This window comes from Solanum dulcamara, chromosome 11 (genome assembly GCF_947179165.1).
Source record: "Solanum dulcamara chromosome 11, daSolDulc1.2, whole genome shotgun sequence".
NCBI lineage: Eukaryota > Viridiplantae > Streptophyta > Magnoliopsida > Solanales > Solanaceae > Solanum > Solanum dulcamara.
The window spans coordinates 36,680,214-36,752,302 of NC_077247.1; the positions used below are offsets into that span (position 1 = coordinate 36,680,214).

The 72,089-nt window shown below is 36.9% G+C and overlaps 2 protein-coding genes across 6 annotated transcripts; one reads left to right on the forward strand and one right to left on the reverse strand.

The window, feature by feature from the left end:
- Positions 1-17,070: 17,070 nt before the first annotated feature.
- LOC129873727 (pre-mRNA-splicing factor ATP-dependent RNA helicase DEAH1-like) lies at positions 17,071-54,583 on the forward strand. Of its 5 annotated transcripts, none has more exons than XM_055948892.1 (27): positions 17,071-17,223; positions 26,365-26,465; positions 26,537-26,670; positions 26,778-26,975; positions 27,098-27,175; positions 27,280-27,366; positions 28,444-28,477; positions 28,589-28,643; positions 30,188-30,247; positions 30,388-30,459; positions 31,051-31,114; positions 32,677-32,756; positions 32,896-32,963; positions 33,046-33,103; positions 33,332-33,389; positions 33,491-33,559; positions 34,497-34,565; positions 34,690-34,779; positions 47,705-47,791; positions 47,973-48,088; positions 48,176-48,242; positions 48,823-49,869; positions 50,393-50,455; positions 51,044-51,268; positions 53,181-53,243; positions 53,348-53,420; positions 54,144-54,583. In XM_055948892.1, exons 2-27 carry the CDS (start codon positions 26,372-26,374, stop codon positions 54,185-54,187), a joined length of 3,153 nt encoding a protein of 1,050 aa, XP_055804867.1. In that variant the 5' UTR covers positions 17,071-17,223; positions 26,365-26,371; the 3' UTR covers positions 54,188-54,583. The 5 variants fall into 5 exon arrangements, with proteins under 5 accessions (XP_055804867.1, XP_055804866.1, XP_055804869.1 ...); XM_055948891.1 differs by having other exon boundaries at positions 17,071-17,199; XM_055948893.1 differs by lacking the exon at positions 17,071-17,223 and adding an exon at positions 22,361-23,080.
- A 1,709-nt stretch (positions 54,584-56,292) lies between these two features.
- LOC129873954 (probable aquaporin NIP-type) lies at positions 56,293-58,893 on the reverse strand. The gene is made up of 5 exons (XM_055949155.1): positions 58,679-58,893; positions 58,103-58,327; positions 57,811-58,008; positions 57,549-57,610; positions 56,293-56,644 (listed from the first exon to the last, which is right to left on the reverse strand). Exons 1-5 carry the CDS (start codon positions 58,814-58,816, stop codon positions 56,446-56,448), a joined length of 822 nt encoding a protein of 273 aa, XP_055805130.1. The 5' UTR covers positions 58,817-58,893; the 3' UTR covers positions 56,293-56,445.
- Positions 58,894-72,089: the final 13,196 nt, after the last annotated feature.

A 72,089-nucleotide genomic window follows, 5' to 3' on the forward strand; every position in this document is an offset into this window, starting at 1 on the left:
TGACGTCGGTACATAGAATGTATGAGTATGTAAAATGGCCGAATGAAACAACATCAGAAAGAAGCAAACAAACTCGGAATCTCAACTCAGGAAGAAGAACAGCTCAATCAAGTGTCCTAAGTCTAAACAAGAATATGGTTTAGACGGGACCATTCACATACAACTCAACTCAATCCGACTCAGAGTACTATCAAGACCTATATGGGAGTTTCTCTTATCCGATAACCATCACTTATGAGCCTGTGACAGTACAACAAACCAACGTTGTTGCCGCATCCGTTCATACTTTGCCAGGGTATGAACGAATCAACCACTCATGGATCCAATCCAACCAAGTCCTATAATGTCAGGACAATAATTTTGGGGAAGCATCCAACTTTAACGGTTCAATCCCCTCCTACGTTTGGCGATGTAGTTATTGGATTCGAGTTATTACTTACTCTTACCTAATTCGGTGCTCAATACTCCTCCCAAGACTCAATACTCATAAAACTCCATCCAATTAACTCAATCAAATCATATCGACAAGTCTCATTTACAACCTTTTCAACTCATCAACTCTATCACAATCAAACCTCTCCCAATTATACTATCCGATCAATCCCAATCATATTTTTCAAGAGTAAATTAAATATGCATTTATAGCAACATACAAAACTATCCAATCGTTCCTCTATTTATTTAACAAATCTTTTGGGACTCATCACAACTCCAAGGTTTTAAATCAACAATTCAAGATAAGTAACGTATTTAAGAAAATTGACATGCTTTATCATAATCAACATAGTTAAGAAATTAACAATATATGTTCGACCTCTCATCTCAATCAAATCATACCAACATGCAGCACATCACTTTCTTGACTCCACAACATCAACATAGTAGAAATTAGGGTAATAGATGAAAAGGACCTATTTGGACCTAACTCTATCAATAAACTTCATTTTTTATGAATAATAAATCTCAAAGAAGATGTAGGGCACATGGGTGGACTCAACCCATGCTTTGAGTAGCCTTACATACCTTAGTGAAGACTTTGAAGAAAACCTTGATATTGGGTCTTCAATAGAAGGCTTGAATTCTTGAAGTTCTTGAAGCAATCCTTGTTGGAAATGGATAAGAAGAAGAAGAGAGGGAAATTTCTAGGGCTTTTAAAAAGAGAGAGGGACTGAAATAATGGTCGAAAATGTCCCAAGGCAGCTGTATATATAATTTAATAAAATACCCAAATTGCCCTTTTTCCAAAAATCTAGAAAATAGGCTAAAACACTCCAGGCACGATAGTGGCGCATCGCGCCACTGCGGCGCCAAGTCGAATTTAGGCTTAAAACGTGCACATCTGATAGTGGTCATCGCGCCAAGGACCAAACTACTAAGGATGTTTTATGGCGCGATAGTGGCGCATCGCGCCCTTACAACGCCAAGCCTATATTTTTTGGGTTCTGGAAAATAGGCTTAAAAACCCTGCATATCTCCTAGTCGTGCACCGCGCTAGGGACCAATCCAGGTTTCCAGCAATTGCTACCCAGGCCTGAAATTCCTGCAGTACTAGTCCGTCTTAGGAGAGTTATAACTTTTGACTCCAAACTCCAAAAATTACAATCTTAGCGGCGATGGAAAGAAGACTCAAAGACCTTTAATTTAATAAGTCATTGGCCACCCAGATCTTCCTATTTCAAAAGATATGGTCGCTAGAAGTCGACCCTTTCTACAGACTCATTCTAAAACATAGCCGAGACGAATTCCTTGGACTTAGCTTGGTTCTAGGGATCCTTTGTGACCCCACATCACCTCTAACACTCTTCAATTCCTGGGGAACTCATTCTAACTCATGCATATACTTCACAATAGTCGGATTCGATCCTACACGTATATGAAGAAGGGTCTGAATCTTAGTGAAGAATTTTGAGGGGTGTTACAGAATTGCCGTTTGCCATTCTGCCCAATCACATCTATGTCGATATTCTCCGACGGATTTAGGCTTAAGTCTTTCACTATATTGCATGAGGTTAAGAGCAATATTATACGCAAAAATATTATCCATCATGATTTTTAATCGATCTAATTTTATCTCACCACCGATAGAATTTATTGAAAGTTCTTCATTCACTTGAATCTCGGATTCATTGATTTCTTCAAGAATATCAGGATTACTCAAATCTTGACATTCTTCAGGATGTTCTTTTGTAGTATCATTTTTATTATTTTTCACGCTTCTCTTTCTAGGATTTTTATCCTTTGAACCCAATGGTCTACCACGCTTCAAGCGTGTTTAAGATTCAGAAGCTATGATACTAATAAATGGTTCTTTCAGGACATTAATCCGGATAGGCACATTCATTGCAGGGATATATGACTTAGTTTTTTATTTCAAATCAGTAAATGCATCTGGCATTTGATTTGCTATTTTCTGTAAGTGGATGATCTTCTGGACCTCTTGCTCACATGTGCGGATACGTGGATCAAAATGAGATAGTGATGAAAATTTTCTTGCAATTTATCTTTTGAGTTTGTTTTTCTCTTCCCCTAATTGCGAAAAAGTTGTTTCATCAAACTAACAATCTGCAAATCGAGCAGTAAATAAGTCTCCTGACAATGGTTCAAGGTAGTAAATTATGGAGGGTGAGTCAAACCCAACATATACGCCCAACCTTCGTTGAGGGACCATCTTTGTACGTTGCGGTGGTGCTACAAGCACATATACAGAACAACCAAAAATTCGTAGATCGACTATATTTGGCTAATGACCAAATACTAATTGTGATGGAGAGTATTTATTATAATTTACCAGTCTGAGACGTACAAGTGTTGTTGCATGTAAGATAGCATGACCCCAAACTGTAATCAGAAATTTAGTTTTTCATAAGTAGAGATTTTGCTATCAATTGTAGGCGCTTAATAAATGACTCTGCAGGGCTATTTTGAGTATGAACATGAGCAATATGATGTTTAATTTTTATCCCAATTGATAAGCAATAATCATCAAAAGATTGGGATGTAAATTCTCGGCAAATAGCTTTAATTGGATAATCTGTGAATTGCACCCTTAATCTTATTATTTGTGATAATAACTTCACAAATATCAGGTTGCGAGATGATAAGAGGCACACATGAGACCATCTTAGTGATGCATCTATTAGGACCATAAAATATCTAAACAATCCACTAGGTGGATAAATAGGTCCACATATATCCCCATGTATATGCTCTAAAAAGATAGAAAATTCGATGTCAACTTTCAGGGTTGATGGTCTGGCAATTAATTTGCCTTCATAACAAGCTGCAATGAAAATTCATCATTTGTAAGAATCTTCAGATTCTTTAACGGATGTCCAGTTGAATTTTCAAGAATTCGTCTCATCATTATTGATCCAGGATGACCTATTCAATCATGCCATAACACAAATGTATTTAGATCTGTAAACTTCTGGTTTACGATCAAATGTGCTTCAATTGCACTAAAATCTGCATAATATAGATCAGACGATAAAGTTGGTAATTTTTTCAAAATATATTTCTGGCCTGAGACACTCTTGGTTATACCAAGATATTCAGTATTCACTTCATTTAGTGTCTCAACATGATATCCATTTTTGTGGATATCTTTAAAACTTAATAAGTTTCTTGGGAATTTAAAAGAAAACAATGTATCTTGTATAACAATCTTTGTCCCCTTATGCATAAATACAGTAGTTCTTTCAGAGCTTTCAATCATTTTCGAATTAGCAGAAATTGTAGTAACATATGCTTTTTCTTCTAAAAAAGTAGGGAAAATATTTCTCATTTTTAAAAATGGCATGAGTCGTTCCATTATCAATTACACAAATCCTCATGATTGATCATTGATCCAAACAAAATTTGAGGCATATCCATATTTTTCTTCAAAAAGAAATACAGTAAACATTATAATTAAAACATAGCTCATTATACAAATTTTATTTATTTACATGAACTAAAAAAATATAAACATTAGTACAGACAAATAGAAAGAAAATTATTTAAATATTATCACTCTTATCAATATTCATATTTTCTTCTGCAAAATTGAAGAAATCAACTACATCCAGATACATAGGCTCAATATTATCTTTAGAGATAAAGTTTGTCTTTGGATTATTTTTTGCTCTCTTCAAGGATGTCTGATATAGCTGAATCAGACGTTTTGATGACCGGTAGGTCCGTGAACAATGCTCCATACCTCGACATCTATGACATATACTTTCTGAATTTTTCTTTGGTATAGCTTCTTGCTTCTCCCTCTTTTTTTATATTGATGATCATTTATCGGTGCCAGCCGAGCATCATGATTATAATTTCTTCTTCGACCACGAACACGACTGGGGCCATGACCTCTTTCTCGTTGGTTATAGTTTATCTGGTTCACTTCAGGGAGTGGCAAAAAAACAACGGGCCGACTATCATAATTTTTTATTAACAGTTCGTTGTGGCGTTCAACAATAAGAAGGTGAGAAAGTAATTCAAAATATTTTTTAAAATCATTTTCACGATATTGCTACTGCAAGAGCATATTCGCGGGTGGAAATGTGGAATATATTTTTTCAAGTTTGTCTTGCTCAGTGATTTCTTCTTCACGTAAATTTAATTGTGCTATAATTATAAACAAGGTAAAATTATATTCAGTTACATTTTTAAAATCCATTAATCTCAAATTAATCAATCATGACGTGCCTGTGGAAGGATGACCAACTTCAGGTGGTTATATCTTTCTTTTAGATTCTTTCACAATTTAAGGAAGTCTTTTAACGTGTAGTACTTTAATTTTAACCTCTCGTCAAGATGGTGACAGAGAAATATCATGGTTTTGACACGATATTGACTAGATGCCATATTGTCATCTTTAATGGTGTCTGCCAGACCCATCGATTCTAGGTGCATTTCGGCATCTAGTGCTCATGATGATGAGTAGCTTTTTTCAGATATATCAGAGCAACAAAATTCAAGGTTAGAGATATTTGACATTTTAAGAAAATAAAATTCTTACCCTTTTGTTACCTTTTTAAAATAGCTCAAAGTGATAGAGGCTCGTGCTGATAACGTGTTATAGAAGTAATAAAATTATAAGAAGAGTAAGCAAAAGATAAGAAAAAAAGATAGAAAGCAGAGAGAGTTGAGAGAATTGTTCTCTATGTGTTTTTTTTCCACAGAGAACATATAATTATTTATAGCTAAACTATCATAAAAAAGAGAAAAAGACATAACCTAATTTTGTCATTATGTGGGGCCCATTACCAATGGAGCATCCACTTCTCCCTATTTCATAATAGTTTTCACTTTTTTATTCCAAACTACTCTTAAAAAGTCAAAAAACAACTTCAATTTATATGCATGATCAAACACAACTTTATATCTTAAACTACACAAAATAGACTCAATTGTAAAATTATTTACCCAAATTAGACTCAATCCAAACTATTTACCCTGAATGGACCAATGACTTAAACTATTTATCCGCTTATCCTACTTTCTCATTTCTTATTTCGTGCATGACGTCAGTATCACGTCAGCATCACTGTTATGAATTAATCCTCTGTGATACTCTATCGGTGTATTAATATCATATCGGTATCATATAGAACGGAGCTTAATTCTCGATGATACGTCGTTGGTATATTGATACCTTATCAGTATCATATAGTATTGAGCTCTTTTTTTAAGAAATAAAAATTAAACAATTAAGAGAAAATTATTAAAGTCACAATCTTATCTATTAAACTCTAAATTAGTAGAAAATATATCTGTTGTGATACTATGTCGATATATTGATACTATATCGGTATCATATCAGACTGAGTTTGTTCCTCTATGATACTCCATCGGTATTATATAGGGTGGCGCTAATGTCAGCGCGCGAATTTTAAAATAAATCTATGTTATTTTAAAATAAAAGAGGAGTATGAAATTAATGAGACATTTAAAAATAAATATTTTTCCTTTTTGGGGTATAAGTATTCTTTTCCCTTTATTTAATACGAGCTGAGTGAAATACATACTGAGTTGGATAGTTGTGATCATTCACGCGTTAGTTATAGGATCCAACTGTTATAAAAGAAATGAATTGGATCAACGATGTTACAACTCGTATTTTGTACATTTGGACATTTGGGATAATTGTTACAAGTGAAGGATAATGCTATGTTTTGGTCTTGTTTGATACATAAGTTGGTTATGGAATTTTGGAGGTGGAAATATTGAAAAAGACTAAGAGAAAAATTGGAAGTTCACAAAATGTAGTTTTATGAAAATATATGGGCTAAGGGGTTGGGCTTGGATAGAAATCAAAACAAATAATAAGAGAGGCCCAACCATAAGCCAAAAAAAAAAGAAGGATCCAAGCCCTTGTAAATTCATCCATGTGATGAATGAAATAAAGAGGGCTATTTAGTCATCCAAGTCCTAGAACTCTCTAGATAATTTGAGAAAGGTGAAGAGCAAAAGAAAGAAGAGAAAGCAAAGAGAGAAAATCGGCCATGGCAAGGAAAATATGACTCCTTGAAATCTTATCCTAAAAATTATTTTCTTCTAGTATTTCCACTAACTCAAGGGTCCTCTATAACATGGTGGAGTTGTTTTGGAAGATTGGATGCTTGTTTGGTTGATTTAGGACCTTGGTTAAGTGAAGAAGTTAGAAGAAAAATGTAAGAATTAATTTCTTTTTATTATGTTATGGAGGTTTGCTCATGTGTTGTATGTAGTAGTGGGTAGAAGTTATGGAAATATGGAAGGTTGCATGGTAGTATAGTGCCATGTGTACATGTTCTTATTTGGGCAAGATTTATTAATTTTCTTCTTGTAATATTCTAGTAATAGTTATTCTAGTAGTGGTTATTGTGGATTTTATATTGGAAATGGAAGTTGGATGAATTTAATTGAAGTTGGAAATATGGGGTAAGGTGATGAGATGGAAAGAATTAAGTTTGTGTAGTAGGTTAGTTTTTTTGTGATTCTTATAATATAAAGGAAGCTTAAATAGTTAAGTTGGTATTAGAAATGGATTATAAGGAATTATGTCATTCTAGTGTGATTTTATAATATTATGGAAATAAAGTTGCTAAAGTGTGGATTGTTGTTGTTGATTATGGAGTTGAAAGAAGAAAGTATATTATAATAGCTTTGTTGCATATATGGAGATTTTGGGTGAAATATAGAATTGGTAAGTATTGTATAGATTAAATTGGAATTTTCTTGGCCTATATTTGAATGGTCTTAGAATGATATGTATAAACATAATATGTGGATATTGACTTGAAAGTGCAAAGTTAGATTGAAAATTATTGCACTATTTGGAAAAGAAATCAATTTATGTTATGGTGTGTTGTAAATGGATTGTTGATGTTATTGGTGTTGTTGTTGGCATGGTTGTTGACATTGTGGCCGAGTTGAAATCTCGGGGATGTTGAATTTATAGGGGAGATGCTGCCGAAATTTCAGTAGACAAGTATTGGGTAAGATTGAATTCTTACAACCTTATAATTAATATTTGGTAAATATGACCAATTGTAGATTTTGGAGGAAACGGAAGTTGAATTTGGACAAGCGTAAAAGGACAATAAGGTATGTAAAGCTTTACCTTTCCCTCCCTTGGCATGTCTTAGGTGTAATAGGTTTGGATACGAGTCTTGGGGTTGACTCAACTCTCCAGAATTTATGCCTAAAGTTGTCCATTTTTTATTTAATATAATTGAATTAAATATTTATGAATAGTTGGAAAAAAATTTGCCTAAACCTCTATAACTTGTACAAATAGAATCCGACTATCTTAACACTCTCAAAAGTAATGCCATAAATCTTAACGCACATAATTTGTGTACACCACCTCATTCGACCGAGGTGGGCCCCCTATTCCCGAACTTTCTTTATTATTCCATTTGACTTATGTTGAGTAGAGTTTAAAATATTAAACGACTATTATTTAATTAGTCCATTAAGCTCCATAATATATTTTAAAATATGGAGATGATTGCAGAAAGATTATTTTGACATAGACTAACATGACATCAGAAAGACATGTGCTATGATTATTGAGTCTCTATAAGTATTTTGTATATTAAATTGCATTTAGATTCTCACTACTCCGCTCGTGCATACTATTATGATATCGTTCGTCGGAACCCGAGCCGGCTTTATAATCGTGCGCCCTATAATATATTCGGCAGTATGATGTGTTACGGGTCCCGAAACCTCGCCATAGGGCCGGGTATCGTTTATGGTGTTATGATGTGATATGGCATATGATATGTTCTGATGATATGACATATTGTGATGATATGATGTGTTCGGAGTTTGTACGGAGATTTGAAACCTTCCGGAGTATGATGTGTTGTGGTACCAGCGTCAGGGTGGTTACCACGTTCCCGAGCCTTATGCATGATTTTTATTTGCATTATGTACATATGTTTTTAGTACAGATTTTGATGTCCTGGTTTGGTATGTACTCCTTGTACCTCTCCTTTCAGTTAAGATTTATATTTTTTTATACTTCATGCTTTACATACTCAATACACATGTCGTACTGACCCCTTTCTGCGGGGGCTGCATTTCATGCCCGCAGGTACAGACATTCGTGACCCGTCAGGGTAGGCTACCCACCTTCTGCTACTACAGAGTACTCCTTTGACTCGGAGCCGCACTTTGGTATATGGTTTACCTATGTACATACTCTTCTATATCTGACCTTTTGGGTACGACGGGGCCCTGTCCCGTCATATACTTCTGTTGTGTTCTGTAGAGACCTGTAGACATACGTGTGGGTCATGGGTAGTGTGTGTTCGTCTGATTATGCCTTGTGTCTTAATGCAGTCCCTTTTATTATAACGGCCAAAACAGCCCATATGTTTGTATATATGCATGTATCCGGTGACGCGCCTTCTGTCACCCCTTTTGGTTAAATATGTTATTTTCTGCGCGCGCGACTCGTTAACATAATGATCGCCTACTGTTCTGATTGGAACAAATATTAAATTTGAATTATTCTGCATTATGACGATTTGGTATGTGAGTTCGTTTGGGTATCCAAATAGGATGCCAATCGCGGCCCATGGGGCTAGGTCGTGACAAAAGTGGTATGTTTTGGGCGAGTAATATTATAATGAAACACTATTAATTATTTGGATGATTGAGTAAGTACTTTTGAATAAAGGGAAAAGGCTTAAACATATCATTGAATTTTGAGAAAAGATTTATTTATATCATTTATTAAAAATTTGTTTCATCTAGGCCATTATCGTTTGAAAAAAAGACTCATTCATACCTTTATGTTTAAATTCTAATTTTACAAAATCATTTTTTACACGTGACAGATAAAAATTCGGCCACATCATTGTTATTATTATTACTATTTTTTAAAAGGTAAAATTCTAAAATAAATTGTGGAATTAAAAAAATCCACTCATATTAAAAAATATATTCCCAAAAAATGAAAATCAGTCCAAATTTCAAAATTTTGATTTGATTCGTACTTTTGTTGTTGTTTTTGACACTAGATCCTTGTCCTTTTAGTGTTTTTTTTGAGTCTATGTTCAAAATTTCAAGTGATTTGGAGTTGTGAAAAATTATTTACCATTAAAGCATATTAAAGTTTTAAAAATTTGAAGAAATTTCAAGTGACTCTTGTTGAATTAAATTGAATTCGAGCTCAAAGGATATTGAATTTTGATATATAACTCGGAGGAACGCTACTCTTGAAATTTATGATGGTTTCGTGAAGAATTGAAGAAGTTGGAAATTTAGGAGTGCTTGATGTTCTTCATGTGTTTTTGAGGAAGCAGGAGCAAAAAGAGTATATTTGATCCAAACTCTAGTCGAAAAGCATTAAATGTTGTTTGGGGTCTTGTGGAGTTAGGTTGGCTTTTTAAAACAAATAAAAAAATGACATGGCCAAATTATAATTGTCACGTGTAAAAATGATTTTGCAAAATCCAAGTTAAAAATTAATGGCATGAGCCTTTTCACAAACGATAATGACATAGATGAGTCAAACTTTTAATGGATGACAGAAATGAGTCTTTTTTTAAAGTTCGATGATTAAATTATTTATAGGTTCTTTGGTCAAACTTTTAAAATTAAATTGTTTTGAATTTTTTTTAAAATGCTTTTTAAAAGTGTTTCTTGTTGTAAAATAAGTGGACAATGGATGTCCAATATTTTCCCCCTACCTCTAACTTTTCCCCTAACCCATTTTACTCAACTTTTCCCACTTTACAATGGCTATAAATAATCAACGTTTTGGTGCAAGTAAGTACACAGATCAAAAACGATTATCTCTTCTCTTTCTGTCTTCCTTTCTTGTCTTTTGCTTACTCTTCTTATAATTTAATTACTTTCATATCACATTATCAGCACGAAACTATAAATTTCTCCGGATAAGTTAACTTCTATCTTAGGTACTAAAGAAATTTAATTTTAGTTGTCTTTGTTATTTCTAAATTAATTTCTATCTCAGTTTTCTTCATATCAAAATTATCAAAACTTGAGTTTATGGCACTTGATATTATTGGAAAAATTATTTATCATGGATCCTTGATGCTGAAATTCACCTTGACACTAAAGGTCTTGGTGATACCCGATCCAATATATGTGTCAGAACGTGACACCTGATCCAATATCAAATCACAATGACACCCGATCCAATATCACAATCAAAAACACAATCACAGTCCACAATAAATAGTTCACATACTTGCACAATCAAGTAACAGGTCTATTGCATGCAATTGTTCACAAATAGTCATTTCATTGGTTTCATTCTATCTTTTCCTTCATTAATAATATTTTATCAAGCCTTCTTTATTCAAGGCATCGGTTTTGGTAGAGCAAGTTCAAGATTATGAATTTTATGACCTTGAGATTATAGACCATTCACAACAACATATCAATCACCTAACCATAACAATTAAATACATGGTACACATCACAACATTACTCAATCACTATTAAGAGTCTCTCTATTATATAGATAAACTATAACTGTCATGACCCAGCCCCGTGAGCCGCGACTGGTGCCCTATTAGGACACCCAAATGAGCTTACATACCAAATCGTCATATTACAAAATAATTCCAATTTAATTTTTGTCTCAATCAGAATAGCAGGTTATCCTTAATTTCAGTAGCCGCGTGTGCAGAAAATAACATATCAAACCAAAAAAGGGCGACGAAGGGCACGTCACCGGATACGTGCATATATACAAACATATGGGCCGTTTTGGCCGTTATAACAAAAGGGGCCGTATTAAGACATAAATCATACATAAACGAACATACACGACCAATGACCCATACCTATATCTACAGGTCTCTACAGAACATAACGGAAGTATATGACGGGACAGGGCCCCGCCGTACCCAAACGGTCAAATATACAGAAGCATGTACACAGGAAAGCCATATACCAAAATGCAGGCTCCGAGTCAAAGGAGCACTCTGTGGTAGCAGAAGGTGTGTAGCCTATGCTGAGGGATCCTGAACGTCTGTACCTGCGGGCATAAACGCAGCCCCCCAAAGATAGGGGTCAGTACGAACTTTGTACTGAGTATGTAAAACACAAACATAAAGAGTATAGATCATAACTGAAAGGAAAGGTACAAGGAGCACATACCAAATCAGGACATCAAAATTTGTACTGAAAATATATGTACATAATGCAAATAAAAATCATGCATAAGGCTCGGGAACGTGGTAACCACCCTGACGCTGGTACCACAACACATCATACTCCGAAAGGTTTCAAATCTCCATACAAACTCCAAACACATCATATCATCACAACATGTCATATCATCAGAACATATCATATGTCATATCACATCATAACACCGTAAATGGTACCCGGCCCTATGGAGAGGTCTCGGGACCTGTAACACATCATACTGCCGAATACATTATACGGCGCACGATTGCAAAGCCGACCTGAGTTCCGGCGAACGAAGTCATAGTAGTATGCACGAGCGGAGTAGTGAGAAACTAATGCAACATATATATATTAAGCATTTCTGAAATTATATTTACAGTCCTAAAATGGGTATTAGAACATAAGGGGACGATTATGACATTATTCTTTAATAGGGAAAATCACAGGCAAAAGTTATCCCCTTATATTATATCAGAATAAACTAAGTAGGACAAACTAGACGAGTTTCGAAGGTAGTGGGCCCACCTCTGGCCAAGCCGAGGTGGTGTACGGGAATTTCAAACATTTAACTTTACGGAGTCATCTATCAAGGTTGTAGGATGATCCGGTCTCATAAGTAGAGGCTATGGATATTTGCATGTTTTTTTTCCAACATATAAGAGTTTTTGAATTCAATTTCACTGAATAGATTTATAGAAAATTCAAGCTCGGATTTCTATGAGCAGAATTTTTCCCGAGACTCAAATTACAACCTACTACACTTAGAATATGCCAAAAGAAGAAAAAAAAGAGCTTTACATACCTTATCCGCTTCTTACGCTCACTCCAACTCAACTCCCGTTTTCTCCAAACTCTACAAATGGTCACAATTGCCAATTGTAAGTTATAAGCCTTTAAGAGTTCAATTTCTAGTCCTTACTAGTCTACACAAAATTGGGCAGCACCTCCTTTATAAATTCAACATCTCCGAGAATCTAACTCGGCCGAAATATCAACAACAACAACCACAACAAATACCGACAACATCAACAATCACTACAAAAATACATTAATAGTCTTTCTTCTTCTTCTTCTTCTTCTTCTTTCTTCTTTCTTCTTTCTCTTCTTTCTTTTTGTTACATAAGGCCATAATTTCCACTCCAACTTCACACCTTCAAACTTTCCTTACCATTATTATTATTATTCTTTTGGAGCCCAAACTCTAAGCCCCATTTAGTAGTTCACAAACTAGTTTCCAAAATTTCCAATTTCACCCTCGGCCTTCCTCTGTATTTCCACATCAATTGTTTTCCATGAACATCACACAGGTACTAATTAAAATAAATAAAATAATTCACAACCTCATTCCTTATAAGCCCAGAAATACTTTTTTTTCTCTTTCCAAATGTGCAAAAGTGCGGGGTATAACAATAACCTACCGCCATAGGTAACCAAATAGGTTCATGGCATGAGATCTATCATTACTAAGTCATTCACATTCACCCTTTATTTCACGATTCAAATTACTCAAGTAATTCGTAGAGAATAATCAACATAAACACATAATTATTGCATAAACCTATCCCTATATGCATCAATATCCCATAATTCCCAAGTCTTAGGATTCCGTTATGACCTAGCTATTGTCTACACTTAATCGCACAAGAGTCATTGGCCTTCTAATAGTTTCACCAAGGTTAGCATTCAAAGATTGAACCTTTATCACTAATCACATAATAATCATGACCCATAACATACATTCCCACTCTAAATAACAATTGACAATCATTTAACCATCCGGACTCCATGCCCGAAGTCCTAGACATGAAATCTCTCGTCAATCTACATTATATTAAGCGATGGAAATAAATTTATAATTACTCAATTGAGAAAACTGTCATGCCCCGGGAGGGTACCCTAGGCGTGGCCGGCACTCGAAGGTCATTTCTGACCTCCGAGCGAACCACCTGGTCCAGTCCCATATTCAATCAATCACATTCTCTTAGCGGATAACTCAATTAAAGAAATACTATTCATATATAGGGCCGAAGGCCAAACACTTATAACCCAACAAGGCAATAAAATAAGACTCCTCAAAATAATCTTTCGACCTCCTCACACTCTAGTCTATGAAGCCTCTATCACAGTCTAAGAGGTGCCAATGACAAGTCCATGGCTACCAACAATCAAAGTAAAGGAAATGTCAACAAAACTGTACATAAAGGCTCAACATCCTCCGGAAACTAGGAGGACTCACCAGCTAGCTGAGAATGTGTGTGGATCTTCAACGGAGCGCCGGTTGATGACCTCTGGTACCTGTCTCTGCATCATGAAATGATGCAGGCCAAATGGCGTCAGTACATGGAATGTACGAGTACGTAAAATAGCCGAATACAACGAACATCAAGGAAGAATCAATCAACTCGGAAGCTCAACTCAATAGGAATACCAACTCAATCAAATGTCCTAAGTCTAAACAATAATATGAGTTAGACGGGACCAATCACATACAATTCAACTCAATCTGACTCAGAGTACTATCAATCCTATTTGGGAGTTTCTCTTATCCGACAACCATCACTTATGAGCCAATGAAAGTACAACAAACCGACGTTGTTGCCGCGTCCGTTCATACTTTGCCAAGGTATGAACGATCAACAAATCATGGATCCAATCCAACCAGGTCCTATAATATCAGGACAAATCTCTTGGGGAAGCATCCGACTTTAATGGTTCCATCCTCCCTACGTTTGGCGACGCAGTTATTGGGTTCGAGTATGGACTATACTCTTGCCCAATTCGGTGCTCGATACTCCTCCCAAGACTTAATGCTCATAAAACTCCATCCAATCAACTCAATCAAATCACATCAACAAGTCTTATTACAACCTTGTCAACTCATCAACTCTATCACAATCGAATCTCTTCTAATCATACTATCCGATCAATCTCAATCATATCTTCAAAAGAAATTTAAATGCACATATATAGCAACATCTAGATATAATCAATCATTTCCTCCATCCATATGAGAAATCTTTGAGACTCATCACAATTTCAAGACTTTAAATTTACATTTTTATAATAAGCAACATTTTTAAGAAACTAGCATCCTTTATCAAAATCTACATAGTCAAGAAGATCAATAGAACATATTTAACAACCCATTTTCATCAACTCATACTCACATAGAGGCTTATTTTGGGAACTTCTTAACTCAACAACATCAATACATATAGAATCAATTAAATAGGGGACAAAACTCATTTAAACTTAGACCATACCAAGAAACTCCATTTTTCATAAACATCCAACCTCAAAGCAAGAATAGGGCACATGGGTGAACTCAACCCATGTTTTGGATAGCCTTACATACCTTAGTGAAGACTTGAAGAAACCCTTGTGGTTGGGTCTTCAATGGAAACTCAAACCTTGAAGCTCTTGGAACTCTTCTTGTTGGGAAAGGATTTGGAGAGGAAGAAGAAGAGAGAGAGAGAAGAGGTTTCTAGGGCTTTTAGAGAGAGAGTGGGGGCTGAAGAAATGATCCCAAAATAGTCTAGGGTGATACATATATAATTTGGGGCAATTCCCAAATTGCCCCTTCTCAAAAGTTCTGAAAAATAGGCAAAAATGCACCTGGCGCGATAGTGGCGCATCGCGCCATTGCAGCGCCAGGCTGAAACACGCCTAAAACCTGCACATCTCGTAGTGGCGCGCCGCGCCAGAGACCAAACTACTGAGGCATGTTTCTGGCGCGATAGTGGCGCGTCGCGCCCTTACAGCGCCAAGGCCAAATTTTCTAGGTTCTGGAAATTTGGCCTGAAAAACCCTGCACAACTTTTAGTGACGCGTCGCGCCAAGGACCAAACTATTGAGGCATGTTTCTGGCGCTATAGTGGTGCGTCGCGCCCTTACAGCGCCAAGGCCATTTCCCCAGCAGTTGCAACCCAGGCCAAAATGAAATTCCTGCCGTGCTAGTTCATCTTAGGATCGTCATACCTTTTGACTCCGAACTCCAAAATTTACGTTCTTGGTGGCGTTGGAAAGAAGACTCGACGACCCTTACTTTGATAGGTCGTGGGCCACCTAGATTGACGTCCTTCAAAAGATAGGGTCGTCAAAACTCGACCCTTATATGAACTCATCCTAAACTTAGCCACGACGGATCTTTTGGGCTTAGCTCGGTCCTAGGGGTCCTTGGTGACCCCACATCACCTCTAACCCTGCTCAGTCCCTTAGAGACTCCTCTTAACTCATGAATATATTTCAAGACACTCGGGTTTGACCCCTCCCGAACACAAGAAGGGTTCGAATCTTTGGAAAAATTTGAGGGGTGTTACAAAAACCTAGCCTACCTGGGCATCAAGCAATGGTAGAAGGATTATAGCATGATCCCTGACTTTCAGATGGAGAAACTATAGAGACGGACATAAAATTTGTGGGTTGTAGCTTTTCTTGAGCTAGGATTCTCTTCTTTCATTCTCTCCAAACCTAGAACAACTTTTTGGAGGGTTTCTAGAGTAAGCCTCATCTATTTTGGCACCTAAAGAAAAAATAAGATAATAAAAATATGTCCTCTTTTCATTCTGACCCGTCAAATCCTGCTCTGGCGGCCTAATCCCACTACGGCAGCCCAACACAGACAATGCTTAGTAAAATGGGCATAACATTTTACTCTGAACTTTAAATGAGGAAAATTTGGTCGCGTGAAAAGAAGACTCATAGACCTTTAATTTGATAGGTCACGGGCCACCTAATTCATTATAGGCTGAGAGCTATGGTCGTTTGAAGTTGAACTTAGTTTAAACTCAAGTCTGAAACTAAATCGGAAAGACACTTTAACTTAACTTTGAGATAGGGACATTATACGACCTTAATTCACAACTAATGCACTCGTATATCAAGAAATTGATCCTAGTCTTATGACGAATGAAATTCGTACATTTTTACCGCAGATATTTTTAGTAACGGGCTAAATCATTATATATACGCATATTAATAGTCATAAATAAAAAGATAATTAGATCTATGGACGGAGTAATTTCCTTCCCACTCTTTTACTAATTCATTCTTAAAAATTTCTTGTATCTTTATAAATAAATATGAATACTTTAAAAAAAAATTAATTGTAAGGATAATATAAAAATATTTTAATTAATTTTTTTTAATTTAATAAGGTGGATAACTAATACTCCCTCCGCCTCATTTTAGTTATCATGTTGAGATTTTCGAAAGTCAATTTGATTAATTTTTAAAGTTAAATTATATTACTTTAACTAAATATTATAAAATAAAAAGTTAGATATTCAAAAATTATACGAAAAGTACTATAAGTTATAATTTTTTTTATATCAATATGATAAAAAAATATATTTTAAAATGTTATGGGAATATAGGGAGAAACAAACAAGCCTATTTAAGTTTTTATTTTTTGAAAGACATATTTTCTCGTCTTCCTTCGTCTCTCTTCCTCTCGCCGTTCTCTTCTATTCTCCATTTTCTCCTACAAGCAACAATCTGTTGGCAATTCGTTTGCAATCCTGTGGTCCTCCAGTGGTGGGCTGCTCGGCACAGGTGATTCTTACGTCATCTTATTCGGTCGAACACTATCCCTCTCTTCCTATGTCCCACTAGTTAGCTTGCCTATTTTGTTTTTTTTTGTGTTTTTGGATCATTTAAAATGAGACTGATTTTGCTTATGTGGGTGTAAATTTGAAATGTTCTGAGGAGATTTAATCTCTAGTAGTGGAATGAGACCTGAATAGAGTTGAACAACATTAATCTCTAGTTGTGGAATGAGACCTGAATAGAGTTGACCAACATTATATACGATTCATAGAGAACCCTAACTTATTAGAGGTCCAAGTGTCGTTTGTTGTCTATTGCTTCTGGTAAATTACTCATATGCTTTTGTTCTACACTTGCCATATGCATGTTTGTGGTGCTTTCTTTTCATGGTTTTTTCAGGTGAAGAAAAGGTTTCCTTCATGCTATGACTTATTTTATTCTTTCTTAGTAAGTTGTACTACTATTGCTTTAATCGACATAAATATTAAGCTTTGACATAGAAGCAGTGCATTTTATTTTATTGGTAAGATAGAAACAGTGCATTCCCTATTAATACACAGACAGTAGAAAATGCTGAGCATAGGTTAACTCTTAGTTGTCCAGAAATAAGAACTAAACATTATCAGTTACGCTTAGTTCTAGTAAGCTTTTTTTCTGCTCCCGGCTGAGCATAGGTTGATCAGTTTTTTTATTTCTTTAGCATTTCTTTGAAATTCAAAGTCTGTTTGCTGCTTCTTCTGAGGTGAAGAAGGCCCCCTCTTATTCCCGGACTTGGACTCAATCCACATTACTTGATTGAAGCATTAGTAGCTTAGTATTTGTTTTTCCAGCATATTTCTAGGTGGAGTTTCAGATGTTAGATCGATTTTTTTTCCTGTACTAGTGAAACATATTAATTGTGTTTGCTGTCCATCTTTTTTACGACAATGCTAAGAAAGTGGAGTCTGAGATTTGTTCTGTTACACAAACTTCTTTCATCATGACTTCTGATCATTTTATTTTTCTAAAACTGGTAACTGTATGACTTCTTGACCATTTGAATCTGCAGCTTGCCAATTTTTGTCTGATCACTTTGGCACACAATTTATGTTTTTTGGTCCATATGGTGGCTCACTCTTTACAAAAAGCACCATATTTCATTACCAAAAACACTCTCTGCCATATTTACAGTTTCTTTCATGTCCCTAAGAATTAATCCAAGAGCTACTTATGCAAATCCATTGATGTCATTCAAACCCTTCCATACTTTCTTTAGACTTCTTTGTATTGGCTTATTTTCCCCACAAAATTCAACTGTTTTTTATGTTAATCATGGAACATTACATGGCACTTACCTACTCAACAGTAGCTTTATGAATAAAATATAATCACGTGAATATAGGTTTGATAGCGTGAAAAATTAAGGCCAATCTAGCGTGAATATGGATTGAGGAAAAATGTGTGGTCTAGTGTTAGCCGCTAGATATATAACATAACCATATACTGATTAGTCTAAGGAATCTGTGTAATTCAAAAATAAATTCTTTTTCAGCTAAATTACTGAATTTTTTTTTAAAATATTAGTGTCACCATATTGGTTAGAGGTTAGGTTATGGCTTACCTCAACATGTAGATTATAATTATATTATTAGAAAAGAGTTGCAGCAATCATCACAACGAGCTCCTGCTAAGGATGAAGTAGACATCATCCTGTAAACACACATAAAAAAAAGGGATTATGCCAGATGAGGATGTAAATCTTCCTTTCTATCAACTACGCCTCTTAGGTGTACCGTCTAGCAAAATTGGCCTATTCCCCCGTGAAGATTTAATGCATTCCTATTTCACTATACAAGAAAATTCCTCCGCTAGGCAGTCAACTCGCAGCCGACTTCAGCCTACTTATCGCACAAACGTTTGACACTTAAACAAATAAATATCAAACACACGCAATGGAAACAAACACAAATGTACAGGCAATCAACCCAACCTTTATTAATCTCTCACTCAGATTATTACAAAGGAATACACTCGGAATATGGCCAAGTCTCACAAAACTTTGCTAACACTTGAACTCTTTTGCTCTCTCTTGCTAGCTAACACTTAGCCAATTCTACCTACTATTTATAGACAACATAGCAGCAGCCTAAGGGGGAGGGACGTGCAATGTAGTGCCTGTATTACATGGGGAAATCATGGGAGAACAGCCCTTCAACGTGTCCTTAATTTTCGGAGGTCATGGGACGTGGTCATCAAGGAACTGCCAACCGACTCGCGTGCCAGGCACGCTGGCTAACCATCGCGCGTGCCTCGCCTGTGCGCCTTGCCAACATTGCCTTGCCAGCGCCTTGTCCATGCCGTGCCTGCGCCATGCCAGTGCCTTGCCCATACTGTCATGCCAACACCATGCCTACGCCTTACCAGTGCCATGCCAACGCCTTGCCTGCGCTGCCATGCCAGCATCATGCCAACACTTTGCCATCATCGTACCAACACCTTGCCATCGTCCGTCAGCCTTGGCCTCAGCACGCCCATGCCAACATGCATGTCTGCCGATGCCAATCCCTTGCCTGCACGTATGCCCGCCCGGTGCCATGCACCTGTCTCGCACATGCCCGCCTGGTGCCATGCGCCTACGCTTTGCGCATGCCTGTGCCTCATGCCACGCCTGCGCCTCGCGCATGCCTGCGCCTCGCGCATGCCTTGCCTCGCATATGCCTTGGCCTTAGTCGAGCTGCTTGCCATCACCCAAGCATGCCTTGACCTGTTGCATGCCATGCCATCGACATGCCATCCACACATTGCTTCTGCCAGCCGCATAGGCCAGTGCCAAGGGGCAATGCACAAGCCCTTGACACTGCCTTCGCCCAATGCCCCTAAGTCCAAGATCAGGGGTCTAACAAACCACCCCCACCAGTTGAACTCGACGTCCTCGGCGAGACTGTTTTGAGGTAGTCCTCCAATTGCTTGTCGAACTGCCAAAGTGACTTAGTTTTTTCCCAAGTAGCATCAGCTTCTTGCTTACCCTTCCATTGAATTAGGAACTCCGTCGGCCTGTTCTTTTTCACGCCAAGTACCCGGTGATCCAGTATCTTTTCAATCTCGGCATCAAACTGTGTGCGCACCACAGTCGGCGCCCTTTTTGATTGACTCCTTTCTGAATCCTCAGCATCCTCATAGAACGACTTCAGAAAACTCACATGGAAAGTTGGGTGCAGCTTCAACCTTTCCGACAGCTTCAACCTATAGGCGACTTCGCCAACCTTTTGGACCACTTCAAACGGTCCATCATACTTAGGAATCAAACCACGGTGCCTAAACTTACTAGTAATCTGTTTCCAGATTTGAGGAGTAAGTTTCAGCAACACCTTGTCACCAACATTGAACTCCAGCGACCTCCTCCGTTGGTCAACATACTTCTTCATGTGTTTCTGGGCTTTACGCAAGCTGTCTTGCGCCTCGGCAAGTATCTCTTGCTTGTCCCTGGCAAAACGGTAAGCAGCTGGGCACTTACCTTGCGCCCTCTGCTTAGCGACATCTAGCGGCGTCATAGGCTGTCTGCCTAGGACCAACTCAAATGGGCTCATTTCTGTAGCTGACGATTTATGCAAATTGTAGCAAAATTGTGCAGTGTCCAATAGATCAACCCAATTCCACTGACTTGCCGTCACGAAGTGCCTCAAGTACTCCTCCAACAAATGGTTAATCCTTTTAGTTTGCCCATCAGTTTGAGGGTGGTTCGCAGTAGAAAACTTCAAGTCAGTCCCCATCATGTTGATCAATGCTGTCCAGAACCGACCTGTGAACCTTGTGTCCCTATCGCTGATTATGTCCGCCGGCAAACCAAAGAACTTAACAACATTTTTGTAGAACAATTCAGCAGCAACATCAGACGAGCACACTACTGGGGCAGCTACAAAAACAACATACTTTGAAAATCGATCCACCACAACCATGACCGACGCCATACCGTTCACCTTTGGGAATCCGCCAATAAAGTCCATAGAAACTGATAACCACGTCCTCTCAGGAATGGGAAGAGGCTGCAGCAACCCTGCCTCCTTTGTGCGTTCAGTCTTGTCTAGTTGACACACTAGACAAGTTTTCACATAAGATTCTACATCTTCTTCCATCTTTGGCCAGACGTATCCTCTTGACAGTAGTGCTAGCATCCGTTCAACACCCGGATGGCCAGTCAATGTGGTGTCATGCGCCTCTTTCACTAGGTCTTTGCGCAGTCCACCGCCTTGAGGTACCACGATCCTTCCCCTTTGAAATGAAGCAGATCGTCCTCGATCCAGTACCTCCGCACTGTACCTTCTTTCACTTGATTCATCAACTTCACATATGATGAATCATTGGCAGCACATAGTCTAATTCTATCAATAAAATCAGGCTCAAGTTTTGAAATTGAATACATGGCAACAAATACCTCCTTTCGACTCAGAGCATCGGCAACCTGATTGCTACTTCCTGGCTTGTGCTCCCACACGAAGTTCCCACACGAAGTCATATTCAGCCAAGAACTCCTGCCAACGAGCCTGCTTAGAACTTAGTTTGCGTTGCGTCTTGAAGTAGGTGTTCGCACATTGTCCGTCCGGACAACAAACTTAGTCCCTAGCAGATACACCCGCCATACCTGCAAGCAATGCACCACGGCCACCATTTCTTTCTCATGAGTAGAGTACCTCTGCTCAGCATCATTCAACTTTCGGCTTTCAAAAGCCATAGGGTGCCCATCCTGTACCAACACGCCACCCACTGCCTTTTCTGAAGCGTTAGTGTGCTCTTCAAACGGCAACTCAAAGTCTGGCAACCTTAGTATAGGTTCTGAAGCGATGGCCTCCTTCAGCATCTTGAATGCAGCATCCTGCTTGTCAGTCCACACCCATACTACATTCTTTTTCAGCAAATCAGTCAAGGAAGCTACCATCTTTGAATACCCGCTTATGAATTTGCGATAATAATTCGCCAACCCAAGGAAAGACCTCAAGTCCTTCACGTCTTTAGGGGCCTGCCAATCCACGATTGCTTGCACCTTCTTTGGGTCCATGCGCACTTGGTTCTGACTCACCAAGTGTCCAAAAAATATTATTTCTTGTTGGGCAAATTCACACTTCTCCATTTTGACATATAGTTGGTACTCTCGCAACCGAGACAATACCAATTTCAAGTGGCCAACATGTTCATCCAGCGAGCGACTATAAATGACAATATCGTCTAAGTATACAACTACAAAGTCATCAAGATACTCAAACAACACATTGTTCATTAAGTTACAGAAAGTAGCCGGGGCATTGGTTAGCCCAAACGGCATTACAAGAAATTCATAAGACTCATATCTAGTTACACAAGTGGTCTTAGATTCATCCCCTTCCGCTATTCTAACCTGCCAATAGCCCGACCTAAGGTCTAGCTTGGTGAACCAACTAGCCTTGCTCAACCTATCCATAAGATCTTGAACTAAGGGAACAGGATATTTATTTTTCACTATTACCTTGTTCAATGCCCGGTAGTCCACGCACATTCGCAACGTCCCATCCTGCTTTTTTTGAAATAGAACAGGAGCATCATAAGGAGCCTTAGACGGCTGAATTAGGCCTGCATCCAGCAACTCGTTCAATTGCTTCCTTAATTCAGTCAGTTTCTTTGGAGCCATGCGATAAGGTGCCTGCGCCGGAGCAATTGATCCTGGCAGCAACTTAATCTTATGGTCGATGTCCGTCCTTGGTGGCAAAGTTATGGGGAGTTCAGGGGCATGGCATCTTTGAACTCCTTCAAAACATGTGCCACACATTCAGGCACAACAATTCGCACATCAGGTTTTACCTCCACCAAGGCAGCAAGGAAGGTATCTTCTCCACGCATACATTTGTTGATGTCAAAGTTGCAGCAAAATTCGGGCTAGGTGGGTCTTTTTAGCTGTGATGCTTTTGCATTTCTATTAGCACATTATTTGTTATTGTTATTGTTCTTATCTTATCACATTATTTGTTATTGTTATTGTTCTTGTCTTGTAAAATCTGCACCGCTTCACGCTTTAGACATTATGCTATTTATATATTTTTCTCTCTTATTTTGTGGCTGATAATTTTTGAGCCGAGGGTTTTTCGGAAATAACTTTTCTATCTCAATGAGATAGTGGTAAGGTTTGCGTACGTCTTACCCTCCTAGGCCCCACTCGTGGGACTTTACTGGGGATGTTGTTGTTCTAGTTACTTTTAAGAAAAAGTTTATTTTAGAAAAAAATATCTAAATGGTTTTGGCTTCTCTGTGTTTAAGGAGATAATGTGCGCAAAAGGTCCCATCATTTCCAACAAAGCTTCTTTGCCTCTCAATAAAAAAGGAAACAAAGGTTATAAGTTAGCTCTTTGGGTTCAAAATACTGGAAGCAGTTTAGGCGGAATTTTAGTTTTCAAAAGTTTGGGCCATACTCATGTTAGACAAACTGGCTTTGCATATTGAATTTGATTTCTACTCTAGGTTTCTACTTTCTATTTATTTTGTGTACTTATATCTTGTTTAATGCAGCCTCTTGCAAAAATGAGGTAAGACTGCATATAATAGATCTTTGTCGTCCGACTCTTCGCATAGCAAGAACTTAGCTGTCATGACCCAAGCTAGGCCCTAGGCGTGACACCGTGATCGAGATCCCAAGAGACCTCAACCAAGCCTCTTAGCATACATTGCATACAAAAGGTAACTTAAAACATAACTAAGACAACATGAGCAAAAGATAAGTCTCAATAGAGAAACACATAAAGCAACATGAACGAACATTCAGAGGTACAGCTCAATAGACGTCTAAACATGCCTCTACTCTAGTCTAAATGGGGGCATAAGACATGATCCTAGCTCACCCAATAAAAGAAGTAAATGTCAAGACAAAAGAATGTAAAATCATATCGGTTACGTCCGCGAGACATGAGGACTCACCAAAGCAAGAGATAGCTATCAATGTGACTCTAGCCACGAGTGGGAGGAGCGCGATTGGGAGGCCCTACATTATGATACAATATAGGTAAAAGAGTATGCGTCAGTACATGAAATGCACTAAGTATGTGAGAAGCATTCATGAACAATAGTAACAGGACATAAGCAATATGAACGTGAGATGCATGACCAATAATCTTGAAAACATGAGTAAAGCTTGAAAGCATTTAAAACATTGTAATCATGGTCAGTGTATCACAAAATCAACATAAGAGATCATATCATAACATATACCTTTGTGTGGGATAGGACCTTTAATCGACACTTAAGACCACGCGAGCTATAACATGAAATCTGATGTACTCCCACATCGAGAAGGGAGAGGCTTCTTGCCAAGGTAGACTCCGTGATGAGACCTTTCTTTAAAATCATGAGCTATACGTGCATCTACTAGCTAAGCCATAAGGTAACCTTCGGTGGCAACATAGTTAGGGACTATAGGTTGCTACTAGGATTCCCTTGGGTAGCTACTTGTCTATCAGACTGAACCCTACCTAAAAGTCGTCTCGGTGCTTAGTCATTATCCCAAGGGAATTCATTAAAACATCATCATACTTTCATCAAAAAATAATCATAAGAGTAGCTCATTACATGAATGATTCATAGGAATCCATGAGTCGGTGAGAAAATCCTTTCACCTCTTAGACATGAGTTGTGAGAAAAACCTTTCACAATCTTTATACATTGCTTGAAATATCATTGAAACACAATTCATTATCATCATAACTTTTCATAAAGTATATCATCAAAATTCATAAAGCCTAAAATCATATTTCAATACATGGGTCCATGTAAAATAGATTAGAGATCATGTATTATAATGAATTCATGCATGATAAGAAAGAACAACATTGATTGAAATCAAATAACAAACCCATAAAAAATTGACATGAAACTCTCATACATTGATTGAAATTGAATTAGTAGAGTTGGGATATTTTGGGGCTCAATGGGTGAATGGAACCCATTGATGAACTCCCACATACCTCAATTAATCAAGCTCTAGCAATGTAGATTAGGAGACTTGAACCTTGAAAACCTAGCTCTTGTCTTGGAGAAGAAGTTAATCTTTGGAAGAGGATTTCTAGAGAGAGAAATATTGCATGGAGTGATTCGGGGGTGATGAATTGAATTTGAAGGGTTTTGGTATATATAGTCTTAGGATACTGGATCAAAAAGATGTAGTTTAGGAATTAAACAAGTCGGACTTTGATGAAAATACCCTTGCAAATAATTGCCGAGGATCAAGAGGGCGAGATAGGTCGTGCATCGGTGAGTCGCCGACCATCCCTTCCTCTCGCCTAAATTGCCAGAGCCTTCGAGGAATGGAATCCGAAATTTCCCTTCCTTTAGGCGACATTGACCGGGCTCGCCGATCACATCGGCGAGTCGCCGAAGTTGACCTTCCCTCGCCCAAGCTACCTCAAGTTAGCCAACTCTTCGATACTTATTGGCGAGCAGGGGTTGACTCGCCTAACCTCTTCGGCGTGTCGCCGAACTCCCTCTTACTCGCCGACTTGCCCTGCTCTGAGACCCCTTCTTAGCTAAATCTCTGGAACTTTGGGCGAGTTGAAGTAGCCCTCCTAGTTGACTCGGTGAGTCGCCGAGTCTCTCCCTTGCTCGCCTAACTCTCCCATAAACTTGCCAATTCCTTTGTACACAAGGGTGAGCTCGTGGGCTGATGGGCGAGTCACCTTTTCCAATGGGCGAGCCTCAGGCTTAAATTTCCATTGTTTCTCCTTTTTAACTCAAAATTCCAACTTCTCAACTTCCCGGACCTCACATTAGCGCATTGGGCTGCCCTTACGATATCTGGTTTAACTATTTTTTCTGTCAAAGTAGATCAATGCTAGCATAGTGTGCTAAACGAAGCATGATATGGGTGAGATTATCAGTACAATATGAACGATTCATTGATAGATTCTGTCAAGCCTTAATTCATCTCTATTTCAATTCTGCGAAATATTTGATTGACTATTATAGGTTTCAATGACTTAGAAGAGTTGACCAATAATGATTATTTAGAAAGATAAAATGCTTATTGTCTGGTTTGTATAAAACATAATCAACTGCGGGCATAGATAATGAACCATTTGCTAGATTTGTGTAATGGAGGGGCAGGAACTCCAGCTATGTTGATGTGAAGGTGCATATTAATAAATCTAACTTCCATTGTTGTGTATTTGTTGTTTCATGCAGTAAAAAAATGGGGTCTGAATTAAGGACGTGGGTTTCCGACAAATTGATGTCTCTCCTAGGGTACTCGCAGTCCACAGTTGTCTCTTATGTTCTTAATCTTGGTACATCTTCTTCTTATATTTTAATAAATAATTGCTGTGGCAACATTATTCATAATATCATTTTCATGCAGCTAAGAAAGCTTCATCAGCTGCCAATCTATCAAATCAGCTTGTAGATGATATGGGTATGTCATCCTCCAGTGTAACAACAGTGTTTGCTCAAGAGATTTTTTCCAGAGTTGAGCGCAAGACGACAGGGACAAATGTTAGTTTCTGCAATTTCGGTTATTTCACGGGGTAACACTAGCGAGAATTCTTTTGGTAAAACATTGTGCTTTATCTCGTAACACTTGGTGCTTCTTGTTGCACCAGCTGTATCTACAACAAGAAAGGGAGGCTACAATGTTGGCTAGGAAGCAAAAGACGTACACACTTTTGGAGGCTGATGATGATGATGACAATATTGCTGGTGTGGAAAGTAATTCTGTCCCCTCTCAGAATAGGAAAGATGATACACGCAAAAAGAAGTTTAGGAGGCGTGTTGAGACCCACGGGGAGGAAGATGATGAGGCATAGTGATTTTACTCTTCTTCTTCTTGATAGAATTCAGTTTTATTTTTGATAGTAAGCTGTTGTAATATTGAATCTTGTTTTAACTAGTTGCTTTGTTTTGACTGAATATGATGGTGCAGGTGGTTAGGGATGAGGAGCGAGAAAGACGGGTAAGGAGACGAACATCCCAAGACCAAGATGACAGTGACAACTCTGAGGTACATCTTATGGTGTATTGTTTTGACTTTCTTTTGCCTGTTCACCTTCTCCATACTCAGAACTCCCGATCACTTGACGTTAACTGCATGTTTGTTGGTTGCAGTCAGAAGAGGAACTACTTCGGGACCAAAGAGAGAGGGAGGAGTTGGAACGACATATCAAAGAGCGAGATGCTGCAGGGACTAGAAAGGTGAGCAATCTTAACATTGTTTGAACATCTGTGTGCTTAGATACCAAGCGGTGCTTCTACTATTTGAATTCGCTGTCAGGTTTGTTTTCGGTGGAAAGGAATGTTCAAGTAATTGGCTAATCAATCTATTAGTTCCACTGTTTTAGAGTTGTTAAACTGAAGTGTGGATGCACTCTTGACATTTAGAGATTGTTCCCTTCCAATATTACAAATACAGTGGGGTCGTCTTGTGGATTTGACTATTTTAAGCATCTTAAACCAGCAACAACAAATGAACAACAACTATGCCTCAGTCCTGTCCGAATTGGATTGGCCGTATGAATCCTCTCCGGCCATGTTCCCCAATTTAATTCATCTCAGGCCAACCTTTCTGAGGATTCATCATGAATTGACTAGTTTGGCTAGTTTACACTGACAGCCTACCACAACCCTCGTCCTTTTTCCGGGCTTGGGACCGCGATGTGAGCAAGTTCACAATGGTGGAGTTAAGCATCTGAAACCAGCAATTGTGGATAAAGTTTTTATTTGTTGCTTTAGTTGCTTTTAATTTTGAAAGTGTAAAGCTGTGGCACATATTCACTAGGGATTTGGGTGTTTTATTTGCTGTCGTGTTCAGCATCTTCTAATAGGTTGCCAGTCTGAGCATCGCATGCTTTGATTTTTTCTTTTTGCATCTTTGCAGTACCTTCTTGGTACTGGCCTTAGTAAAATACTTTATCTTAAAAAAAGAAGGAAGAAGCTTTGATTGTGTTTTTGCTTCGATATGGCTATTTCTTTGAGGGCCTCTCTTGATTAGTTGGACTTTTCATTTTGAAGGTGGTAAAATGGAGGAACGTATGCGCCCTGATTTTCTATGTTATTGTACTGAGTATTATACTTCATTTGTGATAGGCTTTAGTTGGAATATCACACACATATTTGTTTTCTGCTTTGACATATTTACTAAACTTCTTGTTCTGATCATCTGATATGATTTTGTCCTGTGTCTATTAATGAAGGTCAGACTTATTTCTTGTATGCCAACATTATTTTTTCATCTATCTTTGTTCTAAAGTGGTATTTTGTCTTCAATAACAGTTGGCAGAGCCAAAATTAACAAGGAAGGAGGAAGGTACCTTACTGTGGATACAATTCCTGCTGTATATTTGTTTGTTTCATTTTTCCTGTTCTTCAGTAGAAAGACTAGTTTATGCAAGTGAGCTCATACATGAATAAATGACAGAAGAGGCAATCAGGAGGTCTGATGCATTGGAGCGAGATGACATTGGACCTTTAAGGTTAGTTACCATACAATCTGGTTCACTATTTTATTATTATCTTAGGTCTTACAAAAAAATTCTTGCTTTTGTAACCACATACATTCATTCTTAATTTGGAATACCTCTTCTTTTGTGGTTCTTTTACTTGTATATTTTATTCAAAGGAGGTAATTTGAAGTGTGTTTTGAGTATAATTAACCATAAAAACGAAAACAAGAAAAAAGAAAACGGAGGTAGATTAAATAAGTCTTGTAGTTCCAATGTTTTTGGTCTTGACAGAACATAAATTTGCTTATTGGTAGATATGATGGTGAAGATTTAAATTGGAGATTTTTGACTTTCTTGGCTTAGAGCTTGGATGTCATTTTTTTAGTTATTTGAATGTTTCATTCTTAAAGAAAAACCAAACAATAGGTAGATCTGCTGTGGTATATAAGTTAAATTTTCAATTCAGGCTTATCTGCTTTTTGATATAAGACGATTTGATCAGTATGTACAGATTAAACACGGTTTGACCAAAGTCATTTGTCAAATCATCTTGTCTAGTTTGCATCAGAAGTATAAATGGAACATAGGTTCTTTTAATATGGAATGCGTCTGTCTGAATAATCTCATGCTTCTTTCATTCTAAACAAGTTAAAGAAGACTCCAATGGCATTGTTCTTCAAACAACTTCTCTTTCTTTTTTATCCTTTTTAGTCTCCTACTCGTGGCATTTCATCCATTGTCCTTTATTCTTACTTCATGAAAAATGAATAAATAAAAAAATTCTTTCATCTACTGTCCTTTTTAATACCCATGAATTGTTGAACATCCAGATATTAGTGTCCATATTTGAGTTTCCAATGCATCAGGTGGGGGTTTGTGCAGTGTGACATGGGCCAGACAATATCAGTTCATGAAAATCCCATCTCCTCTTACTTTATTTTCTTGCATTTTAGAGTTGAGAGGAGAGATAGTACTAGGTACAGAAAAAGACACATTGTAGTGTTTTGTACTGGAGAACTATGTTGCTATTCATCAATTCTAGGGTCAATTAGGGGTGTAACTGAGAAGCACTTGATATTAATGCATAGCAAGGTCTTGTTGAAATAGACTGATATCATGCTACTGATCGAATAGCTCTCTTGCACATTACATTTTCTAGGGAATTGTGTTCCACATTTAATGTTCTCTGTTTTTACTGTTTTTGTTATTCTTTACCTTTTTTCTTGTGGGATTTTTGTTGGGCCGGGGGGGGGGGGCTACTTTTGTCATACAATTTAAAATAAAGGTCTAATTTGGGATGAGGTACTGTATCTTTGCATCTGGACCTCCATGAAGGACATTGTTATACTACAGGCCTCAGTATTCGGATCTGCTATAACTATGTGAAGAATTTAGGGCAGAAGTATGAAAAAAATATACTTATGTAAGCAGTTTGTTTCGGCAATCTCACAGTATCTTCCTGAGCTTTGAATACAATTATCACCCATCAATCCTTGTGATTTTGCGCATTTAGCACTTCATTTGGCTCTCTAACATAATTTACAAACTCACATCCCAATTTTATTGTAATCCAGGAAAGTTTCAAGGCAAGAATACCTGAAGAAAAGGGAGCAGAAGAAGCTAGAGGAACTCCGGTATTTACATGATTGTACATTATAGTTTACACCATCATTTATTATATATGGAAGTAAATTGTGTTGTTCTATGTGATATAATCTAAAGTTATTCCATTCTGGTTACTGGTCATTGTCTAACCATATTTGTGGTATTCCAGAGACGATTTAGAAGATGAGCAATACTTATTTGAGGGAGTGAAGCTGACAGAAGCAGAGGAACGTGAACTAAGGCAAGGAAGTACATCCGCCCCCCTGTTTTGATGCTCATTCCGAAATTATTCTTAATTTGAGATTTGTTTTTATTGATTTTTTCTTGCAATTGCTTCTATAGTGAACTCACTCTGTAGTACTTGTATATTTCAAGACTTATTTGTTGCCTACTAAGAGATTGCATGGTGTGAAGAGCATCTATTGTTTTGATATTGAATCCTAAAGTGTCTTGTGTTTGTCATTCTCTTCTAGTAGCGCATATATAAATGGGTATTACATGCTTATCTTTCCTGCTTCAGTGGAAGGCCTAATTCTAGTTAACATGAAGTCATCTAGTGTTTTTTATCAGTTGTGTTTTTGGTTATGAACTTGATTTTATCTCACTAAAATTCCTGTGTTCATTCATAATGATAAAATTTCACCTTTCCCTTATCATATGAAACTTCTGATGAGTACTGAGTGAATTCTTGTGAACACGGAGTTAGCGCCTTTGTGCATTTGCCTTTTTTTTTTTTTGGTCTGGCATTCTCTTTAATAGGTTCTGCTTGAGTGCGGGATTGCTTTGTATATGCATATGCTGTTGTGTACTCAGGACCTGTATAATTTTGCAGATATAAGAAGGAAATATATGAACTAGTTAAGAAGCGATCAGAAGATAATGATGAAATGGACGAGGTAATTAATATTATGAATATTTATCGCTTCCAAGAACATGTTTCATTACATTCTTTATTTTTATTGCCTCTGCCATTTATTGCTTTTATTTCTTGCTTGTCATATTCTCTAGTATCTCTGTTACTTTCCCTCCCCCACAGGCCACAACATACATACAAAAAGTTAAAAAGAAAAAGTGAGGTTAAAATGTACCCAAGGGTGTGGCTTAGTGGTCAATGAAGTGGTTGAGAGCCATGAGGTCTCAGGTTCAAATTCCAGGGGAGACAAAAAACAATAGGTGATTCTTCTCATTTGCCCTAGCCTTGGTGAACAGAGTTACTCGGTACCTCGGTACCTGTTACTGATGGGAGGTGGCAGGTATCCCGTGTAATTAGTCGAGGTGCAGGAAAGCTGGCCTAGATACCACGGTCATCATTAAAAAAACGAGGTTTAAATATCACCATCTCTTTGTCTATTGTTCCCTATGAGTTATTTATTGCTTTGTTCCAATAAAGACTACATTTGGGTACTTCTAACTAAAGGATGAGCTTTCCTTGCGCCGATCTTCCTTTATGAATAACTTTTTTCTTTTCCCTAACAATATTATTTCCTTGTATATTCTCTTAAGGCTTGAGAATGATTTTGTACATTTGAGGAATAGCCTTTTATCTGCTATTGCTTTTTGGTGCCCCCACGAGGTTCTTGTATGTATAGATGATATCATGTCATTTATAGAAAATTATATCTTTTTGTACGTTTTCTACATTTTACTCTTTAGTATACTTCTTGTATACATATGTTTTTTGCCTTTCATAAATAGAATTTATTACTCAATGAAAAAAGCTACTCTTAAAGCTTGAGTGCAATTTTAGTTCCGAACTTCCATGAAAATGCTTAACTTCTGGATTTGTTGTATGAATCATATGTTTCATTCATAGTTAAAATAGTGGATAATTGTACCTTTTCTTGAAGCCTTCCTTAAAAGTATCAAGAATTGGAAAAGAAAACCTCAAATGTGGTTTTCGCTCTTTCCTTTTCTGAGTATACTATAGGATGTTGGTTGGGGTTGCACTGTAATCTGAATTTTAAGATTATTGGAATCCCTCTATTATTATTTATTCTTGGTTTGTTTTCTTATCCAATGTTTAATGTACTGAATTATTCATAAGATAAGTCTAAATTATGGCTAGTGGCAGAACCTGGAATTTGAGTAAGGGGATTCAAAAAAAATAAGAATTGTCACACTTAAGCTATGAACCTATATCAAGGGAATTCAACAGTTAATATATATACAAAAAGAATTGTTTTAACCTTAGTTGCACAGGGTAATTTTTCGGTGAAGGGACTCAGTTGAACCCCCTTCACAAAAGGTAGCTATGTCCCTAATCATGGCAAGGTGAGTTTGGTGCTTTGGTACTAGTGGCACCAATCTGAAGAATACATGAACCAATTGTAAAGATATTGGAAATAGGGATTATACAATAAGTTGATTCCGGGGGATGGAATTTGAACTCTATGCCTTGTTCCAGTTTATGTCAGTTTTCTATGAAGATTCTTTATGGTTGCTTTTGTTTTAAATACAGTATAGAATACCTGATGCCTATGATCTTGAAGGTGGTGTAAATCAGGAAAAGAGATTTTCGGTGGCTTCGCAGCGATACAGGTTAGTTATATTAACAAAGATAGTTGTAACAGTTGCTCTAGCATACAGAGTTGTGGAAAAGTGTGTATTGGTCTTAGAGAGTCAAGCTTTATTGCTTAAGAAGCTTATATGGTCTTATATTATGTTTTGACATTTCCAGGGATCCAGGTGCTGCTGAAAAGATGAATCCTTTTGCTGAACAAGAAGCATGGGAGGAACATCAGATTGGTAATCTCTAATTCACCTTACTCAAAGTTTTTATGAACTTATAAGTTCTCGAGTCTCTAAATTTGGAATCATTGCATCACAGGGAAGGCGACGCTTAAATTTGGTTCAAAAGATAGAAAGTCAAGATCTGAGGACTATCAGTAAGTTCTAGCTTCTCGCCCTGCTTTTCTCTCTCTCTCTCTCTTTCTCTCTCTCTCTCTCTCTCTCTCTCTCTCATGTATGTGTATAATGTACATGCATAAAGGAAAGTATGGAAGAATTGGCTTCTGTGCTTTACAGATAGTGGATTTTGCTGTATCAAGGATCTGTTGTATCATGTTTTCCATCTAAATCTTATTATTTAAACCCTAATAACTACTTTGGTGCAGATTTGTGTTTGAAGACCAAATTGAGTTCATAAAGGCAGCCGTAATGGATGGCGTTAATGTATGCCTGCTTATTCAACCCTGTTGACGTGTTGTTATGCTAAATCTTCTCTTGCTAATTTCTTGATCATTGTTTTAAGATCATCTTTGGTTTGTGTTTAGGTTGACCAAGAGCCTTCCACTGAGTCAATAGAGAAAACTATGGCTAAATCAGCATATGAAAAACTCCAGGTATTGATTTATCAGGATCATTCTATGCAATAGAATCAGCACTTATGGTTTTCCACTATTTTGTTTATAGTTTCCTCATATGCGCGAGACTGCTAACATTGGGGAATTTCATTTGTATTATATCCATTGAAAGTAAGACAACAGTATAATTGCTTTGTAAGTCAAAAAGTGGTTGAAGAAGAGGGTGGAAGTGTAGATATGGACAAAATGGAAGACACAAGGGCGTGTAATCTAACTAAAAAAGGAGACTTAGGCCTAACAGCAGCATACTACAGCGACTAGTGTCTGTCTCTCCTTTCCTTCCTGCTTAAACCTTTTCTCATCTCTTTGGCTTATCGTAGAAGAGTTATCAGCCTTGCTGGGTCTTTCTTTTCCTTTTACTATAATGGGTTGTGCTTTGGGGCTTCGAACAAGCTATGTATATCTGTGTGTTAAATCAAGTGATCATGAGATTTATGCTTTCTGTGGATTTTCATGAACTGTCCTTGCAAAAAAAAGGTGTATCACGGACTGTATCATCTCCCCTGCTATTTATTCACTATAAATGAGGTCCTGTAATTTAGTACACTTTGGAAGAAAAGCACGAATCTACTCTATGTATCCATGTGTGTATATATTATAAGTATAACCCATTTGAGTGTTCGCCAATGTTTTTTTTTCCGTGCTTTGCAAGGTGGGAGTTACTAATGGATTACATTGACCATATTGAGTTAGAATTTTTAATTTATATTGATTACGAAGGTCTGCATCTATAAAGTTATGCCTTATCTGTTAGAATCCTTCACTTTTGCTCTCTGGCTTTTGCACTTTATCGTGACCTCTTAGTTTTCATTGAGACCAATTTTGCTAGATAGATCACGGGTTGTACCTTCCATATGTTTATGTTTGATTTGTTGAAACTCATTTGTACTAATCGTCTTTCATGGATACATTTTAGGAGGATAGGAAGACCCTACCAATGTATCCCTACAGGGATGATTTGCTCCAAGCTATTAATGATCATCAGGTTAGGTTGGTCAGTTGCTTGCATCTGTTTTTTACTTTTCTTTGGGGGTTTGAAGCTAGTTATAATGCCCTTTCCACTAAGTTTGTTGTGTGGACACCATATAAAAATTGGGTGCTTGTTGCAGGTTCTTGTTATTGTTGGAGAAACGGGCTCCGGGAAGACCACCCAGATACCACAGTATCTGCACGAGGCGGGATATACCAAACGTGGGAAGGTATGGATCTCTCATATATAGAGTATATACCACACCCTCCAAAAATAAAGAGGATGTTTTCTGTTTTTAGAGGCAGAGACTTTTCTGATATAGCATTAACTCGCATACAAAGCGATGTGGTTGGAACTAAAAGAGAATGTCGCATAAGTAGTGGAGGGATATGCTACCTTACAAGCTCCTATTTGATAAATAGGTATGGATTATTCAATAAGCACCAAGAAAGTGCTGATGTTACAAAAGTTCAGAGGACTTGCCATCCTGATAAAGCACCAAGAAAGTGCTGATGTTACCAAAGTTCAGAGGACTTACCCATCCTGATAAATTTAGTACTAGATTTATTGCCCACTTATGTTATGTCTTTATTCCCTATGCTAGTCAAGGTGGAAGAAAGACTAAACAAACTAAGGAGGGATTTCCTATAAATTGGAAACAAGGAGGGAAAGGGAATAGATTTGGTTAAGTAGCAAACTGCTTTTGTTGAGCAAAAGGTCTGGGGGTCTAGGAATCAGGAATTTGGGTCTTCAAAACAAGTGCCTAATGACCAATGGCTATGGAGATTTGGCACAGAGGAGCAGGCACTATTAGGAAGTTATTTCTAAGAAGTATGGGCATATTAGCACATGGTACTCCAATACAATGAACAAGGCCTATGGAATGCCAGTGTGGAGAACTATTAGAAATTTGTGTAATCAACTTGCCATAAACATTATCTACAAGGTGGGGAATGGAGCTAGAATTCTGTTCTGGGAAGAACTCTGGACAGGTCAGGAGACCTTGATGACTTCCTTTCCTGACCTATTCATTCTCAGCACCAATGCAGATGCAAAGATAAATGAAATGTGGTCTCCTCAAGGGTGGAACTTGAGCTTTAGAAGGCTCTTAAATGATTAGGAGATAGAGAGAGTACCTGAGTTATTGCAAGCTCTAAGTGGTTTCAAAGGCACAAATTCAGAAGCAAATGCAATGAAGTCGAGGCATAATTGTGATGGAAACCTATCAGTTAGTAGGTTATATAACAGAAAAGTAAGGGAGTTTAATGGGGGAGCGGTTGACCCTTGGGGAAAGGTCTGGAAAAACAGGGTACCAACAAAGGTGAGATGTTTTACTTGGTGATCAGAAGGGTTTGCCTGACACATGAGAAGCTGCAAAGGAGAGTTTTCCAAATAGCATCATGGTGTTCACTGTGCAATGAAACAAATGAAACTAACAGTCATCTGTTTCTTCATTGCAAATTTACCACACAGATTTTCTTTGTTATCTGATTTATGTTGAAACCACCAAACACCTGTTCTTAGCGATGTAGAAATGGGATCAGATATATTGTCTATGGTGTCATGACCCAAGCTAGACCCTAGGCGTGACTCCGCGATTAGAATCTTGAAAGACTCTAACCAAGCCTCTTAGCATATCATATATGAGCATACATAAGGTAAATGAAGCAATAAAGCTAAAGCATAGGTGCAGAAGTAAAGTCTCAACATGAATAGTCTCGATAAAAGAGAGGAAATCTCAAAAAGGGTAGACAACATAGACTCCACGAACATCTAACATGCCTCTACTATTCTAGATAGGGGCATAAGACAAGCTCCTAGTTCCCCCAATATATGAAAATAAAAGCCATAAAGAACGATGAAAAGATAAGTGTATTGTCCTCAAAGCATGAGGACTCACCCAATAAAGAAGTAGTACTAAATCTCTAGCCATGAGTGGGAGGTGCGTGATGATCGTCGGACCCTACATTGTATCCCCTACATTATGATACATTGTAGGCAAAAAGTATGCGTTAATATATGGAATGCACTAAGTATGTGAGAATCATGCATGAACAATGATAATAAGACATAAACAATATGAACATGGGATGCATGACCATTATCTTGAAAACATTAGTAAAATCTTGAAAACATTTAAACATCATAATCATGTGGTCAATGCATCAAAACATCATCATGGGAATTTGTAAAATAGTATATACATAAGTGAACTATTAAAAGTCATTTTGAGAGCCATAAGTCTTTGTGAGATACCGTTAACCGACATTTAAGACCATGTGAGCTATAACATGGAATTCTGATGTAACTCCCATATCGAGAAGAGAGAGGCTACTTGCCAAGGTAGACTCCATGATGCCTAATTGGATCCATTAAGCTACTAAGGAATCAAGCCTCAACTAACGGGTGACCCTTTCTAAGGAATCAAGCCCCTACTAATGGGTGACCTTCTTCCTATGGTGGCATGTAGTTATGGGACAATGGGATTTCTACTAACTGTCTCATGCCTCTACTAACGGGTGAGCCTCTATCCAAAGGTCCACTTGGTGCTATGTCAACTCTCAACGGAATAACATACATAATATCATAAGCTTTGAAGATGGTAAAAATCTAGTAATACCAAGTTCATCATAAATACTTGAAATCATAAGAATAGCTCCTTCAGCATATCATGACATCATAACGTATTCATTAAGATACTTATCTAAAGCATCAAAATCATGATAAGCTCGTTCATCGTAAATCATATTGATACTTTATCTAGAAGCATTCTTAAAATCATAGTTCATAATCATTCATTCCTTTCCATGAGTCATTAATAAGCCTTGATAATCATTCATTAAAATCCTTTAGAAATCATGATCATAATTCATAACTTATACTTGAAAAATAGCATAATACATGGGTCCATGAAAATCGACTTGAAATCATGCAATGTAATGTGAATTTTGCATAATTAGATCAATAATGATAAAATAGACCATAATTGAGAAGACCCAATGCAATATCATAAGAATTATGGCTTAGAAGGGACATTCATAAAGAGAATTGAAGTAAAACCTTGGGGCTCCATGGATGAATTCCTACATACCTTGATAATTTAAAGCCTTAAACGCAAGCTTCTAGCAATGGAGATTTGATCTTGACCTTGGAGTCCTAACTTGACTTGAGGAAGAAGAAAGATCTTTGGGGGAGGAATTTTAGAGAGGATTTTTGTGCTAGGTGTTTGAGAGGGAATGAGGAATTAAAGAGGGTTTTGGGTATTTATAGTTTAGGGGGAAAAGGGCCTAAAAACGTCCAACTATTAATATAAAAGAGTGGGTAATGACCAAAACACCCCTAGATAAAATAACTGAACGGGCTCTTTGACGGGTGGTCTTCACGGACTGTGTACCCCTTCACGGTCCGTGAAGTGGATCGTGAATCTGGAGGGCTGAAGATGACTTTCTACGGGCGTCCTTTACAGGTCGTACAACTCACCACGTACCGTACAAGGTTCTGTGGTAGGAAAGTGACGGGCTCCTAAAAGTTGGACTTATATGGAAGCCCTTATAGACCGTAGAGTCCTTAACGGGTCGTGCAAAACGTCCGTGAACAACAAACTCAAAAATTTTGGAAACTTCCCTTTCACAGACCTTCCTACAGCCCGTGAACATCTTTACGGGCCGTAGAGGTCTCTCGTCCAAATTTCCTTAAACCCATTCCTCAGTAGTCCCACCACGAGCTAGTCTACGGTCCGTAGAACTGTCACGACCCAAAAACTGAGGTCATGATGGCACACATCTCAAAACCCAATCTGATGTGTAATCCTAAAAATAAAACTCATACAAGACTCCCAAAGGGGAAAGTGATGCCACGATTTAAATAAAAAGAAGAAAAAAAAACAATGAAGAAATTATCCCAAAACCTGGTGTCATAAGTATAAAGAGCATCTAATACAAGGTTCGAATCTGAAGATACAACATAAGTCTCTGAATGATACAAAAGACTGAAAAATAAAGATAGACTAGTGACGATCCGAATTCTGGGACCTCACCACTAATCTGAGAATACACAATCCGCTAGAATATTAACTGCCACGTGGGGTACCCCGACTAGTATCTGCATCAAAAAGGGACACAGAAGTAGGGGTGAGTACAATTCACATGTACTCAGTAGGTTTTAGTTGACTGAGTATAAGGAATTAATCAAACCTATGAAATAAACTAAGAAACGCATCCACCTGCATACAGAAAAGTCCCACTCCGGCATCGGTGCCGCCAATTTATATATATATTGACGCGAGTAAAGTAAACCCATAATAACAGCTCATAATCACAATTAACCAGATAATTCAAGCAGCACAAATATCAATGCAATGCAATGCAATATGATGATGCAATGATGTGGTGGTACGGTGGAATCAAGACTGTCGCACAGACTGTCGTATACACCTGCTGAGCTGTGCTACCAAGCAAGGCACATGGGGGTCTTGCAGACCATATAACTCAATCACAATATGTCATTATCCTTGCCACCTCCTCGTGGTCAAGGGATCACAATGCATCCACTACCCTGCCGGAAAACTGCCTCGGTCAGGGACTCAAGATACAAAGGTTAGGATCACAATGCATCCACTACCCTGCCGGAAAACTGCCTCGGTCAGGGACTCAAGATACAAAGGTTGGGATCACAATGCATCCACTACCCTGCCGGAAAACTGCCTCGGTCAGGGACTCAAGATACAAAGGTTGGGATCACAATGCATCCACTACCCTGCCGGAAAACTGCCTCGGTCAGGGACTCAAGATACAAAGGTTGGGATCACAATGCATCCACTACCCTGCCGGAAAACTGCCTCGGTCAGGGACTCAAGATACAAAGGTTTAAAGGTGTTTCATTTTCTTTCTCAAAAGGAATTTCCATATTTCTCAACTTCCCATGTTTCATGATATGATGAATGAGGATGAATGCATCAAAACACATATGCATGGAAGTAATAATCAACTCACATGTGGTATAAGGTTCAAAGTTCTCAAAACTTAACCTACACATGATATTCACCCTCAATAAATAGTAACGGGAAGAACACACTTTCATTTAAATATTCACCCCTTTCTCAACAATATTTCAATACTCAAGTATGCTCAAAACCCCAACTCAATCTCTCAGGCGGCATCACAAGTCAAATAATATACTCAAGCCTCTCTCTTAGGCAAATCATAATTCACATGCTCTCAAAGCAAATAAGATAACAAATAAGGCCCCCACACGGGCTATGTAATACAAATAAACCCCGTCACGGCAACACATTAATAAATAAGCCTCCACACAGACATCACAATATATATAACATTCTCAACTCATACTACAACCCCATCCCAAAGTCTATAACATATGAATGACTAATTACCCCATCTCAATCTCAAAGAAAGATAGCCAAACCTACCTCAATTGCCGAAACCGCACTCGAATACCTCCACCGGACAAGCAACTCTCGAATTCAGCGCCCGGAATGACAACCCACTATCAACAATGAAACATACACGTCACAAGGAGTCCAATGACACCCATATTGATAGGTTTCGGAACCGGGGGTAAAATAGTCCAAAAATTAACTATTTTCGAAAAGGGTCAAATCTGGAAATTTATTGAACAATCCCATTCTATTGGTAATAAGGAACTCATGGTTGAAAAACCCATAAAAATAGAGCTCAAAACGAGTTGAAAATCACAATTTTCCTTAAATTCGGATTAGGGAAGAAACAAGGATTTTTGGGGTTTGAAACTAAAATTTAAGAGTTAAAATCGTCAAAAACTTAATGAAAAAGGAAGGTTTTAGGTCAAAAGTCACTTACCCAACACTTTGCCTCGAAAATCTCTTCTCAAATCACCTCAAGGAGTTCAAGAACTCAAACAAATGATGAAAACTATTGAAATGGGAAGAAAGGGGCATTTTCTGCCCAAAAAGTTACTGTTCACGCGTGTTACTGTTCACACGTTTTGTACAAATTTTTGAAAATCACCCTCAAGATCATTACAATATCCACCACTAAAAAGGATGTTCGTCCTCGAACATAAGATAAAATAAAGTACCTGGGGTCTCAAAAAGCTGAGGGTACCGAGCCTGCATACTCTAACTCCCAAGTCACCTCCTCAGCAGGCCGATGCTGCCACTGCACCTTGACCGAAGCGACCTCCTTGGTCCTGAGTCTACGAAGCCGCCTATCTAGAATAACTGTCGGCTCCTCCTCATAAGTCAAATCCGGACTCAACTCTACCGCATCATAAGAAATCACATGAGACTCATCCGGTATGTACTTGCGAAGCATGGAAACATGAAACACCGGATGGACAGCTGACAATTTAGGGGGTAAGGCCAGCTTATACGCCATTCCACCTACTCTCCTCAGGATTTCAAACGGGCCAACAAACCTTGGGCTAAGCTTGCCCTTCTTTCCGAACCTCATCACACCCTTCATGGGCGATATTTTAAGCCACATGCAATCACCCACCATGAACTCTAAGGGACGAACCCTCCTATCAGCATAACTCTTTTGACGACTCTGAGCTGTCAATAGTCGACCCTGAATCAAACGTACCCGCTCCACAGCATCCCTAAGTAAGTTAGTATCCAATGCATCAACCGCAACAGAATCAAACCATCCAATGGGTGATCGACACCTACGACCATACAATGCCTCAAATGGTGCCATTTGAATGCTGGAGTGATAACTGTTATTATAGGCAAACTCTGCTAAGGGCAAGTGTTGGTCCCATCGGGCACCAAAATCAATCACACAGGCCCTAAGCATATCCTCCAACACCTGAATAGTCCGCTCGGACTGACCATCGATTTGGGGATGAAATGCTGAACTCATCTCTAGCCGCATACCCAAACCCAGGGGCGGACCCACGTGTTATCCAGGGGGTTCATCCGAACCCCCTTCGTTAAAAAATTACACTGTATATATAAGATAAAGTTTTTAATTTATGAGTATATATTTGACATTGAACCCCCTGAAACATAAGCCAAGGGACTAGCTCAGTGGCAAAGGGGTTCAATATTTTATCTTAGCTTGTCTTTCAGCTCGCGGGTTCGAATCCGAATAAGCACATTTTTTTTCCTGATTTTAGGTAATAAAATGCTGAACCCCCTTCATAAAATTCCTGGTTCCGCCACTGCCCAAACCACACTGTAATGCCTTCCAAAAGTGAGAGGTGAACACTGAACCCCGATCCGATACAATAGAGATAGGCACCCCATGCAGCCTAACAATCTCACGAAGATAGATCCTAGCTAACTGATCCGCATTGTAGCTAGTCTTCACCGGAAGGAAATGGGCTGATTTGGTCAATCGATCCACAATCACCCAGACAGAGTCATACTTACCCAATGCCATGGGTAATCCAGACACGAAGTCCATAGTGATACGCTCCCATTTCCACTCAGGAATGGGCATCCTTTGCATAGGACCACCCGGTTTCTGATGCTCATACTTCACTTGTTGGCAATTTAAACACTTAGCCACAAAATCAATAATGTCTCTCTTCATGCCACACCACCAATAGTGTTGTTTCAAGTCATGAAACATCTTTGCCACTCCCGGGTGAATCGAATATTTGGAACAATGAGCCTCCTCCAATATCATACGTACCCATTCACTAACCTTGGGCACACAAATGCGACCATTAATCCTCAAAACTCCTTCTGAATCAAGAGAGGCTGATTTTGCTTCACCACTTAACACTTTGTCTCGAATGACCCTCAACTTTTCATCTTCAAACTGGTGTGTACGAATCTGGTCCATCAAAGTAGACCTAGCCTCCACAAAGGCCAAAATACCATGATGTGTAGAAATATCAAGTCGGACCAACTGTCTAGCCAATGACTGAACCTCCAATGCCAAAGGCCTCTCCACAGCCTTAAGAAAGGCCAAACTACCCACGCTAGATGCTTTGCGACTCAGGGCATCCGCTACCACATTAGCTTTGCCCGGATGATAAAGTATGGTAATGTCATAGTCTTTCAATAACTCTAACCACCTACGCTGCTGCATGTTCAGATTCGGTTGAGAAAAGATATACTTAAGGCTACGATGGTCAGTATAGACCTCGCAATGCACTCCATAGAGATAATGCCTCCACAACTTCAGAACAAACACCACCGCTGCTAATTCTAAGTCGTGGGTAGGATAGTTCTTCTCATGTACCTTCAACTGTCGAGAAGCATAAGCTATAACTCTACCTTTTTGCATCAATACACCACCCAAGCCGACTCCCGAAGCATCACAAAACACAATAAATGCCACGCCCTCCTCGGGTAAGGCTAGAATAGGTGCTGAAGACAATAATTCCTTGAGTTTTTGAAAGCTCGCCTCACACTCATCAGTCCACTGAAATGCCACGGTCTTTTGAGTTAGCCTAGTCAATGGAGCTGCAATAGAAGAGAATCCTTGAACAAACCGACGATAGTAGCCTGCCAACCCAATAAAACTCCAAATCTCGGTAATCGAAGTAGGCCTAACCCAATCACGAACCGCTGCAACTTTAGCTGGATCAACCATAATACCATCCTTGGTCACTATATGACCCAAGAATGTCACAGACTCAAGCCAAAACTCACATTTGGAGAATTTTGCATACAACTTCTCCTCTCTCAATCTCTAAAGGACTGTCCTCAGGTGCCTAACATGATCCGCCTCATTCTTGGAATAAACCAAGATGTCATCAATAAACACGATCACAAACGAGTTCAAATAAGGTCGAAATACCCGGTTCATCAACTCCATAAAAGCAGCTGGGGCATTAGTCAACCCGAAGGACATAAACACAAACTCATAATGCCCATAACGAGTCCTGAATGCAGTCTTCGGGATGTCAGATTCCCGAACTCTCAACTGATGGTAACCCGACCTCAAATCAATCTTTGAGAACACCGATGCACCTTGAAGCTGGTCAAATAAATCATCAATGCGAGGGGGAGGATACTTGTTCTTGATAGTGACTTTGTTCAACTGTCGATAGTCAATACACATCCTCATAGTACCATCTTTCTTCTTCACAAATAAAACTGGTGCACCCCACGGTGATACACTAGGTCTAATAAACCCTTTCTTCAATAAATCTTCCAATTGTTCTTTCAACTCTTTCAATTCTGCCGGAGCCATCCGATAAGGAGAAATAGAGATGGGTTTAGTGTCATGCTCCAAATCAATCACAAAATCGATATCACGGTCAGTAGGAACTCCCGGCAAGTCTGTAGGAAATACATCCATAAACTCTCTCACCACCCTCGTAGTCTCTATATGAGATGACTCCGTGGTGAGATCACGTACATGAGCCAAATAAGACAAACAACCCTTATCCATCAAGCGACGAGCACGAATATAAGATATCACCCCCTTAGGATATGAACTCGGATTACCTTTCCATACCACGCTAGGTAAACCGGGATAAGCTAAGGTCACGGTCTTTGCATAACAATCTAATATAGCATGATAAGGAGATAACCAGTCCATACCCAGTATCACATCAAAATCAAGCATGTCTAATAAGATCAAGTCAACTCGGGTCTCTCTACCCAAACATATCACTGCACACTCCCTATTTACTCTATCCACCACTAAAAGTTCACCTATCGGGGTAAAATTAGTAATGGGCACAGCAAGAAGATCACTCATATAATCAATACCCACATCAAAATAAGTCAACACATAATAGTAAGTAGACCCTAGTTCAAATAATACTAACGTAAAATGATGGCAAACCAGAACAATACATGTAATAACCACATCAGAGGCCTCTGCCTCAAATTTACCTGGTATAGCATAGCATAATTAATGGTCACCCTTAGCCTGTGAACCACTACAACCACCACCTCGAGTACTCCATGAAGCACCTCAAACAACTAAAACTGGTGTATTGCAGACAACTTGTGATCCTAGCTGAATAGAAGAAGAATCACATATTTTCCCCTTATTCAAACTCACTATAACAAAATAACCCAAGTAAACTACTCCCAACTCATCATAGGAGGACCGATAGGTTTATGAGCAAGAACAGATCTCTATCACTTCTTAGCCATTCCCGCAATTATAAAGAGAAATAAGACATTCACTGTGCCTTCAAGATACCCGATTTTGAACAACCTGTCCTGACACTTGGTCAAAAAGATATAAGCCTTCTCAACAGTGATAACCTCAAACTTGGGAGACAATACCCTGACGAATCTCTCCAAATCTCTTTTGCTCCTAAGTAAACATAGCAATGCTAGAAGACATAGGTGGAACCACAGATCTCAAAGGAATCCAAAGTGGGCTAATTAGATATCTAAAATTTGAAATCTAACCGTCAAAGTCTAACCGACCATTTTCCATACTTTTTTTTGTTGCTCCACATCTTCATACTCATAATCAGGCTCGAATGGGCATCACTAAATCATCCTTAAGCAAGAGCCGCTATTTCGAACCCGACAGTTACTTTTAATGCGGAAGGAATAGATTAGAGGTATACAACACTTAATATGAATAATTCGCACGAAAGGAATCAAAGGAAAGAGTTTCTTCTATTAAGTATCTTGTAGCCTCTCGAAGATAAGTACGAACGTCTACGTACCGATCCGCAAGACTCTACTAGACACCCTGCTCTTTAACTTATAAGACCGGTGAACCTAGTGCTCTGATACCAATTGTCACGACCCAAAAACTGAGGTCATGATGGCACACATCTCAAAACCCAATCTGATGTGTAACCCTAAAAATAAAACTCATACAAGACTCCCAAAGGGGAAAGTGATGCCACGATTTAAATAAAAAGAAGAAAAAAAAACAATGAAGAAATTATCCCAAAACCTGGTGTCATAAGTATAAAGAGCATCTAATACAAGGTTCGAATCTGAAGATACAACATAAGTCTCTGAATGATACAAAAGACTGAAAAATAAAGATAGACTAGTGACGATCCAAATTCTGGGACCTCACCACTAATCTGAGAATACACAATCCGCTAGAATATTAACTGCCACGTGGGGTACCCCGACTAGTATCTGCATCAAAAAGGGACACAGAAGTAGGGGTGAGTACAATTCACATGTACTCAGTAGGTTTTAGTTGACTGAGTATAAGGAATTAATCAAACCTATGAAATAAACTAAGGAACGCATCCACTTGCATACAGAAAAGTCCCACTCCGGCATCGGTGCCGCCAATTTATATATATATTGACGCGAGTAAAGTAAACCCATAATAACAGCTCATAATCACAATTAACCAGATAATTCAAGCAGCACAAATATCAATGCAATGCAATGCAATATGATGATGCAATGATGTGGTGGTACGGTGGAATCAAGACTGTCGCACAGACTGTCGTATACACCTGCTGAGCTGTGCTACCAAGCAAGGCACATGGGGGTCTTGCAGACCATATAACTCAATCACAATATGTCATTATCCTTGCCACCTCCTCGTGGTCAAGGGATCACAATGCATCCACTACCCTGCCGGAAAACTGCCTCGGTCAGGGACTCAAGATACAAAGGTTAGGATCACAATGCATCCACTACCCTGCCGGAAAACTGCCTCGGTCAGGGACTCAAGATACAAAGGTTGGGATCACAATGCATCCACTACCCTGCCGGAAAACTGCCTCGGTCAGGGACTCAAGATACAAAGGTTGGGATCACAATGCATCCACTACCCTGCCGGAAAACTGCCTCGGTCAGGGACTCAAGATACAAAGGTTGGGATCACAATGCATCCACTACCCTGCCGGAAAACTGCCTCGGTCAGGGACTCAAGATACAAAGGTTTAAAGGTGTTTCATTTTCTTTCTCAAAAGGAATTTCCATATTTCTCAACTTCCCATGTTTCATGATATGATGAATGAGGATGAATGCATCAAAACACATATGCATGGAAGTAATAATCAACTCACATGTGGTATAAGGTTCAAAGTTCTCAAAACTTAACCTACACATGATATTCACCCTCAATAAATAGTAACGGGAAGAACACACTTTCATTTAAATATTCACCCCTTTCTCAACAATATTTCAATACTCAAGTATGCTCAAAACCCCAACTCAATCTCTCAGGCGGCATCACAAGTCAAATAATATACTCAAGCCTCTCTCTTAGGCAAATCATAATTCACATGCTCTCAAAGCAAATAAGATAACAAATAAGGCCCCCACACGGGCTATGTAATACAAATAAACCCCGTCACGGCAACACATTAATAAATAAGCCTCCACACAGACATCACAATATATATAACATTCTCAACTCATACTACAACCCCATCCCAAAGTCTATAACATATGAATGACTAATTACCCCATCTCAATCTCAAAGAAAGATAGCCAAACCTACCTCAATTGCCGAAACCGCACTCGAATACCTCCACCGGACAAGCAACTCTCGAATTCAGCGCCCGGAATGACAACCCACTATCAACAATGAAACATACACGTCACAAGGAGTCCAATGACACCCATATTGATAGGTTTCGGAACCGGGGGTAAAATAGTCCAAAAATTAACTATTTTCGAAAAGGGTCAAATCTGGAAATTTATTGAACAATCCCATTCTATTGGTAATAAGGAACTCATGGTTGAAAAACCCATAAAAATAGAGCTCAAAACGAGTTGAAAATCACAATTTTCCTTAAATTCGGATTAGGGAAGAAACAAGGATTTTTGGGGTTTGAAACTAAAATTTAAGAGTTAAAATCGTCAAAAACTTAATGAAAAAGGAAGGTTTTAGGTCAAAAGTCACTTACCCAACACTTTGCCTCGAAAATCTCTTCTCAAATCACCTCAAGGAGTTCAAGAACTCAAACAAATGATGAAAACTATTGAAATGGGAAGAAAGGGGCATTTTCTGCCCAAAAAGTTACTGTTCACGCGTGTTACTGTTCACACGTTTTGTACAAATTTTTGAAAATCACCCTCAAGATCATTACAAGAACCTTCCGTGGTCCCCAACTCAAAATTTCCTTTTTGCACAGGCCCTCCCACGATCGACCTATACGGACCGTGAAAGCTTGTACTGTCCGTATAAGGTCTCGTACAAAGCTACAGTACTGAGATTTCCCATTTCACTCCATTTTTTGACTTTCCAACTTCTGGGGTCTTACATATGGTTTCTGAGACTACTATTTACTTCTCATAGATTGGATGTACTCAACCTCGTCGAGTTGCTGCAATGAGTGTTGCTGCGCGTGTTGCTCAAGAAATGGGAGTCAAACTTGGCCATGAGGTATGCTTTAGATGATATGTTTGCTCATTTATTAGTTAGAGATGGTATGTTCGCTCTTTTTTAGCGAATATATTAAAGCTGTCTTGTTCAAATAATATTTGTACCTTGGAACTTGGAGATACATTTTGTCAATCTTTACATCAGTTGATCAATATGTAATGACTAAATCCATCAAATTCAGGTTGGCTATTCTATTCGGTTTGAAGACTGCACCTCTGAGAATACGATTCTGAAATATATGACCGACGGGATGCTGTTGAGAGAATTCCTTGGTGAGCCTGATCTAGCAAGCTATAGGTTTGTTCTGTAGTAAATGATCTTATTGTTATCCTTATCTAATTCTCAAACCTTTTGATCTCTCTAAACAAGTGCCTGGCTTTTCAGTGTCATTATGGTCGACGAGGCACACGAAAGAACACTTTCAACGGACATCTTGTTTGGCTTGGTTAAGGCAAGTTTTTCTTAGTTTAGTCTTTAAATCTTTTTTGAGTCTAGTAGCCTTTAGATCTTAATATGATGGCTATCTCTTGGAAATAATTGGGAATTACTCATTGTTTGGAAACTGGGAAGCAGCCAAAATTGTGAACTCTTTCCTTGTTTGTTTGTCAAAGCAGCTTGTGTAAATACAATTATACAAAAAGTCTTGTTATTGGATTCGTCTTAATTTTTCTCTATGTTTCAGGAAAAGAAACATGGAGAAGAAATTTAATTAAAAATATTTTCGTAGCAAGGCTTTTCCATGGGGATCCCCAAAATTCCCACTTTGATTCCAGGGAAGGAAAAGGATTTTTTCCTCTATATTTTCATAGGAAACAGGCGACATAAGTTGTTCTCTGTTATTTTTCCTTCCCTAATCAAACAAATCATTAATAATTTTACGGTGGCTAGTAGGGTTTTATGGATTAGTGAACTAGGATGGAGTGTAACAAATTTGCATTGGTTTCTTTGGCCTTAAGTTGTTACACTAATGTGGTGTGGAACTGCATCTCCATGGTCCTCCTGTTTCTAATAATCTACTTTCTTTATCACAGGATATTTCTCGGTTTCGGCCTGATCTGAAGTTGCTAATATCAAGTGCTACTCTAGATGCCGAGAAGTTCAGTGATTATTTTGACTGTGCTCCAATTTTTAAAATTCCTGGAAGGCGGTTTCCAGTTGAGATACACTATACAAAAGCTCCAGAGGCCGATTACTTGGATGCAGCAGTAGTAACCGCTCTTCAGATCCATGTAACTCAACCCCCGGGTGATGGTGACATATTAATCTTTTTCACTGGGCAGGAAGAGATTGAAACAGCGGAGGAGATCATCAAGCACCGGATAAAGGGCCTGGGGACAAAAATTGCTGAGCTGATAATTTGCCCAATATATGCAAATTTGCCAACAGAATTACAAGCCAAGATCTTTGAGCCCACTCCTGAAGGGGCTCGTAAGGTTGTCCTGGCTACAAATATTGCTGAAACATCATTGACAATTGATGGGATTAAATATGTTATTGATCCGGGATTTTCTAAGATGAAGTCTTACAACCCTCGGACAGGAATGGAGTCGTTACTGGTCGCTCCTATATCAAAGGCATCTGCGAACCAACGTGCTGGTCGATCTGGAAGAACAGGTCCTGGAAAATGCTTTCGGTTATACACTGCATATAATTACATGAATGATTTGGACGATAACACAGTTCCAGAAATACAAAGGACCAACCTTGCAAATGTTGTGCTCTCTCTCAAGAGCCTTGGGATTCATGACTTGCTGAATTTTGACTTCATGGACCCCCCACCAGCAGAAGCTCTACTCAAAGCACTGGAATTGCTCTTTGCCCTTAGTGCACTTAACAAGCTTGGCGAGTTGACTAAACTTGGTAGAAGAATGGCTGAGTTTCCTCTAGATCCCATGCTGTCCAAGATGATTGCTGCCTCTGACAAGTACAAGTGTTCTGATGAAATAATAAGTATTGCTGCAATGCTGTCTGTGGGGAATTCAATCTTTTATCGTCCAAAGGACAAACAAGTCCACGCAGATAATGCACGGATGAATTTTCATGTGGGAAATGTGGGAGATCATATCGCTCTGCTAAAGGTTAGTTGCTTAATGATAGTAACCTGTTCTGGCACAATCATGAGGTTTTCAAGCAGCATGATATTGTGTTTTGCATACCTGCTTCACATTGATATCTTCCCTTGATCAATGATAAATCCAATCTCCGAAGTACATCCACATATAGACAAAGTAGACACAAGTGCATATGGCAGACTTGCCTCCAAGAGGGAGTTTTCCGGGGTCGTAGGTAGGCATGACAAATCTTTTGAGTTGAAAGGTAAACCAGAATAACAAAATATCTTACATGATCAGGTGAAAATAAGTTCTACCATGCAGGTATATGTTTCCTTTGGTGTATGGGGATGGTACATCTGTAGGATGTTAAGGAAAACACTGTGTCTTTGTCGCAATTCAAAATAATTGCTATGTCATGAGAACACGCTATCGTTATTTAGTTACTTGAAAATTTAGCTTGCCACCTTCTGAACAAAAGAAAATGCAGAGGTGCTGTTTGAGTGCATGTTGAAAATGGTAATCTTCTTTATCTATTGTTATTTTCCAGGTTTACAGTTCCTGGAAGGAAACAAACTTTTCAACTCAATGGTGCTATGAAAATTATATCCAGGTTAGTATGAAGTTCTTGTTTTACGCTGAGATAATCTTTCTTTTTCTTGTTAGAAACAAAACATCTAATAGCTGAGTAAAATGCAGGCAGGTTACTTTCAAATTCTTGTTCTACTCTTAGATAGCTGTCTCCTTTTCCTTGTTGGAGGAAGCCATCTAGCCCGATAAAATGCATATTGAGCTATGACTTGTGATTCTGGTGCTACAAAATATTTTAGTGAAACCATGTTTTGTTTGAAAATTTACCACTGTCATTAGAAGATAACTTCATCTATGGGGCTTTAGCCAAAAAAGGCATTTAGTATTTTTTTTCCATTCTCTAGAATATAATATTGGATTGAGACATGCTTAAATGGAGGGACATAGACAATGAGGATTCATATAGCTAACTCCAACTTGCTTGGGACTTGGGCATAGTTATTGTTATTGTTGTATCATAAACATGACTACTGGAAGGAAACTGTTCCAGACTAGACTGCAACTTTTATACAAAAGGGGTTTGGGGGGAGGGATTTTAACTTTAAAGTATGAAGTTGATTTGTCATTGCTACCTATAGAGTCTAATGAAACCGTTCTTTTAACTTTCCAGGTCAGAAGCATGAAGAGAGCAAGGGATATCCGAGATCAATTGGAAGGCCTGCTGGAAAGGGTGGAAATTGAATTGACTTCAAATGATAATGACTATGAAGCTATAAAGAAGGCTATAACATCAGGATTTTTCCCCCACTCTGCAAAACTACAAAAGAATGGATCTTATCGAACTGTTAAACACCCCCAGACAGTTAACGTTCACCCCAGCTCAGGTTTAGCACAGGTAAAGGATTTTGTTTACTAAGAAAATGGATAAATAGAAAAAGAAGATGTTGCAAGTTACTAGAGGCTCTAAATTTCTTGGCAGAGACAACAAACTCAAGATTCAAGAGAAACTTACAATAGCTGTTTTCAATAAAATAACGGACATTTTGAGTAGGGGTGTGCAAAAATCGAATCGAAAAAAATGCTATTGGCTTATTGCTATTGGGTTAACGGGTTTTTAATGGTTTTATAAAATAAAATTATTGGGTTATTGGTTCGGTTTTTTAATATTGGGTTATTGGGTAAATCGATAACCCATTAAGACTAGTAATTTACTACTTTACCCCTATATAAATATTGAATATTAATATCTGTACCTTACTGGTTACTACCTTTGCCCTTTAGCCTTTAATTCACACTTCGCAGTGACTTTGAGTTCACAAGAAACAAACTCTTTTATTTTTGTTACACTTGTATAGTTCTTTTCATGTTAGTTACTACTATCTATTTTATGAATATTCTATAAAGGTACATTATTGTCCGGTCGCACCAATTTGTTAGAGAAGTTATATATTTGTTTTATGAGCATTTTCTTATTGGTTAAATCGAAAACTGAACCATTAAGGGCCAAAAATCGATAAACCGAAAACAAATAAAAAATATCTTATTGATTTGGTTAATAGTTTAGCATATTTAAAAACCGAAAATACATAAAACCGAACCGAACCAACCAATGCATACCCATAATTTTGAGTGCATAAATTGTCTTTCTTAGGATTATTTTTTATGGCTTCATCACTTTACTTGGCCCAAGATATGGTATTCTGATTGGCAACTTAACAGTTGAGATGCTAGCACAATTTAAAGTCAGTAATTGTAGATCAACCACCTACTGAGCTTATCTGGAGGCACATTCATGGTTTTCTTCCTAAGATTTACTAGTCTTCGGATGATCATCCCTGAGAAGTGATAATTCTGTGTTGTTTGGCTAATTATGCCTCAGCCTATCACTGAGGTCTTATCCTCCCCATCCCTCCCATTGCAATCCTTCCAGTTCTTTTTCTATGATGTAGATAGTTCTTTATTAATGGAAAAAGCTCCTGTATACTAGCAATATACCAAAAAGCGGAGAATCTACAGCGTAATGTGATCCTCTACTATAACATCCAGTCTTCTTGACAAATTGGGATCTCATGAGTGCACCAAGAACTGGGATCAGATGGACATCATTGTACTCTATCCCGCAGAAAGCTCTACTATTTTTGTCCTTCCACAGGACCTACATGGTGCTAGTGGGGCAACATTCCAGGCGCTTCAAGTTGCCTCCTTTTAGATTTTCAGCTGGAGAGTGCCTCTTTCATTGTACCATTCATACACGTTACTGCTTCAACCATTTCAAAATCTCACACCACAAACAATTTAGGTGGTCTACATTTTCACGTGAACATTTACGCTAACATATGCACTTTTTCTTAAATGCTCATAATATTGCCTCTTCCCTGAAAAAGACTATCAAGTATGGAGAACTATCCGTTATGGTTATCTCATATCCCCCTTTTTCTTTTCGGCCTCAACTGGATAAATTCACTTATTTCACACTGGATCTAGACTCGATTTTTCCCTCACCAACAGCTTATGATATATTGGCTTTATTGAAAGCAATCCATATCTTACCCCTCCCATCTCCATGAGTTGATTCTACTTCCACCCCCTACCATGAAGATTATGTTATTGATGTTGTTTGACAGTCTCAACCAGCCAATGAGGTCTTATCCTCCCCAGCCCTCCCATTTCAATCCTTCCGTGCTTTCAAATCCTTGCTCATATTGTGTTATGCTTTATATTTTTGTGTTTCCAAGACATTTAACATGACCTTGATGATAATAGTAACTTCATGAAAATCATTTCTCTTTCGCTCTTGCATGTTGTAGGCGCTTCCCAGATGGGTTGTTTACCATGAGCTGGTCCTGACGACTAAGGAGTACATGCGGCAGGTTAGTCCGTCTCTTTTTCTCTTTCTTTTTGGTTTCTAATCTGGGCTATTATTACTTTAGATGTAGTGATTCAGAGAGGTTGTAATTGGGGGTTGTCCTAGCAGGTTACTGAGCTTAAACCAGAATGGCTAGTAGAAATAGCTCCTCACTACTATCAGTTGAAAGATGTCGAAGACTGTAAGAGTTCTTACTCTCTCTTATGGCTGGGGTGTTTTTGTTTGTTATTTTCAGTTTCTGTGGCCTGGCTGCCTTGTTGTTGCCTCACGGCACACTACTAAGAGGAGCCTCCCTTCTTATCGTTGAGGGACCTGCAATCTAACTTGGACGTTGGGTTTAACCAAGGGACTAGTTATAGTCATTTTTGTTTTCAATAAAATATTTGTAATTTCCATTGGAGGAGTGTTGTACTGCACTTGTTTAAATGATAAAAAAAAACTTTTACAGAAGTAAATGAAACATTTTACTTTGGGCAGTCATATGCCTAATTGCCTTCTATTGGAACAATATCTTATAAGCTGCGACTAGTTTCATTTATCGAAAGAACTAATATCTTATGAAAATTAGAACCTCGAGGGTTGGATCCAGTGAGCCTTGCTGAACTAGAGAGTCATCTGAAGGAGTCATAGTCCTTGGAAATTTAAAATGCTTATGTGCATAGTGCATAGTGCATATTGGGGATTAAAATATTCAAAGGATAATCCTAGAAAGTTTAAATACTTTCGGAGGCATCCTCTTGATGCATTTGGACCAAAGTATTTGATGTTGAGGCAATTAATTATCATATTTTTTGGAGGTTTGGCAGTTGAATTTGACTCAAGAAAAAAGATATGATTTTGTTGTTCCATTTGTTTGAGTTGAAATAACCTAATATTGTTGCTTGATGTTTATATGTGTATGCAGCTAGCTCAAAGAAAATGCCTCGTGGAAGTGGCCGTGCATCTTAAGCTCATCCCCTATTATACTGGATATTTGCCCATTATAATTTCGAAGGTGGAAGGATTCTTCTAACTGAAGAAATCCATGGACATTAACTGATACAATTAGATAGCTGTATATACGATTTTGTAGATTCTTCATTTATGTAGAACAGATTGATGCCTGTAATTCTCTGTAGGTGCCTCTTTCTGATCACATTATGTTGTAATTAATAAACTGCACCTCCTTTTTAGTGATTACTCGTTGTGTTAGCTATATAGTTGTGGTTAAGCCATTTGTGTTTCCAAGAGGATAATATGATGAGTTTGGTATGGTTTTTGAGTTGGCCAAGGAAAATACTGGTAATTACTGAAGAAAGGCCAACTATATAGATGGCCCCTCAACTAAAATTAGTTCATATTGAACACTTCAACCCCATCAAAAGTGTCTATGGGTGTCAATGCCTATATGTTTGGCTCTGAAGAAAATTGTTCCTGTTATGTGTTAAGAGTACTTTCAAGCATGCTGAGACATTTTTTCTTTTGAGTTTCTCAAGCTCTTACTGCTTTCTTTTGTGGGGCTAATCTGCCTAAGCTTATCACTCATACTTGCATTATTATGCTTTAGGTACCTTCAAGTCTTTATAATTATTATTTATTTAGTAAAAATTTTGTTATGGTGCTGAATGTTAACCTTAGTAGGATTCTTTTTAAATTAAGTAGTGCTAATCAAAGCGGGTTCATTAAAGGAAGATCTATTATTGATAACATACTCCTAGTTCAAGATATTAAAGGAAGTATAATGTAATGATTGATTTGGTGTGATGGTGTTGCTATCTTTTTTTTGATAGTGTTGCTATCTTTTTTTTTTTCTTCTCATTTTGTCCTTACTTATTATTTAATAATTTTATTTTATCATTTACCCTACCTTTTTATAATAGTTTTATCATGTACCCTATTTTTCTTGTATGTTTATCTTTAAATTGTTGATGTGTAAGATTATGTAATGACAGAAAACAATATAATTTATTCAAATGTTGTATTTATTAAAACAATATGATACAATATGGTACATTTTGAAATAATACGTAGTAATTATCCAAAGAGTGTAAAGGGATCTTCAGAGTGGCTTCATCTTGAAATTTACTCGGGTAGGAGCATCTCAAAACTTGGATGGATAGTAAGAACTGGCATAAGCAAGTCCCCTTTAAAATGGAATTCATTGTGTGGAGAGAGCACTCAGAGACAAGATGCCAGATTTGGCATTTCTATCCCTTCTATTTGTACTTGTTGCTTTTTTCCTAACATAGAACCTGTTGAAATATTTATTTTGTGGGGGTGAATTTGCTCAAAAGATTTGGACAAACAATTAGGCAGAGACAACTTCACTTCTACCTGGTATCAAATGGTACTTGGAGAGTAACTTTCTATACATCGAAGTTGAAAGTAACTATGATATTAGTGGATTGTGTTAATGGGAATCCCTTGGAACAAAAGAGTTATGGAGACAAATGACTTCATCTTGAAGCATGTGTACAAGGGAGGCTAACCAAATTACAGATAAGTTAGCCAACCTAGGAACCAATCTTTTGTGGACTTCAACTCACTTCATAAAGAGATTAAAAGTTTAATGAATATGGACAGATGGAGATTGCCAAGCACCAGACGAATCAACAACAAGAAGATTGAGATTAAATATGATCCCCCATGAATTATGTACCGTGTCCTAAGATGTATAGAAATTTCGGTGTTTAGACTTAGATGCAAGTGTCCTTGCACTCTAAGAAAGGCAAAACTTTCTCTTGGTCCAAAGACATTTATATCATTTTAGTAGGAAGTTTAGTTAGCTTCCTAGTTCTTACCACGATTGATTGAGGGCATTTGTGTTTTTGTAGTACAAATTCCTCAATCAAATGCACCTTTTTGAAGATGAATAAAAGGCTGAGTCTGGATTTTTAAAAAAAAACAACTTAAAGCGATATATAATAGGCAAAGTGGTAGGATTGCGAGGCAAAACTTGAGTAAACTCGTGCTAATAACATCTTATAAAATGAGAGCAAATAAAAACAATAGCTAAAAGACAAAATCTTTTAGAGAAGAAGAGTCTTTGTTATTCTGCTAGACAACAATAATAAATCAAATTTGTTAATTAAAAGATGTACAATTCTGAAGTTTGTACTACACATTACATTATTGTTTTGAATCACAGATGAGATTTCAAAAGAAAGAAGAAAGAAATATATTCACCCTATAACCTAAATATTTGTTAGAATTATTTTACACTAATCTTAATTTCGAAGAAAGGGTCCAGTTTTAACTAGTTGAAGAAGTGGTTTGTCCGTAAATCTAATTAAATTGTACACAAATGCTCCAGCCACAGTTCCTATGAGTGGCCCAACAATATACACCCAAAGACCTTTATAGACTTGCTTAACTATAGCTGGACCAATGCTCCTTGCTGGGTTCATTGATGCTCCTGAAATTGGCCTGCATTCAGTTGGTTTCAAAGGTAACAATTAGGAGAAGTTACACAGTTGGCTACTTATCAAAAATAATTACAGTTGATAGTCAAATATATACATATTATCGTTTTTATATGTATATATTTATTATTATACAAAAAAAGATATACATCTCTCGACTATTATGTTGATTAGAGTGTAAAAGTTCCAAAAATCAATTGCAACTCTCCATTTCAATTCAATATAGTATTAGTACTTTGCTTGCAATGAGTGGAGTATCTCTTAAAAATACCTAAACTTTATGATATTTTGGGCTCTTATGAGGTGAGAATTATATTGTTTTAAATTATACATAGAGAGAGATAGAAGTTCTATGTTAAAATTGACAAGATTCTAGTTGAATTAATGTGAAGATTTGGTAGGAACATAATTCTTCTTTGGTATAAAAAGTTAAGGTAGAAAATTTGTAGTTGAAATATTGGCAAACCATTAAATGATTTCACAAGATAAACCTTGACATTTTAACCCATAGTGATGTCATGGATGACATTAAGAAAAAGATTTCATTCATATAAATAGGTAGCTCTTGGTTCATTTGTAACACACCTTTCATTTGTCTTCTCATCTTCTAAGGCATTTGATCTTCTTTCTTTCTTGTAGTATTTCACTTGTATTCTTTTGGAGTGAAATAAATATTGGTTGATTGTTTCCGAGGATTAAGCAAAAGAAAATAAACTTTTGTCAAACCTCATACATTTTTGACGTTTTTTTTTATTGTTGTCTCATTTACTATTTATTAGCTACCTTTAGATATAGCAATTCTGATTTCATCACTCTCTATATATTTGACTTCCGCAACACTCTAACACTTAAAAAGACAGATAATATGAATCAGGCTTAACATTTAACATGCATACATAGTTACATACCCGGCAACAAAGACGTTTAAGGTTATTGTCATTCCAACTGCCAATCCACCAAGTTGTCCTATCTGCTTTTCACATGGAAAATAAATGAATTAATCTATGAATTTATGTGATGTAGTACAAAATTTAAGAAAAATATATATTTGCGTGAGTAAAGTTTAAATCTAAAATTATTACAAAAAGTTGTAATTGTTTTTTTTTTATAAACATACAAAAAATGTATCACATAAATTGAAACATAAAGAAAAAATAAGAAATAAAGTACCGCTCTATCATCTGTAGAAACTCCGGAAACAACAAACATCAGAAGGAAGGAAATGATGATTTCAATAGCCAAAGATTGGGCATTCGATCCAGCTGGAATTGTACCAAAATAAGATTTTGAAGTCACGTCTAACAATAGTGTTAATGTGCCACTTGCTAGGATCGACCCCGTTAATTGAGCTATTATGTACAAAGGTGCCTGCATCATATCAATTCATATACATTTTACTAAAACATAAAATTTAAGTAATATGTATCGTTAATATAAATAATTTTTGCAACCAAATACTTACTAGTTTCCATGAAAATCGACGAAAAATAGTGAAAGTGACGGTGATAGCAGGATTAAAATGACCACCTGATACGTGTCCCACAGAATAAACCATGACCATTACAATTAGACCCCACGTAATGCATATTCCTGGAAACGTTATATTTTCATCATATAACTTATTCACTGCAACTGAACCACATCCCGCAAATATAATAAAGTACATGCCAATGGCCTCCGCAATCAACTACAAACAAAATAGTATATCCATGAGTTCAATTTCCACGTCGTGCTAAACAAATATAAAATAATAGTTAAAGAAGAAGAAAATTAGGCGGACAAGGGATCATAAAATAGTACGTACTAAATTCTTATTCCACCTTCTATGTTTGTCATCATATATTGAGAAAATTATACATGTATATATTAATCATGTTATTAGTAATACAAAGTTATTAATACATAGATAAGTATAGTTAAGGACAAAATTGTCTTTACAACACTAAATCAAACTGTGAATAAGAAATAATTCCAGCATTACTAATATATTTTATTCAATACTATTCTTATACACTCTACTCAACGTCAGAGAACTAACCTTTTGTGCAACAACAACAACGGAAGGTGATGAACAAAATCCTATGCTACTAGTGTTTGATTGGGGCATACAAATATTGATGCCTTCTTCCATTTGGGAGATTTCTTTTTCTTGGATACCATCAATATTTGCTGCCATGCTTTAAGCCTTCAAGAAGGAAATACAAACCTATAATGGTTGTATTTGATTTCGAGTTAAATTCTCATACAATTAGTGTAATGGGTTCTAAATTTTTCCTCCTCTTTTTTATCAAGTTTGGATATATATATAGGAAAAGATGAAGACAATTGGATAATTTGTTTGAAGAGGTACAAAATGTTTGACCAATCTAATTAATAGTCCAAGTTGAATTCAACCTTTGATGTACGTTTTTAATAGTTGCGGATTAGATAATATGAGTCAAAAGTCAACAAGATATCTATCTCTAGAATTCATAGTGATTCAAATTTCAAACTTTGAATATTCGTATTTACCTTTGAAATTTAACTTTTACCCGTATGGTAACTTTGAAATTTGGTATTTAAGGTATTGAATATTTTTAATGATGTCAGATTATTTGAAGAAAATTGTATGGACTTGATCCAAAATAGAAAGTATTCTGGAATTCTTTTAGCCTAACATAAATGGGAATGGCCATTGCAAATTGATATTTGGCCAACTTCACGGATTTAGGTTAATAGTACTTTTTCCCAGTTTCAATTTGTTGATCTTATTTTTTTTTAATTTGTTTAAAACATATAATTTTTTTTAGATAATTATTTAATTTTAATTTTGTGTATAACATATATAAGATAACAAAATTAAATGACATTTTACTATATTCTAATATATATAGTTTAAGATCACAAAATTTAAAAATCTACTTTAATTTACTTTCTTAAATTTCATCTAATAATTAAATCAAAACAGAAAAAGTAATATTTAATGCAGTCCCTGGTCAAAAGATGCAGAGTTGGAGGTAGCAGCCACAGCCCACATGCATGGGACAAGTGTGAGCTAGTTTGAGGTGCCTTATCTACTTAAAAGAGCAGCAGTCCGTCTTAATGAGGCTAATCTCATTCACGAGCTAAATTACACAAATTCTAGATAATATTTCTTGGTGTTCCAATTTGTCATCCCAGAGAAAAGGAATCAAATTTATATATATATATATATATTTATCAAGAAATACGAACACAATTTTATGGACCAAACATGAAAAATATCATGCCCAATTGTCATAAGATATTAGGTTATATATTTATATCTATATGTACATAGTATATACGCCCCTCTTTTGTTCATTTTTCTAATTCAATATGTATTTTGCAATCAAACTAAATAACAGTGTTATTTAATATTACTTTATTAAAGTATCCTTACTAATGGCAATTAATCTCAATTAAATAATTAATACTATTAGTGGTCTTTTGGAAAATGATTACTTAATCATAGTGGTAAATTTTTTTATATTGTTGCATTATTTATACATTAAAAATCATGTCAGAAGGTTAGTTTTCTATGAGTTTTTTAATCACGTGTTTAATTTTTTTAAACTATTAATATACTATTATAAATTAAAAATCAAAGATCCATCGGGCTTCAAACCTCAAGAGTACTTATGCCTCATCCCATTCTAAATAAAACATCTCATATTAGGTCATCGCCTTTTAAAACACTGTCAGAAAATTATAAAAAGACTTCCCAGGTATATACATTAATTAAAATTTTGATTTTCTAGCTTTTTTTCTAAAAAAAATTTAGCGATTTTTCCCCAGGGGACTTTGGTTTTCTAGTTCACATGTTTAAAAAGAAAAAAACTCCAACTATATGATTGTGTCTTGTTTGTATATAATTATACTAGATGAGCACGGGCCCAATAGTTTATATTTTCAGTGATGGTCAACTTTTGGATGATTTGCGTAGTCATCACGAAGGATTGTAGTAAAAAACGAATTCAACATTCCCTAATTGAAGAGAACATTCAGAAACATATTTGTTCAGAACCACTTGACCTAATCACACATTCATTTATTCAGCGGAAGACTTAGTTTAAAAGAAAAATCAAATCTTAGTGGGCTAACTCAATCAACAATCTCCATCATTCTAATCAGAAACATAGTTTGAAAGAAATCTAATCAAGAGTTAAAAGCATCAAAACAAATTCATCACTATCTAGTCTATGAAGCCTCTTTCTCTACTCTCTAGGTGGTGCCAATGATAGGTTCATGGCTAGTTCAAAAGAACTACTCATAAGAAATGAATAAAAAGAATATGATCCCTCCGAAATTAAGAAGGTCTCACCACTATCAGGAAAGAAATAGATCTTCAGTCTTCATCCAAATCAAATACTCAACCCACGAACATCATCAATACGTATTTAAATAAGTACAAGGAACTCAAAAAAATCATAGATAACTCAAGAATTCAATACAAGAAACTCGAAAACTCCAACTCAATTCAACTCGAATCAATAAAGATGAAGGAGCACATGGAAGAACTCAGTCCAATGTTGTGTTAGCCTTACATACCTTAAAATCTCCACAAATCTTGATGAAAATCTTAACTTGAAGAAGAACAATCAAGAGACCCTTTTCTTGAAATTCTTGGATTTGTTTTCTCGAAAACCCTATGGTTAGGATTTAAGATTTCTCTTAGCGATTCATGTATATATGAAGAAATTTAGGTTGGAAAGCTTGAAATCTATGAAGAAGAACTCACCTTGATGAAGAACCTTGAAACAAAACCCTAACTTGATGTTTTCTTAAAAATTCTTGAGCGTTAAAATTTAAGAGTGAATGAGAGGGTTTTTAATGAGGAAAAGCTGATTTCTACACGTTTAAGGACATTAAAATACCCCCCCCCCAAGGGTTATAGGACAAAAATACCCTTAAAAAAATTAAAGGAGCATTGTTTGGCTTAGGTAGTGGAGTCCGCATCCTCTCCGCGTCGCGGAGCCATTGCGGACTTCTGCCAAGATGGAGCATCTCCAGTAAAATAGTCATAACTTTTTACTCCAAACTCCAAATGAGTAAAACTTGGTGGCGTTGGAAAAAAGACACGTAGATCTTTAATTTGATAGTTATACGCCACCTAAATCTTAATATTCTGATAGATATGGTTGTTTAAAGTTGAACTTTATAAGATCTTATACAAAAACTTAATCGGTAAAAAATCTTTCAACTTGATATAGTACTAGAGGTTTCTTATGACCCTAATTCACCTCTAATACACTTCAAAAACTTATGAATTGATCCTACAATATATGTACAATTAAAAGTCATCGGGTTCAGGCCTATACGCATAAGAAGAATGGCTCAAGTCTTAACTTAAAAATTTCCGGGGTATAACAACATGTGGTCAAAAATTTTTGAGGATGAAACAATTGAACTTTTTTCTTGTGAAAGATCACCTTGCAAAGATTCAAAGCAGCCTTCAAACACCAAAAAAATATAATTACATGTTTGAGAAACCTTGAAAGACAAAGCAAAATCACAAAAAGAACTCCAAGTTGGAACATTTTATAATGACCTGTTCCTGTCATTAGAAATAAGCCAATGGGGAATGATTTTGGACCAGAAAATTACGGATAGTAATTTTGAAAAAACTTAGCCTAGGTCAGACTTGGACGAATTTTGAATCAGGTAAAGTATAGGGTAATTATATGAATGATGAGAGGTCAAATCTTTAATTTGATTGAATAGGCTGATAGCCAAGATGATACGGAGCATTTACGGCTTCGTGAAATTGAATTTGGTGTGAATGGTATATTTTAATACGTGTTGGAAATGGGGTGTGTTGTGAAATGGGGGCTTGGAGCTCAAACTCCGAGCTCTCTATTTTTGTGCAACCCACCAGAGCAGTATTTCTCCCGCCAGAGCGAGATGGGTCCAGCTAGAGCAAGACAGTCGCGACTTAAATTGGGAAAAAACCTCAGAACAGTCTTTTTCTGCAAAAACAGTTCCTAAGATTTCAGGAGGCGACCTAGGGCAAATTCTATCAATTTTTCACGGATTTTCACGCTTAATTAAGATAATGATTTTACTCCCTAAATTCATTCTTTGATTTCTAGAACCTAAAAACTATGTTTGGTAATCATTGGGGCAGGGTTTGAACTAAAAACTGATGTTAAGAAATAACCCTAGGGTGGGGTTAGGATCATGAGTTTGGCCTAGGGTGAGAATTGTATTATTTTTCATGATAGTTAGGCCATTGTGTTGATCCTTTATATCTATTTACTATTTTCTAGATAAAAAATGAGAAGAACGAACCCGAAAAAAGAAGACTATTGCATTGTAAGGTTGTTGAAGCTTGAATTGAGGTAGGTAATGGTCTAGTTTTCCGTATGTGTTTTATATACTTGTTAAATTGTGTCATAATGTGCATGTGTGTAAATGAATAGGGAAATATGCTAGATTATGTGTGAAATGATCACTTGCTGGCTTGTTTTTGTAATGAACCTGTTCTTGGTGATATAAATATTGTAAATACTGAATGTATTGTGATTGTGGTATGCTTGGATCGGGTGTCACGTTCTAACACATATTTGAATCAGGTGTCACATTCTGACATGATATATTTAGATCGGATGTCACGTTCTGACATATATTTGGATCGGGTGTCACATTCCGATACAAAGTTGATTGTTTGTAAGTCCCTTGAGAGGACCCTTATGTGAAGTTATAGCATGTGAAAGATATTGAGTTGTGATATTGCTGAATATAGTTGAACTTGAGATTAGTTGACTTATTCATTATATGTATATGCCTATTGTGTGAAATTTATTTGTCTATGTTCCGCTTACTGGCTAACCGCGTAATCTTATAAGTACACCATTGTTTTTGTATACTGATACTACTCTTGCTCTGCCTTTTGTTGAGTATAGGGCATATTCAGCCGGTTGCAGAGAGACCTCAGTTAGAATAGTGAAACTTGTTCGAGTTCAAAGGTGAGCTGTTTGTTTCTTGGTGACACTACATTTTTGGAGTGCTTCCCTTTTCTTATTCGGATATTTTGTTAGAGTTTTGGTACGGACGATTTTCAGTTCCTAGGGTGTTTTCAAAATTTGTTTTGGTTGATTGAATTGTTGGATGAGTTTATGGAACTCAGTATTATTTCACTTCCGCAAGTCTGTAATTGTTATCTCTTAAGTTTGATACGTTGGGCTGTAAAAATGGTTCTCCTACTGGAGGGTTATTGTGGGTGTCAATCACGACGGATCGGAGTTGTGACACATTTGGACTCAAAACATATGTTAATATATGTAACAACAAATAACTTACGTCTGGCATGTGAACAATTTCTTCAACTAATAATGAACTAAGTGTATCAGTTGGCGCATTCCATTCTAACTTGAAGCATATCCAACAAAGATGCACTGTCTTGTCTTGACATCTAACTTTGACCTCTCATTTTTTGGCACATGTACAAAGGTTTTGCAAGCAAATACTTTCAAGTTGTCATAGAAAACATTCTTTCCATACCAAACTCTATTTGGAACATCACTTTGCAAAGCAACAACAGAAGATAGGTTAATAACATGTGCAGCGGTCAATAAGGCCTCATCCCAAAAGGAGTTCAGCAATTTTGCTTCAAAAAGCAAACATCTAACTATTTTTATCAAGGTCCTGTTCATCCTCTCATCCAACCCATTAAGCTAAGGCATTTTAGGAGGAGTCTTCTGATATCCAATACCTTGATGCTTGCAGTATTCCTCAAATGGTCCACAATATTCACCATCATTATTAGTACGAATATATTTCAGTTTCTCTTTCAGCTGAATCCTGAAACTATTTAAAGACACCCAACACTTGGTCTTTAGTCTTCAAGACATAGACCTAAAGCTTTTCTGAGTATTCATCAATGAAAGTGACAAAGTAAAGTGCACCACCCAGAGTCCTTGTCTTCATTGGACTGCATAAATCAGAGTGCACCAACTCAAGCAATTCTGTCTTTCTTGAATGAGGGTTAAACTCAAAGGAAACCATGTTTTATTTTCCTGCCAAGCAGTGCTCACATTTTTCTAATTTAGCACTTTGAAAATCAGACAACAATTTCTTCTTGGCCAAAACATTGAGTCATTTCTCACTGATGTGGCTAAGCCTCTTGTTCCATAACATTGAGGAGTTATCACTCTTGACTGCATTTACCATATTTGCACAAGTAGAAGTCATAGTCCATTATAGACCACGACTTTTGTTACCACGAGTCACAACCAAGGAACCCTTAATGAGTTTCCACTTTCCACCGTCATTGGTACTAACATATCCTTCATCATTTGGAACACCAACATAAATTAGGTGCAGACGAACATCAGTGCATGTTTTACATTGTTCAAAACTAGTTTAGTTCTAATACTAGTTTTCAAACATATTGTACCAACACCAACCACCCTAGATACAGTCTCATTATCCATACTCAAGGTTCCAAAGTCACTAGGAGTATAGAAAGAGAAAAATTCCTTCCTTGGTGTCACATGAGATGCGACACCAGTATCCACAATCCAGCTTGACTCATCACAAACAATATTTATCAGATCTGCATCAAAGACTGTAACAAGATCTTTGGTGGAGACGGTGGCTAGACAATTTTTATTGTCATCTTCTTTATTTTACTCTTTTTCTTTATTCTCCCTCTTCAATTTCTGACAGAACTTCTTTGTGTGCCCTTTCATGACACAATGATAACATTCAATATCCCTAAGTCTGCCTTTGGATTTGCTCCTGCTATGTTCTCTATTTTGAGAACCGTGATTTTTATTTCTCCCCCTAGAGCTAGTTACCAGGACATCCGACGAAGAAGAAGAAGAACCTTGAGATTTTCTTCTCATTTCTTCTTTCAATACACTACTCTTGGCGAAATCTATAGAGATCATACCATCCGAAGTAGAATTTGACAATGAAGTTCTAAATGTTTCCCAAGAGTCTGGTAGAAAACCAAGTAGAAGCAAGCCTTGAATTTCTTCGGCAAATTTAATGACCATAGCAGACAATTGATTCACGATTTCCTGAAAATTATTCAAGTGATTTGTCATCGGAGAACCATCATGATATTTTAAATTTAATATTTGCTTTGTTAAGAATATTTTTTTGTTCCAAGTCTTCTGAGCATACATGCTTTCAAGATGCCCCATAGGGTACGAGCATGTGTCTCCCTAGAAATATAGTTCAACACAGCATCGTCAACCCATTGCTTAATAAATCCACACATCTATCTATGCAACAGATTTCACTCTTCATCTGTTTTATTATCAGGCTTTACAGTGGTAAAGACTTGTTGATAAAAATTCTTCACATAAAGCAAATCTTCCATTTTCCCCTTCCAAATGGCATAATTAACATCATTCAAATTAATCATTCTACTAGTGTTGACTTCCATCGTTTTTCCCCAAAAAATAAAAATATAGCAAATCAAAGTAAATCTTTTCTGATATGGAAGTTCAGACTATGCTTTAATCACAAATCATACTCAGATAAAACTTTGCTCTAATACCAGTTTATTGAGAAAATATGGACTAAGACAAAAATATATATGGTCAAAATAGTAGCTAGAAATAAAATGAAAAAATAATGACACTAAGAATTTTATGTGAAAACCCTTTTAAATAAGGAAAAAACCACGGGCCAAGAGGAGCAACTGATATCACTATAGTAAAGAATTTTACACTGGACAATACCAAGTACAATACTCAAAAAATGACTACCACACACTCAAAAGAAATAATACTTTTTGGATCTCCACCTTACTAAAAAATTTCACTCCTACTCTATTTTTCTTCACAAATTATTTTCTTAGAGTCTATGGAATTCGTTCAGCTTTCTAAATATTTTTCTTTTTGTTTGTGTATTGGATGTCTAAAATGAGGAGCTGAAGAGCTCCTTTTATTGGTGAAATTTGCATTTCACCATTCACTATTTGTCAATAAAATGATTTCTGCAAACTTTGTTGACAACTCCAGCTGGCTGCCATTGTTGACTAAAAAATTTAGGCAATTGTGGAAAGAAAATCATTGGATGGACCTCACACCACCATGGGTAGAGCTTCCGCCGGATATCATGGAAAATATTCTACAACGCTTAGGAGTGATAGAGATACTGATGAGTGCACTGTTGGTTTTAAAGGTGTGAATGGAAAATGAAAGTTTGTCACATTTTCGAAAGGTTGTGACTTTTCTAAAAAATTGTGACTTTTTTAAAGAGTTACGACTTTTGTGAAAGATTGTGACTTTTGTGAAGGATTGTGACTATTCTGATAAGCCACAATAAACACCTATTCACACTATCCTTTGTTGTCTATAAATAGAGAATTTTTCTCTCATTTTTAATTCATTGAATTCTCCCTCTTCTGCATATATTTTCTTACAAACAAAGTTGAGTCTTTGTGTGATTTTGTTGCTGGCTTTTGAGTTCGCTGAAATTATTGAAGTTTGAGGTACTGCTACATTTTAATAGTTTATCCATTTTATCTTGGAAGAAAATAATTCTTAACCTCGGGTACAGTGAGAGGATTAAATTCCTTAAGGACACACAGTGAATTCTGTGGACTCGGATACTATATTTTATTTTCATAGTTAATTTTTCTGATTTGCTAACCATATTACAGGAAGGATAAAAATCTTAAGAAATTTAATAAATATCAACATTGATAATCTCTCATTATGAAAATTGTATCTTAATGACAACAAAAATGATTAATGTGGCAAAGTTGTGTGGTGAAGCCACTGAAAACTTTTCTAATTGTGTCATTTAATTTTACTAGTATTTTTTTGTGGCTTTTCAAATGTCACTGATATCTTTCAAAGAATTAAAATTAGTATTTAAGAAATTTGGAACAAGTGCACTTTGTTGCTAAGAATGAAAATTTACAAAGGTACTTCGTGACTGCTCATATTTCAGAAAGATATATATAATATTGATGGTGGTTCAATATTTTTTTAATGGTGTCAAAAATGGACTTAAAATAGCAATAGTTTTATATCTTTTTCTTAGAAAGTTTTTTATCCAATAAGAATTCTTGTTCTTGTTGTTTGGTTTCAATTAGATTGAAACAATTAGGGAGTTTTATTATTTTTTACTCTGTTTGAATTTCATACTGATTTGAAGAGTATAAAAACTCTATCAGTGTTCAAGATTCATTCGGTTAACGATTGGAAGAATATAAAAATTTCATCATTAAACTAGAAACAAGTTGTATATTTTTGCTTCATCTTATATTTTGTTTGGAGGGATGGAAACTAAAATCGAAAGACTTTCTACTCCAGCGATTAACTTGATTCGAAGAAATAAAATCTTCATCAAGTTAATTGAGTGAAGAATATAAAAACTTCATCGATTGAACAAAAATCCCTATTTGGTTATTCTGTTGTTTAACACTACTTTTGTTTTGTCAAACAGAACGGGTGATACAAATGTATCAAGTTTTAAAGCAAACGCCATGTCTTCAACCAGTAGAACACCAGTTTCTCCAGCAATGGCTACTGCAAAAAAGCCTGGAAAGTTTACTGGTATTGACTTCAAACGTTGGCAGTAGAAGATGTTCTTCTATCTGACTACACTCAGTCTACAACGATTTATAAATGAAGATGTTCCTATGTTAGAAAAAGAAACTCTTGACAACGAAAAGTTTATTCTGACTGAGGCATGAGCACATTCTGATTTCCTTTGCAAGAACTACATACTCAATGGATTGTATAACGTCTTTAGTATTTGTAAAACCTCTAAAGAACTCTGGTATGCTCTTAAGAAGAAATACAAAACTGAAGATGCAGGCTTAAAGAAGTTTATGGCTACAAAATTTTTGGACTATAAGATGGTTGATAGCAAGACTGTGATGTCTCAAGTCCAAGAATTACAAGTCATTATTCATGATCTCCTGGAAGAAGGTATGATCAAATTCAATAGTTATATTGATAAAATTATTGAATATAGTAGTGATTTCAAATTATCCATTGTATTTATGGTCATAAATGGGATATTTCAAGTAGTAGTGTTTATTGAAAAACTACCTCTTTCATGGAAAGACTTCAAAAATTATTTGAAGCACAAGCGAAAGGAGATGACTCTTGAAGACTTGATTGTTCGTCTTAGAATTGAGGAAGACAACAAGGATGCCGAAAAGAAGGCTAGAGGAAACTCAACAATTATGGGAGAAAATATTGTTGAGGATGGTCCAAATAAATCAAAAAAGAGGAAAAAACATTTTGGACCAAAGAACTATCCTAGGAAAAAGAAGTTCAAAGGAGACATCCATAACTATGGAAAAACTGGACATAAGGCTGTGGAATATCGTGCTCCCAAAAAGGAAAAGAAGAAAGGTCAAGCCAATATGGTTGATACAAATGGGGATGTTGTAAACTTATGTGCAATTATGACTGAATACAACCTGGTAGAAAATTCTAAAAAATGGTGGTTTGATTCAGGAGCTACGTCGCATGTTTGTGCGGTCCGAGAAGTCTTCACTACTTATTTCCCTGCCGTACTTGATGTGACTATCTATATTGAAAATTCTGCAACGGCTAAGATTGAGGGATATGGTAGAGCATTCCTAAAAATGACATCCGGCAAGGTGGTGACGCTGAACAAAGGTTGTCATGTCCAGAAATGAGAAAGAACTTTGTTTTTGCCGGTCTTCTTATCAAAACTGAATTCAAGTGTGTTCTAGTTTCAGACAAAGTAGTTGTCAGTAAGAATGAAATGTATTTAGAAAAAGGCTACCTCACTAAGGGTCTTTTCAAACTAAATGTAATGGTTGTTGATAATAATAAAGTTCAAGCTTCTTATTACTTACTTGAGTCAAATAATTTATGACATTCATGTTTAAGACATGTCAATCATAAAACCTTGTGAAAACTGATTAACTTTAAATATATTGCCTAGCTTTGATTGCAATAAATCAAAATGTCAAGTATGTGTTGAATCTAAGTATGCTAAGCATCCTTATAAATCTGTTGAAAGAAATTCCAATCCCTTAGAATTGATTCACATAGACATTTGTGATATGAAGTCAAGTATTTTATAACTTTTATTGATGATTACACTAGATATTGTTTTGTCTATTTGTTAAATAGTAAGGATGAAGCTATAGAAACATTTAGACAATATAAAATTGAAGTTGAAAATTAGTTGAATAAAAAAATATAAATGATAAGAAGTGATAGCGGTGTAGAGTATGAATCTTCTTTTGCAAAAATATGTTTGGAAAATAGAATCATCCATCAAACTACTGCTCCTTACTCATCTCAATCAAATGAAATTGCAGAAAGGAAGAATCAAACTTTAAAGGAAATGATGAATGTATTACTTATAAGTTCAGGCTTACCACAAAACTTGTGGGGGGAAGCCATCCTTACAGCAAATCAAATACTCAATAGAGTTCTCCACAGCAAAACACAGTCTATTCCATATGAAAAATGGAAAGGAAGAAAACCAAACTAGAAATATTTCAAATTGTGGGGGTGTCTAGCCAAAGTCAAAGTTTCTAAACCTAAGAGAGTCACAATAGAACTTAAGACTGTGGACTGTGTTTTCATTGGATATGCTACAAATAGTAAAGCATGTCAATTTTTAGTTCACAAGTCCGAACATCAGGATATTAATGAGAATATGGTAATAGAATTAGATAATGCTGAATTTTTTGAACATATCTATCCGTATAAAACTCGATTTGAATTATCTAGTGAACGGTCTAAATGACCTATAGAAGAACCAAAGGAGAATGTACCTAATAAAGAGAATCCAAGGCGAAGTAAACGTCAAAGGACAACTATTTTATTTGGATTTGATTTTGTAACATTTCTTCTTGAAAATGAGCCTCAAACATTCAAAGAAGCTATGTCTGCTGCGGACTCATCTTTTTGGAAAAAAGCTGTCCATAGTGAGATTGATTCAATCTTGAGAAACCATACTTGGGAATTGGTTGATCTTCCTCCAGAAAACAAACCTTTGGGTTCAAAATGGATTTTCAAAAGAAAAATGAAAGTTGATGAAACTATTGACAAATATAAGACAAGACTTGTCGTCAAAGGATTTAGAAAGAAAAAAAGTCTTGATTATTTTGATACATACTCACCTGTAACTAGGATTACATTCATTCGGATGTTAATTGCACTAGCTGCAGTATATGGCCTTGAAATTCATCAAATAGATGTAAAAACAGCTTTTTTAAACAGAGAATTGAAGGAAGAACTTTACATGAAACAACCCGAGGGCTTTGTGGTTCCTGGTAAAGAAAATAAAGTTTTCAAACTTGTCAAGTCATTTTATGGACTAAAACAAACACCCAAACAATGGCACGCGAAGTTTGACCAAGTCATATTGACAAATGGATTTAAGATTAATAAGTGTGATAAATGTGTTTACATCAAAGACACTCCAAAAAAAGTTGTCATTATTTGTTTATATGTGGATGATATGCTAATAATGAGTAACAACATTGCAAACATAAATACTACTAAGCGTATGCTTTCTAGTAAATTTGATATGAAAGATCTAGGAGTTGCCGATTTGATATTGAAAATTAAAATTTATAAAACTCCTCAAGGTGTAGCATTGTCTCAAACTCATTATATCCAAAAGGTACTTGAAAAATACAAGTACTTAAACTTCAAAAGTGCAAAAACATCAATTGATGTAAACCTTGATCTTGCTAAAAATAAAGGTGAAAGTCAAGCTCAGTTGGATTATTCAAGAGTGTTGGGAAGTTTGATATACATTATGAACTGTACACGGCCAGACATAGTTTGTGCTATAAGTAAATTGAGTCGATACACGAGTAATCCCAACCAAAATCATTGGATGGCAATGAAACGAGTTTGGGGGTATTTAGAACATACTCAAAACGTTGCTTTACATTACAATAAGTATCCAGCAGTTGTTGAAGGATATAGTGATGAAAATTGGATTACTGGGTCAACTGACTAAGTCCACTAGTGGATACGTTTTCACCATTGGTGGAGGAGCGATATCTTGGAAATCTTCCAAACAAACATGTATAGCTCGCTCTACAATAGAGTCTGAGTTTATAGCCTTAGACAAGGCTGGTGAAGAAGCAGAATGGCTCCGAAATTTCTTAGAAGATATTCCATTTTGGCCCAAACCAATGTCTCCTATATGCATACATTGTGATAGTCAAGCTGCAATAGGAAAAGCTAGGAGCGTTATGTATAACGGTAAGTCTCGTCACATACGACGAAGACATAATACCGTTAGGCAACTACTCTCTAGTGGAATTATCACAATTGACTATGTAAAGTCAAAAGATAATATCTCAGATCCACTTACAAAAGGACTAACTAGAGAGGGAGTTGAGCGATATGGGACTATGGCCGAGGACAAATCATCGTGGTGGTAACTCTACCTAGAAGACTGGAGATCCCAAGATCTAAGTTCAAGGAGATCAAATAAAGTAATTGATGACGGTTCAACATTGTCAAAAT

What these genes read in the sequence shown, in the direction of transcription:
- LOC129873954 (XM_055949155.1), bottom strand. Translation starts at nt 58,816, where the DNA reads ATGGCAGCAAATATTGATGGTATCCAAGAAAAAGAAATCTCCCAAATG. An exon ending in GTCGATTTTCATGGAAACTA is followed by an intron (nt 58,009 to 58,102) that starts GTAAGTATTTGG and finishes GATATGATGCAG; the next exon opens with GCACCTTTGTACATAATAGC. An exon ending in TTTCTACAGATGATAGAGCG is followed by an intron (nt 57,611 to 57,810) that starts GTACTTTATTTC and finishes TGTGAAAAGCAG; the next exon opens with ATAGGACAACTTGGTGGATT.
- LOC129873727 (XM_055948892.1), top strand. Translation starts at nt 26,372, where the DNA reads ATGGGGTCTGAATTAAGGACGTGGGTTTCCGACAAATTGATGTCTCTC. An exon ending in CCGTAATGGATGGCGTTAAT is followed by an intron (nt 33,390 to 33,490) that starts GTATGCCTGCTT and finishes GTTTGTGTTTAG; the next exon opens with GTTGACCAAGAGCCTTCCAC. An exon ending in GTTGAAAGATGTCGAAGACT is followed by an intron (nt 53,421 to 54,143) that starts GTAAGAGTTCTT and finishes ATGTGTATGCAG; the next exon opens with CTAGCTCAAAGAAAATGCCT.